This window comes from Nycticebus coucang, chromosome 14 (genome assembly GCF_027406575.1).
Source record: "Nycticebus coucang isolate mNycCou1 chromosome 14, mNycCou1.pri, whole genome shotgun sequence".
Taxonomy (NCBI): Eukaryota; Metazoa; Chordata; class Mammalia; order Primates; family Lorisidae; genus Nycticebus; species Nycticebus coucang.
In genome coordinates, this window is record NC_069793.1 from 28421385 (window position 1) to 28493473 (window position 72089).

The 72089-nt window shown below is 38.5% G+C and overlaps 1 protein-coding gene and 1 non-coding gene across 2 annotated transcripts; both read left to right on the top strand.

Moving 5' to 3' along the window:
- Positions 1-3632: 3632 nt before the first annotated feature.
- LOC128566167 (U6 spliceosomal RNA) lies at positions 3633-3736 on the top strand. The gene has a single exon (XR_008374460.1). It is a non-coding gene; the product is annotated as a U6 spliceosomal RNA (small nuclear RNA).
- A 25963-nt stretch (positions 3737-29699) lies between these two features.
- TRAF6 (TNF receptor associated factor 6) lies at positions 29700-56295 on the top strand. Its single transcript, XM_053560453.1, has 7 exons — positions 29700-29899; positions 38994-39311; positions 42950-43100; positions 44008-44166; positions 45730-45801; positions 48144-48221; positions 50268-56295. Exons 2-7 carry the CDS (start codon positions 39016-39018, stop codon positions 51117-51119), a joined length of 1608 nt encoding a protein of 535 aa, XP_053416428.1. The 5' UTR covers positions 29700-29899; positions 38994-39015; the 3' UTR covers positions 51120-56295.
- The last annotated feature ends 15794 nt before the right edge of the window (positions 56296-72089 follow it).

Below are 72089 nucleotides of genomic sequence, written 5' to 3' on the forward strand. Positions count from 1 at the left end.
AAACAGAATTATCTATACTCTTCATTTTCCCCGCTTCCCTCTAAAAGGCATGTATAAAGATATCTAGATCCCATTGGGATACTGAGTGGTCATTCTGTGATTGTCCCCATGTGCAGGATAAATAAACTTCACTTTCTTACTAATCTAACTTCATCGTGAGTTGATATTTCAGTGAATTTTGGGGGTAAAGGGAAAATTTTCTCTGACCCCTAACACAGACATTAATTTTCTCTGACCATTAACACAGACATTAATTTTCTCAGACCCCTAACACCAATAATAAAGTAAAATAATTAAAACAATATACTGTACTAAAAATTATCAGCCTGTGGCCTCTCTTTCTCTCTCTAAAAATATCTTATAATAATGTATTCATCTCTGTGCTTGAAACTTGATCTGATAACCCAGATGTTACCAGCTTATAAGTACATACATTGTTGATTCTTTCTGTGTTCATGTATAGCTTTCAGCAATGTATGTACCTACAAACAAAATTTGAAACATTTACTTTTTCCTCTCAATTTCTCTGGAATTTGAAAACTATTTGTAAGTATTTTAAATTTCTGACAATATAGTTATTTGCACAAGTTCAATAAGAATATGTTTTCTTCTACAGGATACAGTAAAAGATAACTGGTTATTTTACCAAGGCTTTGATGGGAATGACATTTTTAGAGGTGTCCAGACTGCATTAAGGAATTAAGGTTGATTTTATAAGGCCAACAAAAAGCCCATTGGAAAAACTGGCCAGGGCCCTTATTAATAACATTTCCTGATCTGTCGCTTTCTGACAGGTCTGGGAATCTTAATTTGCTTTGGGACTTCAAGGGAAGAGGAATTTCCCCAATGCATACAGGTAACTAATGGTACATATGAAACCTGGGCTCATGAGAGGATTTCAAGTCTCACCTGAGATTCCTTATAAAAGGTTCCAGCAACGCCAATTTTAAAAGGAAGAAAAGCCTAGCTGGCTAATAATTATTCTTACTGCACTCTATACAAATAATCAGACCCAGTATACTGAAAGTACAGTTTATTTTGGCAATTAAATTGATTCTGCTGTAATTTGTTTTTAGTAAAATGGGAAATTAAAGAGCACTATGGTTCACAAATTAAAATACTGTGGCCCACCAATATTAGTTTCCAGCCTCATCAGCAATGCCAGCTCATGGAATGAGACACAGCTGTTTAAACTGGTCTGTTAATAGGACTAAGAGACTAGCCAAAGAATATAAAATTATATACAGTAGTCACATTTGCTCTAACTTGTTTTTATTTCTTGCTTCTTAGCCCCAAAATAACATATTAGGTTTTAATATGTAAAATCTTCTAATTTCAAAGAGGATCCTGTTTGTCCATTAACACAGATGGCTGCTATGTGGCTAATGGGTGGGTACCATATACACTGGTAAAAACACTGGACAAAGAGATTGCATAAGATTTCATAATGCTAATCAAAATGGTGCACAATTTAAAACATACGAATTGTTTATTTCTGCTATTTTCCCTTTAATATTTTTGGACCATAGTCAACAGTGAGTAACTGAAACCACAGACAGCAAGAATGCAAATTAGGAGGATCTGGAGAACTAGGGCACTAGAAACAAATTTCTGGAAGACATTTCTCATACATGAAGCCATTAAAATTATGCTGTTGAATAAAATAAGGTGTTTATTGTATGTTACTAGGTGAAAAGAGTAGATGTTTGTAACAATGTGATCCCATTGTTGTAAATGTAAATTTCTATATTAAAAGTGACACACATAAAATTCTTAACACATACAATATTCCACACAAAACATAAAAATATTCCAGACTGAATGGAGTGACAGACATAAAAAGTAAAGACATACTTTGTCTGACATACTATGTCAGAAAATTAAAACTAACTTCTAGTTTTCTTTCTGTACTTTCCAGTTTTTCCTGATATTCTTGCTTTTCTAATCAAAATAACATATTCAAAGGAAATTCAAAAAGGAACATACCTGGGGAATGTATGTCATTAACAAATACAACAAAAAATGTGAAATATGTAGAAATAATCTTAATGAGAGATAGGATCATTAAGAAATCAAGTTTTGTTTTCCTGAGAGATAAATATGGAATTGAGAAAATGTTAAGATTAGTACTTTGTAGATTAAAAAGATGAATGAACATTCATCTAAAACTCAGCATTATGCTAAGTAGAAAAAAAAATTATCAACATTCCAGTCAGAGGGGAAAAAAAAACCTATAAAGTCAGAGGGAAGAAAAAAGCAAAATTTTCCAAGTATTTAATGCTTTGAGGGGCTCTGGTTCATGCCACTTAATAAGAATAAAAGATTATAGAATGGCTACAGGAAGTTCTTTAAATAAAAAGGAATGACAAAATATCACAGACCATCAAGAAACAATGAAAAACACAGTAAGTAGAATATGGGTAAATATAGACTTCCCTTCTGAATTATGTTAGATAGTGAAAGCAAAAATTATAACACTGTTTGATGTGGTGGATAAGACATTTATATAATTTTTAGAAGAGAGTAAATGAATGTGAATGTTACTGGATGAAGAGGGTCCAGCCACCTATCACCATTAGCCAATGTCCAGAGTCAGAGATAGGTGCACAAACTTTATTTGTTAGAAGGCGGGCAATTCTGGAGAATAGTGAGAGTAGTCTCTCCAAGACTGTTCTGGTCTTTCATTTCCAAAATCACAATTTTATACATAAAAGTTAAAGCAGGGTGGCACCTGTGGCTGAAAGGAGTAGGGCGCCGGCCCCATATACCAGAGGTGGCAGGTTCAAACCCAGCCCTGGCCAAAAACTGCAAAAAAAAAATAAATAAAATGAAATAAAAGTTAAAAGCAAGAACCATTCTAATGCTTATCTTAAACAACAGTAATTAACAATTATCTTAAACAACAGTAATTGCCATAACCCATGACCCATAATAAATAGTAATTGACAAAACTCATGACACAGGACAGCATTTTTAATTCACAAGTTAATCTCCTAAATAAATTGCCCTTAACTACTCAAGATATACACTTTTACATTAAAGTTGACTTTACAAAACAATAAGAATGGGAGATGTAAGGTGAAGGTCACATAGGACCTAACATGGCCAGACCAGCTGGGTCACGTCCACCCTGGCCTGACTTGACTACATCTTATTCTCACTACGTGTGCTCTCTTAAGGGAGAGTAGGTTTTCTGCATTACACTCAAATTGGCAAAATGATACCAATAGACTGTAATGAATCATATGTACGTAATATATAAAAAATGTAGTACATAGTACATAAAAAATGTAGCACCCAGCCGGGCATTGTGGTGGGAACCTGTATTCCCAGCTACTTGGGAGATGGAGGCAAGAGAATGGCTTAAGCCCAAGAGTTTGAGGTTGCTGTGAGCTGCGACGCCATGGCACTCTACTCAGGGGGACATAGTGAGACTCTGTCTCAAAAAAAAAAAAAAAAAGATAGTACCTAGAGCAAAATCTTAACAAAAGCGATAAGAAAAACAGACTCAAAAACACTATATAAAAAACAAAATAGAATTCTAAAAAATGTTTATGTGGCAGAGTAGATTAAAAAAACTTAATTATACCATACATTATGTGTATAAAACCCACAAGAAATATAACAACGAGGTGCTTACTTCAGTAGCACATGATACTAAAAGTGGAATGATAGGAGATTGGCGTGGCCCCTGTGCAAGGACGACATGTAAATCCATGAAGCATTCCATATCTTTAATAATTAAAAATTAAAAAATATATAACAATAAAGATAGGTGGCTGGACCATCTTCATCCAGTAACAGGCTGAGGCAAGAGGATCCCTTGAGCCCAGGAGTCTGACGTTGCTGTGAGCTGTGACACTCTGACACTCTAGCATGGGACAATAAAGTGAGACTCTGTCTCAAAATAAACAACAACAACGAAAACAGTTAATGTAATCCACTGTATTAGCAAGCCTAAGAAGAAAAAGCACAGTGTCAGTGCTCTTGTATAACATAGTGCTAGAAAGTCTAGCCAGTGCAATAAAACAAGAAAAGGAAGTAAAAGTGCACAAATCACAAAAAAAGAAATAAAAGTCTCTATTTGCAGAAGACATGATTGTCTATGTCAGCGATTCTCAACTTTCCTCATTGTCACGTTGTGACAATGGAAAAAAGGAGTCGCGACCCACAGGTTGAGAACCGCTGGTCTGTGTGGAAAATTGCATGAAATACACACACATGCTGGAATTAAAAAGTGAGTTCAGCGAGGTACCAGGATTTAAAACAGCCATTAAAAATACCAATCGTATTTCAATATTCTAGCAATAAACATGTGTACACTGGAATTTAAATTTTATTTATTTTTATAATATTATTTACAGTTGCTCAAGAAATGAAATACTTAGTTAAAAAATCTAACAAAAAAATGTACAAAATACATAAAGGACTTGTGTGCTGAAAACATCTACATGTCTACAAAATGCAGATGACAAAAGCCATCAAAGACCAAATAAATTGAGACATGTCATCTTCATTGATTGAAAGATTCAACAAAATTAAACTATCAACTGTCTTCAAATCGATACACAAGACTAAGATAATTTCTATTAAAATACCATGAAGAATTTTTGTCCATTGACATTATTCTAAAATTTATATGGAAAGGCAAAGGAGCCTAAGAGCTTAAGCAATTTTAAAAATCTAAAGTAGAAGGAGGAATTCATCTGCTTGACTTCCAGACTTATTACGTGGCTACAATAATCGAGACTTCGTGGTATTGGTAGAGGGATAGACATATAAAGCAGTGAAACAGAATAGAGAAACCAGAAATAGCCTCTCACAAGTACAACCAATTGATTTTAGACGAAGCAGACAAAATTCAATGAAGAAAAGATAACCTTTTAAAGTCATGGTACTGGAGATATTGGTCATCACAAAGAAAGAAAGAGGGAGGAAGAGAGGGAAGGAAGAAAAGAAAGAGGGAAGAAAGGAAGCAAAGAAAAAAGAAGTAAGGAACTAAGGAGGGAAGAAAGGGAAGAAGGGAGGGAGGGAGGAAAAAACCCTTGACTTTGGTCAGGCTACTTGGGAGGCTGAGGCAGAAGGATCCCTTGAGCCTGGGATCCTATCTAAGAGTTTGAGTCCAGCTTGGACAATATAGCAAGATCACATCTCTGAAAAAACAGAGGAAAAAATGAAACAAAACAAAAAACTTAATCTCAATCTCATCTTGTACATAAAACTATAAATGAATCATAATAAAAAGATTAATGATCACAATAAAAGTATTAACAATCCAATTAGAAAGTGGGCAAAAGATGTGAAAGGACATTTTTGTCAAAGAGAATATGCAGATTGCAAATAAGTACGTAAAAAAATGTCATAACGTCTATCTTAGACATTAGGAAAATGCAAATTAAAACTACAGTAAGGTATAAACACACATCTATCAGAATGGCTAAAATAAACCAGAATCCTTTACATATTGCTGAGGGAATGTACCATGGTGGAAAATTATTTGGCAGTTTCTTAAAAGCTGAAATGCAAATAAAATATGATCCAGCAAATGCACTTAGGGATTTTGACCCAGAGAAATGAGATTTTCTGTTCACACAAGAACCTGTCTCCAAAATGTTTACAGCTGATCTCAGTTCCAAAGTTAACACAGTATATGATTCCATTCATGTAACATTCTGGAAATGATATTATTATGGAAATACAGAACAGAGTAGTGGTTTCCAGGGTCTAAGGAAAGATGGAGGAGGAAGAGAAGTGTGTGTGCCAACATAAAGGCAACCTCCTGGCAGGGGAAATATTCTGTATCTTGATTATATCCATGTCAAGACATTGTGACATTGTGCTATAGTTTGGCAGGATGTCACCATTGGTGGAAATTGAGAAAAGGGGTAAATGGAATTTGTCTTCTTCTTTTTTTTTTTTTTGAGACCGAGTCTCACTATGTCACCCTTGGTAGAGTGCTGTAGAGTCACAGTTCACAACAACCTCAAACTCTTGGGCTTAAGTGATTCTCTTGCCTCAGCCTCCCAAGTAGCTGGGACTACAGGCACCTGCCACAGCACCCAGATATGTTGTTGTTGTTGTTGTTGTCATTGCTGTTCGGCAGGCCTGCCAGCCCTGGTACATGTGGCCAGCGCCCTAGCCACTGAGCTATAGGTGCCTAGCCAAGGCGATTCTTCAAAGTGGTTTTAGATTGTATCATGACAAAGCTTGAGATGTTGATGTTGATGAATTCCTCAAGTCCTGGCAGGGGAGCACTTCCCTCCTTTCCCAATGTAGTTCTTATAGAAACAGGTAGACCATGTTTTTAAATTTTTAACTGGTGTTTTTTATTTTTTCCATTATTAAAGTGGTCGCTTCCAGAAAGTAAAACTGGGTTTCCAAAACAGGGGAAAGTTTCTGCCTTTTGTTTTTTAACCTTCTATGACATGACTATTCTATCTTGTATGAGAATTTTTATTTATTTTCGAAGTTTTCGTGGGAGGGGTGGGGTGCTCAGGTGTGGGAATGCATGTTCATTTGGTTTTTAAGACAATACTCAATCTTAGAATCCTAGGGAGAATGAGTGAGGCACATACGCAGAGTCAAGTGGAGTACAAAATTGATTTCCTTCTGGGAAGTCATTTTTAACAGGAGTCTTAAATATTCATAGCCTTTGACCTATTAATTTCCTTTGAAGGAATCCATCTGAAAGTCATAATTCAAAATGTGGACAAAGCTTCATGAAAAAAATTTATTAGCACATTATAAATGCAAATATATTAGAAATAACCTTATGTTCAACCTTAGAGGAATAATTTACTATAAGTACAGCCATTAGATAGGAAACTATACATTCCTTAATATTATTCTGAGACACTTTAATTACAAAGGAAAATGCTTGAAATAAGTTAAGTGAAATAAATATAAGTTATTTTAAGAGCAATGGTACTATAGATGTTGATTTGTTTCAGTTTCCATCTTGTTCCAATTTCTAACATTTTATTTCCTCTCTAGAATATGTTTTTGGCACATCTCTAATTTAGTTCTCAGGTATTTCTTATCAGAAAATGTTTCTTTGGATAAAATTCTTCCTTGTTCATTGGATTCTAATATTGATCCTTTTTATCCCAAATTCACCATGCAGAAAACAAAAAAAGCAAATGATCCCTAAAAAGTGCCTTAAGAAGCAATTACTACCACTAGCCTCAAATAAACACTTCAGAGACCTTCCCACATGTTAAAACTTCAAAGAACATTATTTATTTATCATAATTGATACATCCCACACAATCTCCTGCAAGAAAGAAGTAGTAGAATTAGCTATGAGTCGGAATAGGAACATTACTTTGAGGCAGTGGACATACTCACATTGTTTGTAAAGCATTGTTCTACTTAGAAAATTCAGACAGACGAGGCGGAGCAAGATGGCAGCCGAGTAACAGCTTCCTTGCATCTGGGCACCGTGAGTCTGGGGAGATAGGATTCCAGGCATCTCTGGCTGGTGGGAACTGCCTATCATCACTCCTATGAGGACACAGGGAGTCAGCAAGAGACTTCTGGACCCCAAGAGGAGGACTAAAACAGTGGAAAACCGGCAAGTGGTCGCGTGTGTTCAATCCGTCTAAACCCACCCACAACTTCCACAGGCACAAGAACTTAAAGAGCAAGAGGAAGTGAAAGGAAAATTAGGGCAAGGAAACAGATAAAAGAAATCACTCATGAGGAAGAATCAGCAGAAAACTCCAGGCAACATGAAGAACCAGTCCAGAACAACCCCGCCAAGGGACCATAAGGTAGCTACTGCAGAGGATTCCACCTATACAGAAATGTTAGGAATGACAGAAAGGGAATTTAGAATACACATGTTGAAAACAATGAAAGAAATGATGGAAACAATGAAGGAAACTGCTAATAAAGTGGAAAATAACCAAAAGGAAATCCAAAAACAGAATCAAATCAGAGATGAACGATATGAAGAATATAAAAAGGATATAGCAGAGCTGAAGAAAATGAAACAGTCAATCAGGGAACTTAAAGATGCAATGGAAAATATCAGCAACAGGTTAGACCATGCAGAAGAAAGAATTTCAGAGGTAGAAGACAAAGTGTTTGAGATAACTCAGATAGTAAAAGAGGCAGAAAAGAAGAGAGAGAAAGCAGAACGTTCACTGTCAGAATTATGGGACTTTATGAAGCATTCCAACATACGAGTTATAGGAATTCCAGAAGGGGAAGAAGAATGCCCCAGAGGAATGGAAGCCATACTAGAGAATATTATAAATGAAAATTTCCCAAACATCACCAAAGATTCTGACACACTGCTTTCAGAGGGTATCGGACCCCAGGTCGCCTCAACTCTAACCGAGCTTCTCCAAGACACATTGTGATGAACCTGTCCAAAGTCAAGACAAAAGAAAAGATTCTGCAAGCTGCCAGGAGTAAGCGCCAGTTGACCTACAGGGGCAAATCCATCAGAGTGACCTCAGACTTCTCTAATGAAACTTTCCAAGCAAGAAGACAATGGTCATCTACCTTTAATCTACTTAAACAGAACAATTTCCAGCCCAGAATTCTGTACCCTGCTAAGCTAAGCTTCAAAATTGACGGAGAAATCAAATCATTTACGGATATACAAACATTGAGGAAATTCGCCACAACAAGACCAGCTCTACAGGAAATACTTCAACCTGTTCTGCACACTGACCACCACAATGGATCAGCAGCAAAGTAAGAACTCAGAAATCAAAGGATAGAACCTAACCTCCACACTGATGCAAAAGATAAAACTAAGCAATGGACTCTCACAAAATAACACGAATAGAATACTACCACACATATCAATTATCTCCATAAATGTTAATGGCTTGAATTCCCCACTGAAGAGACATAGATTGGCTGACTGGATTAAAAAACACAAGCCATCCATTTGCTGTCTGCAAGAAACACACCTGGCTTCAAAAGACAAATTAAAGCTCCGAGTCAAGGGTTGGAAGACAATTTTTCAGGCAAATGGAATTCAGAAGAAAAGAGGAGTTGCAATCTTATTTTCAGATACATGTGGATTTAAAGCAACTAAAGTCAAAAAAGACAAAGATGGTCACTTTATATTGGTCAAGGGAAAACTACAACAAGAAGACATTTCAATTCTAAATATTTATGCACCCAATTTAAATGCTCCCAGATTCTTGAAACAGACCTTACTCAGTCTGAGCAGTATGATATCTGATAATACCATCATAACAGGGGACTTTAACACACCTCTTACAGAGCTGGACAGATCCTCTAAACAGAAATTAAACAAAGATATAAGAGATTTAAATGAGACCTTAGACCAACTATGCTTGATAGACGCATATAGAACACTCCACCCCAAAGACAAAGAATATACATTCTTCTCATCACCCCATGGAACATTCTCCAAAATTGATCATATCCTGGGACACAAAACAAATATCAACAGAATCAAAAGAATTGAAATTTTACCTTGTATCTTCTGAGACCATAAGGCACTAAAGGTGGAACTCAACTCTAACAAAAATGCTCGACCCCACCCAAAGGCATGGAAATTAAACAATCTTCTGTTGAATAACAGATGGGTGAAGGAAGAAATAAAACAGGAAATCATTAACTTCCTTGAGCATAACAACAATGAAGACACAAGCTACCAAAACCTCTGGGATACTGCAAAAGCAGTTTTGAGAGGAAAATTCATCGCTTTAGATGCCTACATTCGAAAAACAGAAAGAGAGCACATCAACAATCTCACAAGAGATCTTATGGAATTGGAAAAAGAAGAACAATCTAAGCCTAAACTCAGTAGAAGAAAAGAAATCTCCAAAATCAAATCAGAGATCAATGAAATTGAAAACAAAAGAATCATTCAGAAAATTAATGAAACAAGGAGTTGGTTTTTTGAAAAAATAAATAAAATAGATAAACCATTGGCCAGACTAACTAGAAATAGAAAAGTAAAATCTCTAGTAACCTCAATCAGAAACGATAAAGGGGAAATAACAACTGATCCCACAGAGATACAAGAGATCATCTCTGAATACTACCAGAAACTCTATGCCCAGAAATTTGACAATGTGAAGGAAATGGATCAATATTTGGAATCACACCCTCTCCCTAGACTTAGCCAGGAAGAAATAGACCTCCTGAACAGACCAATTTCAAGCACTGAGATCAAAGAAACAATAAAAAAGCTTCCAACCAAAAAATGCCCTGGTCCAGATGGCTTCACTCCAGAATTCTATCAAACCTTCAAGGAAGAGCTTATTCCTGTACTGCAGAAATTATTCCAAAAAACTGAGGAAGAAGGAATTTTCCCCAACACATTCTGTGAAGCAAACATCACCCTGATACCAAAACCAGGAAAAGACCCGAACAAAAAGGAGAATTTCAGACCAATCTCACTCATGAATATAGACGGAAAAATTCTCAACAAAATCCTAGCCAATAGATTACAGCTTGTCATCAAAAAAGTCATTCATCATGATCAAGTAGGCTTCATCCCAGGGATGCAAGGCTGGTTTAACATACGCAAGTCCATAAACGTTATCCACCATATTAACAGAGGCAAAAATAAAGATCACATGATCCTCTCAATAGATGCAGAAAAAGCATTTGATAAAATCCAGCATCCTTTTCAAATTAGAACACTGAAGAGTATAGGCATAGGTGGCACATTTCTAAAACTGATTGAAGCTATCTATGACAAACCCACAGCCAATATTTTACTGAATGGAGTAAAACTGAAAGCTTTTCCTCTTAGAACTGGAACCAGACAAGGTTGTCCTCTGTCACCTTTACTATTCAACATAGTGCTGGAAGTTCTAGCCAATACAATTAGGCAAGACAAGGAAATAAAGGGAATCCAAATGGGAGCAGAGGAGGTCAAACTCTCCCTCTTTGCTGACGACATGATCTTATACTTAGAGAACCCCAAAGACTCAACCACAAGACTCCTAGAAGTCATCAAAAAATACAGTAATGTTTTCAGGATATAAAATCAATGTCCACAAGTCAGTAGCCTTTGTATACACCAATAACAGTCAAGATGAGAAGCTAATTAAGGACACAACTCCCTTCACCATAGTTTCAAAGAAAATGAAATACCTAGGAATATACCTAACGAAGGAGGTGAAGGACCTCTATAAAGAAAATTATGAAATCCTCAGAAAGGAAATAGCAGAGGATATTAACAAATGGAAGAACATACCATGTTCATGGATGGGAAGAATCAACATTGTTAAAATGTCTATACTTCCCAAAGCAATCTACGTATTCAATGCCATTCCTATCAAAGTACCTACATCGTACTTTCAAGATTTGGAAAAAATGATTCTGCGTTTTGTATGGAACCGGAAAAAACCCCGTATAGCTAAGGCAGTTCTTAGTAACAAAAATAAAGCTAGGGGCATCAGCATACCAGATTTTAGTCTGTACTACAAAGCCATAGTGCTCAAGACAGCATGGTACTGGCACAAAAACAGAGACATAGACACTTGGAATCGAATTGAACACCAAGAAATGAAACTAACATCTTACAACCACCTAATCTTCGATAAACCAAACAAGAACTTACCTTGGGGGAAATACTCCCTATTCAATAAATGGTGTTGGGAGAACTGGATGTCTACATGTAAAAGACTGAAACTGGACCCACACCTTTCTCCACTCACAAAAATTGACTCAAGATGGATAAAGGACTTAAATTTAAGGCATGAAACAATAAAAATCCTCAAAGAAAGCATACGAAAAACACTGGAAGATATTGGCCTGGGGGAAGACTTCATGAAGAAGACTGCCATGGCAATTGCAACAACAACAAAAGTAAACAAATGGGACTTCATTAAACTGAAAAGCTTCTGTACAGCTAAGGAGACAATAACCAAAGCAAAGAGACAACCCACACAATGGGAAAGGACATTTGCATATTTTCAATCAGACAAAAGTTTGATAACCAGGATCTACAGAGAACTCAAATTAATCCACACGAAAAAAGCCAACAATCCCTTATATCAATGGGCAAGAGACATGAATAGAACTTTCTCTAAAGACGACAGATGAAAGGCTAACAAACACATGAAAAAATGTTCATCATCTCTATATATTAGAGAAATGCAAATCAAAACATCCCTGAGATATCATCTAACCCCAGTGAGAATGGCCCACATCACAAAATCTCAAAACTGCAGATGCTGGCGTGGATGTGGAGAGAAGGGAACACTTTTACACTGCTGGTGGGACTGCAAACTAGTACAACCTTTCTGGAAGGAAGTAAGGAGAAACCTCAAAGCACTCAAGCTAGACCTCCCATTCGATCCTGCAATCCCATTACTGGGCATCTACCCAGAAGGAAAAAAATCCTTTTACCATAAGGACACTTGTACTAGACTGTTTATTGCAGCTCAATTTACAATCGCCAAAATGTGGAAACAGCCTAAATGCCCACCAACCCAGGAATGGATTAACAAGCTGTGGTATATGTATACCATGGAATACTATTCAGCCATTAAAAAAAATGGAGACTTTACATCCTTCGTATTAACCTGGATGGACGTGGAAGACATTATTCTTAGTAAAGCATCACAAGAATGGAGAAGCATGAATCCTATGTACTCAATCTTGATATGAGGACAATTAATGACAATTAAGGTTATGGGGGCGGAAGCATAAAGAGGAATGGAGGGAGGTGGGTGGGGCCTTAGTGTGTGTCACACTTTATGGGGGCAAGACATGATTGCAAGAGGGACTTTACCTAACAATTGCAATCAGTGTAACTGGCTTATTGTACCCTCAATGAATCCCCAACAATAAAAAAAAAAAAAGAAAATTCAGACAGAAATCTGTTCTGCCAGGAATTGAGATGAAAATAATCTTTAGGTGATGAAATTCTGAAAGTTCAGTTTGAGACTGATATGTATTTTGTTCCTAATAATCACAAGATATTAACACCACCACCAAACATCAAAGGCAAGTGGGCAAATGCTATGGGCAACTGGAATGTGGGTCTCACTATAGTGTATGTGATAGAAGGCTAAAAGGTATGAAAGCTTTGACCACACATGCGCACACACACATACACACATACACACCCTCACACAAAGCTTTCATTTCCTTTTATAGCAAAGCTATTTGTAGTTTGCCCAATTTTGTTGCTGCAATAAACCTCACTGTAGGCTGATCTCAATCTAGAAAAGAATTGTATATAGCACTTTTACTTAGTTGTTTGGAACAAAATATGCATTTTCTATAATAGCAGTGTTATAAATTGGGACTAGTTTTCCAGTCTGCCCCACAAAAGACTACTGGGCTCACATTATATCTAAATACATTGGCAATGAAAACATACAATGGCTGAAAATAATTGTTACATAAAAGACACATTATTTTAGCTACATTGTGGGTAATCCAAAAGAACTTTAATCATTATTTGCTTAATTGCCTTTTTTTGAAACTATGTTATAATAAAGTGTATAATATAATTACCCATATAAAATACAATCAGGAATGGAAGCACCCTGTCCTCCCCCCCCCCCCCCCCGCCAGGCTCTAGTCTCAGTTCGGGACTCATCCTCCCACTCTGCCTCAAATTCTCTCTGTTTTTGCTGCTGCTGGGAGAGTCTTCCTACCAAGCAGCTGTTGTCCAAATCACAAGGGCGGTTGGGCCTAGGTCAGATTACTTGTAGCACAAAGATTAGTTTTTGGAATAGGACTACCAAGGAGGAAAGGAATTTTGTTGCTGTTGTTGTTGCTGAGACAGAGTCTCACTCTGTCATCCTGGGTAGCATGCCAAGGCATCATCATAGCTCACAGCAACCTCAAATTCTTGGGCTCAAGAGATCCTCTTGCCTCAGCCTCCTAAGTAGCTGAAACTAGAGATGCCTGCCATAACACCTATCTAACTTTCCTATTTTTAGTGCAAATGTGTCTCACTCTTGCTCAGGCTAGTCTTGAACTCCTAAGCTCAGGCAATCCACCCACCTAGGCCTCACAGATTGTTGAGATTACAGGCAGGAGCCACTGCACCCTCCCCCCAGGAAAGAAATTTTTTAATTGAAAAGGGACATGTCATGGTGTAATTAATAAGGTGCTAGATGCAGTGAGAACAGGCTGTGGGGGATGGTGAGTCTTGGCTTCAGGAAGACTGCCCAGGGGCCCTCAGGATCTCAGTCCCTTTATCTTACAGAAAATCTATCATTTCTGAGAAAAAACTCAAAAAGTCAAGTAATTAATTAAATGAGAGGATTATTGAAAAAAAATATAGGGTCACTGAAGTTTTGCTCATAGGTCTGGTTACACAGCCAACAGGAACACATCCACAAATCAGGTTTTTGAATTCAGGTATTTGTTAAATGAAAGCCACCAATTGTTTCAAAACATAGATAAATCAATAGCTTAAACATAAGTTTTTGCTTTTGTGTTATAGTACATGTTTAAAGTTTATTATGAGGATCCCAATGGTCTGAAATATTCAACATGATAAAATTCAATGCGTCAAACATTAAACATGCAACAATCTAATTTATTCAATATGCAAATCCGAGAAAGAGGCAGAGTTCAGCAGGAATGCTGTAATGCTAAAGGATAATGTTTTAAAAGCAAAATGCAAAACTGATACAAATATAGAATGAATACATGTTTAAAATTTGATTTAACTCAATAGTAAATAAGATGATGAATCTGCTTAAAAGGATAACTTGAGAAATGAAGATTTTATACAGGCAATCAGAGGAATGCTAAAATAAATTTATATTCTCAAGGGATATAAAATTGGATATTATCTGTTACCAGATGAAGAAGATCCAGCCCGCTGTCACTATCTGCCAATATGCAGGGACGAAGATAGGTTGACCAAACTTTGTCAGAAGGCCAGCGATTCTACAGAACAGTAAGAGCAGCCTCTCAATTCTGTTCTGTTCTTCAATTCCAAAAATCACAGTTTTACACAAAAAATGAAAAGAAAAACTATGTTAACCCTTATCTTAAACAACAATAATCAGCATAACCCATGATCCATACTAACCAATAATTCACATAACCCATGACCCTTTAGAACGTGGTAAGGCGAGGAGGGTGGAGACAAGATGGCTGAGTGAAGCCAGCTTTCCACAGAGGCTCCCATCCAGAAGGAGAGTTAAAGGACAGAAATGTAGCAAGTAACCTGGTGGATTAGAGTTGCACCAAGAGAGAAGGTTGAAGAACACACATCAACCCCGCTGAGGAGAGCTACAACCCCAAGGATACAAACAAAAGGTACAAAATCTATCACCAAGCGAACAGGAGTCCCCTCCCCCATGAGAATGGCTTGGAGTGCCCCACAAACAAATGAGCAGAGTTCAAAGGTCTCCCACTACACTCCACGGGAGAGACCCTCTAAAAAACTGGACCTACCTCCTCTACTAGGGTGACACGGCCTTCTCCTGCCAGGCATAAAACTGTGTAGAACTGTATATATTCTCTACCTGCAATTCTGAGCTTCCAGCACTCTCCTCCACTCTCACTCTGAGGTCCGGAGGCCAGTCCCGCAGGAGTCCAGATTCTTGGGTGATTTCTCGAGGGGTGTGGACAGGGCCTAAAGTGCAGCTGGTAAGTTGCTGACTCTATGGCATGGGAGTGAGGAGAGGACAGTGGGCTGAGAGGGAACCACACCACAGCGGCAGTGCCCCAAGGCGCAGAACAACAGCCGTTTTTGGCAACAATAGTGCTCACTCCCAGATATTCCAAAGCCACACCCCGTGTCTCCCTGGGCAACCAGAGGAGGCAGGGCATCTACTCAGATGGCAACCACCACAGAACAGATCTGGGACGGAAACGCAGGCCCCGCAAGTAAAGGGTTTGATTGAGGCGGTACCAGCCTGGGTGGAGCGTGCGGAGAAACTCAAAGCCGGAAAGTTCCAGGGTGGGGCTGACCCAGAAAACTGCTTTATTGAGCCTAAGACGCACCCGACCCTCAGGGGATCATCAGCCCATAGACAAAGGAAGACAAGAGGGTAGAACTGACAGTTAACCGAATACAAACCTACAAGAGCAAAGACGGGGCCTGAGGCGCAGGCTCTGGGAATTCAAAACAGCTTCTCTTCTGCAGGAGAATTTAGCAGGGAAAGAAACAAATTCCTGCAAAGTTGTTCTGTTCTGTTCTGTCAGTAACATCAATCAGGTGCAGGGTTGGAACTGAGTGAACACCCCCCAGCCTCCATGAAGTGCCCGAGGTTGTCAGGCCTCACCTTCCCCTGCTGGATAGAGGCAGAGAGCAGCGACCTGGCAGAGGAGATATAGATTTCCCTGTGATTCAGGCAGGTGCAAACCCCTAGAATATCTGTTTACTAGAGGCAACTGAGTCACAACCCTGAGGGGCTATCAGTGACTGGGTGTGACAGAGGTGCAAGGTGGGGAAGGAGGCATCAACCATCCCAGACTGATCTATTTGGTGGGTGGGTCCTCCTGACTCCACGGAAAACCTGAGCAAGCCATATTTGAGTAGTCACCAGACCCCTGCAATCCAGTTGCCACAGACCTTTTAAACTCTCCCACCTCAGACAGGTGCTGACTGAGACAATTGATTTGGACCTTTTGACCTGAGCCAATCTCCTGAGGACTATTCAGGGGGTGCCCTGGGTGTCTGGTTGTAGGAAGGTTTGATTTTCCTTTTCCAATTGTTGTCTGTGGGGGGTAGGGTGACTTAATTGCTGGTATTTCTCCACAGCTGAGACTTCAACTCAGAGTAACTGTTTCACCAGGGTTGAACAGAGACTAGCTGAAAACAAGACAGAACCACTTAGCCCCACCACACCAAACAGGTCCCCAGGTTCTCAGGCCATAGCACTGTACAGGTCCTCAACAAAGTTCCAGGGGAAAAATCAAACAGTGTAAAATAATCATGGGGCAAAAACAGTGGAAAAACTCTGGTAACATGAATAACCAGAATAGATCAACCCCCCCACCCCAAGGAAAAATATGGCAGATGTAACTGAAGATCCCATTCATAAACAGCTGCCCAAGATGTCAGAAATCAAATTCAGGATTTGGATTGCAAACAAGATTAATAGAATGGATGAAAACGTGGAATTAGAAACTCGAGGAGCAATTCAAAAGTTGTTATTAGAAATTCGAGGAGAAATTCAAAAGTTGTCTCAAGAATTCAACGAATTTAAAGACAAAACCACCAAAGATTTTGATGCACTGAAGCAAGAATTTGCAGCCCTCAAAGATCTCAAAAATACAGTAGAATCCCTCAGTAACAGAGTGGAGCAAGCAGAAGAAAGGATTTCTGACATTGAAGACAAAGCCATTGAACACTCCCAAACTCTCAAAGAAGAGAAATGGAGAGCAAAAACAGATCATTCTCACAGAGAGCTCTGGGATAATTCGAAGAAGGCTAATATCTGCCTCATTGGAATCCCTGAAAGTGATAAAGTGGCTTCGCAAGGCACAGAGGCCCTTCTCCATGAAATTATGAAAGACAATTTTCCAGACATGCCAAGAGATTCTGAAATCAGATAGAAGACAGTTTCAGAACCCCAGCACGACTGGATTAAAAATGTCCACTGGACTTTCGAAAAACTCGATACCCAAAATTTTACCAGACTTATCAATATTCTCCATTAATGTGAACGGCTTAAACTGTCCTCTAAAGAGGCACAGCTTAGCTGACTGGATACAAAAACTCATGCCAGATATTTGCTGCATACAAGAGTAACATCTTACCTTAAAAGACAAATATAGACTCAGGGTGAGAGGAGGTCATCCATATTTCAGGCAAATGGTAATCAGAAAAAAACATGTGTTGCAATAGGCTTTAAACCAACAAAAGTAAGGAAGGATAAGAATGGTCACTTCATTTTTGTTAAGGATAATACTCAATATGATGAGATTTCAATTATTAATATCTATGCACCCAACCAGAATGCACCTCAATTTATAAGAGAAACTCTAACAGACATGAGCAACTTGATTTCCTCCAGCTCCATAATAGTTGGAGAGTTCAACACTCCTTTGGCAGTGTTGGATAGATGCTCCAATAAGAAGCTAAGCAAAGAAATTTTAGATTTAAACATAACCATCCAACATTTGGATTTAGCAGACATCTACAGAACATTTCATCCCAACAAAACTGAATACACATACTTCTCATCAGCCCACGGAACATACTCCAAAATTGATCATATCTTAGGTCACAAGTGTAACCTCAGTAAATTTAAAGGAATAGAAATTATTGCTTGCATCTTCTCAGACCACCATGGATTAAAAGTTGAACTCCGTAACAACAGGAATCTTCATACTCATACAAAAACATGGAAGTTAAATAACCTTATGCTGAATGATAGCTGGGTTAGAGATGAGATTAAGAAGGAAATTGCCAAATTCTTGGAACAAAATGACAATGAAGACACGAATTATCAGAACCTCTGGGATACCACAAAGGCAGTCCTACAAGGGAAATTTATTGCATGGAAAGGCTTCTTCAAGAGAATGGAAAGAGAGGAAGTTAACAACTTAAAATGGGAAATCTCAAGCAACTGGAAAAGGAAGAAAATTCCAACCCGAAACCCAGTATAAGAAAATAAATAACCAAAATTAGAGCAGAATTAAATGAAATTGAAAACAAAACAATTATAGAAGAGATTAATAAATCAAAAAGTTGGTTTTTTGAAAATGTCAACAAAATAGATAAACCTTTGGCTAACCTAACCAGAAAAAAAAAGTGTAAAATCTCGAATCTCATCCATCAGAAATGACAATGACGAAATAACATACTCTTCAGAAATTAAAAAAATCCTTAATGAATATTACAAGAAACTTTATACTCAGAAATATGAAAATCTGAAAGATGTTAACCAATACTTGGAAGCACGTCACCTTCCAAGACTTAGCCAGAATCAAGTGGAAATGTTGAACAGGCCAATATCAAGTTCCGAAATAGCATCAACCATTCAGAATCTCCCTAAAAAGAAAAGCCCAGGACCAGATACCTTCACGTCAGAATTCTACCAAACCTTTAAAGAGGAACTAGTACCTATATTACTCAACCTGTTCCAAAATGTATAAAAAGAAGGAAGAAAACCCAACACGTAAGGAAGACTACCCGACACATTCTATGAAGCAAACATCACCCTGATCCCCAAACCAGGAAAAGATCCAACAAGTAAAGAAAATTATAGACCAAAATCACTAATGAATGTAGATGCAAAAATATCCAATAAGATCTGAACAAACAGAATCCAGCAACACGACAAACAAATTATACATCATGACCAAGTCAGTTTTATCCCAGGGTCTCAAGGCTGGTTCCATATACGTAAATCTATAAGTATAATTCAGCATATAAACAAATAAAAAACAAAGACCATATGATTCTCTCAATTGATGCAGAAAAAGCTTTAGATGATATCCAGCATCCCTTCATGATCAGAACACTTAAGAAAATTGATATAGAAGGGATATTTCTTAAGCTGATAGAGGCCATCTACAGCAAACCCACAGCCAATATCGTATTGAATGGAGTTAAATTGAAATCATTTCCACTCAGATCAGGAACCAGACAAAGCTGCCCATTGTCTCCACTGCTCTTTAACATTGTAATGGAAGTTTTAGCCATTGCAATTAGGGAGGAAAAGGAGATCAAGGGTATCCATTTAGGGTCAGAAGAGATCAAACTTTCGCTCTTCACAGATGATATGATTGTATACCTGGAAAACACCAGGGATTCTACTACAAAACTCTTAGAAGTGATCAAGGAATATAGCAGCATCTCAGGTTACAAAATCAACATTCATAAATCGATAGCCTTTATATATACCAACAATAGTCAAGCTGAAAAGACAGTTAAGGACTCTATTCCATTCACAATAGTGCCAAAGAAGATAAAATATTTGGGAGTTTATCTAACAAAGGATGTGAAAGATCTCTACAAAGAGAACTATGAAACTCTAAGAAAAGAAATAGCTGAAAATGTTAACAAATGGAAAAACATACCATGCTCATGGCTGGGAAGAATCAACATTGTTAAAATGTCCATACTACCCTAAGCAATATAAAATTTTAACGCAATCCCTATTAAAGCTCCCCTGTCATACTTTAAAGATCTTGAAAAAATAATACTTCATTTTATATGGACTCAGAAAAAAACTTGAATAGCCAAGACATTACTCAGAAATAAAAACAAAGCAGGAGGAATCACGCTACCAGACCTCAGACTATACTATAAATCGATAGTGATCAAAACAGCATGGTACTGGCACAAAAACAGAGAAGTAGTTGTCTGGAACAGAATAGAGAACCAAGAGATGAATCCAGCTACTTACCATTATTTGATCTTTGACAAGCCAATTAAAAACATTCAGTTGGGAAAAGATTCCCTATTTAACAAATGGTGCTGGGTGAACTGGCTGGGGACCTGTAGAAGACTGAAACTGGACCCACACCTTTCACCATTAACTAAGATAGATTCTCACTGGATTAAAGATTTAAACTTAAGATACAAAACTATAAAAATAGTAGAAGAAAGTGCAGGGAAAACCCTTGAAGAAAGCAGTCTGGGTGAGCATTGTATGAGGAGGACCCCCCTGGCAATTGAAGCAGCTTCGAAAATACACTACTGGGACCTGATCAAACTAAAAAGCTTCTGCACAGCCAAGAACACAGTAAGTAAAGCAAGTAAACAGCCTTCAGAATGGGAGAAGATATTTGCAGGTTATGTCTCCAACAAAGGTTTAATAACCAGAATCCACAGAGAACTCAAACATATAAGCAAGAAAAAAACAAGTGATCCCATCGCAGGCTGGGCAAGGGACTTGAAGAGAAACTTCTCTGAAGAAGACAGGCGCAGGGCCTACAGACATATGAAAAAATGCTCATCATCTTTAATCATCAGAGAAATGCAAATCAAAACTACTTTGAGATATCATCTAACTTCAGTAAGATTAGCCCATATCACAAAATCCCAAGACCAGAGATGTTGGCATGAATGTGGAGCAAAGGGAACACTTCTATACTGCTGGTGGGAATGCAGATTAATACATTCCTTTTGGAAAGATGTTTGGAGAACACTTAGAGATCTAAAAATAGATCTGCCATTGAATCCTATAATTCCTCTATTAGGTATATACCCAGAAAACCAAAAATAACATCATAACAAAGATATTTGCGCCAGAATGTTTATTGCAGTCCAATTCACAATTGCTAAGTCATGGGAAAAGCCCAAGTGCCCATCGATCCAGGAATGCATTAATAAATTGTGGTATATGTACACCATGGAATATTATGCAACCTTAAAGAAAGATGGAAACTTTACCTCTTTCATGTTTACATGGATGGAGTTGGAACATATTCTTCTTAGTAAAGTATCTCAAGAATGGAATAAAAAGTATCCAGTGTACTCAGCCCTACTATGAAACTAATTTATGGCTTTCACATGAAAGCTATAACCCAGTTATAACCTAAGAATAGGGCACAGGTGGAGAGGGAGGAGTGGGAGGGAAGAGGATGGGCGGAGGGAGTGTGATTGGTGGGATTACACCTGCGGTGCATCTTACAAGGGTACATGTGAAACTTAGTAAATGTAGAATGTAAATGTCTTAACACAATAACTAAGAAAAATGTGTCAAATGGTTTATGAAGTGAGTGTAAGATGCCCCATAATCATATCATTGTATACAGTTATGATTTAATAAAATAAATAAATAAATAAAAAAATAAAATAGATATGAAAAAAAAAAAAGAAAATGCTAGGAAAGCTATGTTAACCAGTGTGATGAAAATGTGTCAAACAGTCTGTAAAACCAATGTATGGTGCCCCATGATAGCATTAATGTACACAGCTATGATTTAATAATAAAAAAGAAAAGAAAAGTAAAGAAGAAAAAGAACATGGTAAGGTTGTAATAATTCCCCAATGATGTAGCAGTGGCTGTAGCAGAGGAAGAGTTTATTATCTTAGGTGCCAGGTGAAGACATGGGAGAAAACCTGTCTCCCCAGGAATTTGGGAGAAAGGGTTTTTAAAAATAGTTTGGTGGGCAAAGGGCTGGGCAATTTGGTCTGCTAATTGGCTGGGTTTGGGGTGGAATCATAGGAATGTAGAAATTGTCTTCTTGGGCGGCGCCTGTGGCTCAGCGAGCAGGGCACCAGCCCCATATACCGAGGGTGGCGGGTTCAAACCCAGCCCCGGCCAAACTGCAACAACAACAACAACAACAACAACAACAAAATAAAAAATATATATATATATATATATATATAGCCAGGCATCATTGTGGTGGGCACCTGTAGTCCCAGCTACTCGGGAGGCTGAGGCAGGAGAATCGCCTAGGCCCAGGAGTTGGAGGTTGCTGTGAGCTGTGTGACGCCACCGCACTCTACCGAGGGCGATAAAGTGAAACTCTGTCTCTACAAAAAAAAAAAAAAGAAAAAAAGACATTGTCTTCTTGTGTTGAGTCTATTTCTGGGTAGGGGTTGCAAGGCCAGTTTAATCAGTTCCTTGATATGGGTCACTATTCTGGGTGAGTCAGCCCACCCACTGGAATTCAGAGCCTGGAAGATATTTCAAAAACTACACTCAGGTTTCATAAAGGTGATGTTATCTATAGGAGTAAAAGAATCTTTATGACCATCAACTATGTGACTGCTGAGTAGCAATTATGGGAGAGCAAACCAGCAGACAATGGCTAGTTGTACACACACACACACACACACACAGAGTAGAGCCTCCATAGTTAACCATCTCCCTGTACTGAACATCTCCTTAAATTGACCTATTTTCATAGATTGGACACGCACCACATGTACTCAATGGACCTCTATATATTGACCATTTCTGTAAGTTTTATCTTGACCAGTTGGACTGTAACATACAATATTAGTTTCCCCCTCTAATTTGAACAGTTGAGGTCCACTGTACAAGAAAGGGTGGAAGGTATGAGCTTTGCCCCTTAGTTGTATTATTTTTTCTTTAATGCAAGTTCTGTTTTCATGCTTTATTTTTGACACATGTTGGATTAGGGCAGATGTTTATTTATCACATGTTGCAGAAGATTTTTTTCAATGCAATGATGTGAATTGTAGGTACATCCTACAATTACTAAAAAATTTTACAGTTAATTGAGCCATGATGGTTCAAAGGAAAGACCTCAAAGAGCAGATATTAAAGGAAAGGTTGATTTTTTACATTTTCTGGATAGCAGCAGCCAAAGAAAGATGGTGGAGCCTTTTGGTGTTAGTGAATCCACAGTTAACAACATCTGAAAATGTAAACATGAGTAAGTGGAGAGATATGCTGAAGAAAGTGGAGACCTACGGAGGAAAAGGGGAAAAACTTCCCTTAATGTGAAGCCACAGTAAGTTGGTTCAAACGAATGAAGGCAAGTAACACCCAAGTCTCCAGGACATTGATCTGAGAAATTGCTAAAAAATTTCCCACAGGATTTTGGGGTATCAAAGTTCCAAGCATCAAGGGGCTGGCTCAAGAAATTTAAACTGCCATATGAGATCTCCTAGAAAGTCTTATGTGGTGAATCCAATGAAGTTCCAGTAGAAGTTGTGGAAGAATTCATCAGAAAGTTCCTAGATGTCAACAGAGGCTTCAAAGATGATGACCTCTTTAATGCTGATGAATGAGAACTCATTTTCAAGGCAATGCCTGACAGGAGCCTCATCTGGAAGGGTGACAAATTTAAGAGAAGACACCTTCCAAAGAACGTTTCATAGTTCTGCTATGTTATAGCTCAACCAGAGAGAAACTAAAACTTTGGTGATCAATAAATTGGCAAAGCCATGTGCATTCAAGAATCTGAGCCTTGAAGACCTCCCTGTCACTGGAGGTCAAACAAATATGTATGCCGCCCTGTTTGAGGATTGGGTAAGGGGTATCAACCAAGAAATGAAAAAGAAGAAATGGTCTATTCTACTGACAGTAGACAACTGTCCTAATGACCCACAAGTGAATCATCTCACAAACATGACACTGAAATTTCTGCCTCAAAAATCCAACCTCCTGACCACATCATCATCAAAACATTCAAAATGCACTGCTGAGCTCAGCTCCTGAAGTGGGTTATTATTAAAACACGAACCTGGGATCCACCTATAGAAGCAATTTCATCTGCTGCGTTAGTTAACACTCTGGATGCTGTCCTCTGGATCTGTTCCGCTTGGAATCAAGTTCAACCAGAAGTAATACAGAAGTGTTTCAGAAAAGTTGGATTTAGCACAACCCAAGAACATGGCGTTTTGTCTCCTTCAGATGGTCTATCTTCCATGGCAGAACTTGAAGGAGTAGATTTTGAAGATTTTGTTGCGATGCATGATGAGGTGGCAACCTACAACAAACCTGACCCGGAAGCAATTTCCCAAGTGATAGTGACTCAAGTGCAGACTGACATAAAAGTGTATAAAGCAGCTGATACAGTGAAAGAAGCAAGTGAGGATAACACAGACATTGCCAACTCCAAAAGAAGAGGATGTCAGGAATTTGATAATGCAGGTCAAGTTATTTGCTCTGGAAAAATGTCCAGGTCTTCTGAGTGGTGTAGCCAGTGTTGAAAGTGCTTATTCCACTTACATTTGTAATAAGAATAAGAATCAGACCAAGACTGATTCTTTTTTTGTAAAGAATGATTAAACCATGAGGAAAGAGTAAATGTATTGATTTTGTACGCTGTCGTATATATGATTTTACTGTTTTGATTATGTATGATTTTACTGTTTTGATTATGTATGATTTTGTATGATATTCTCTAGGAAAAGCTGGACAAGAATGTAAAGTACATATACATGTCAGTACAGTTGGCATAGTTCTTTATGTTGATCACCTCCATATGTCGACCAGTTTGTTACAAACAAGAGGTGGTCAAGACGTTCTACTGTATATGTATTTTAACTATACCTATAACTTTGCATAGTTCAGGTCCCTCCCACAGTTCCCAGCTTGTGACCCTTTATTAATTTTATAAAAGATGGCTTCAGTATTATTTACTTTGGCGAATCAACCTGACCCCTTAGCTCTGCCCATTGAAAAACTGATTTTATCTGCAAAGTGTGTCTGCATACTAACCAGGCAACATCTATACAAATCAGACAAAAGCAATCCATCTGCATTCAAACTATAACTCAAAGTAGATCAGACACTTGCATCCTCTGACTGGTACATTCTTTCCCTCAAGGAAGCAGTTAATTATGCCAATTTATCTTCTCAGCATTGCTTGATGAACACTGGTGAAACTAAGAAAAAACTGGCCCCAGTGCAGTAGAAATGAACCCACCTTCCCCTCTATCCCAAATGAAAAAAAAGTAATTAGATTCTCTCCTATATCCAAGAGAAAAAAAAAAAAGTGTGGCTACAAAAAAGCTGAGGTTCTTGATTGGGATTTGGGGAGGAGAGTGGAAAGGGAGGGCAAGTATTTCTGCTTCTTGCTGTGGACAGGATATATATATAATCTTAGAGGATTTGGGAAACTTCTGCCTTCTAGTAGCTCAGAGTGTGCTCCCAGTGCTCTGTGGCCTGTTGTTAAGTTTGCAGTCTTCTCAGGAGCCTTCCCACATGCTCAAACATCTTCCCTTCTTTCTGTGTCCCCCACCCCCACCCACCTACCGCCATTCCTTCTCTTATCATCACCTCCTCCTACCTTAGCTCTAAGCACTTCCTCTTGTTTTGGTGGAGTGGAGTGCTGGGGAAGGTGGAGAAGAGGGATGAATTTTGCCCCCATGTCTTCCTAGGCAAGAATCCTCTACTGGGTAATATTCCTTCATGTGCCTTTTTGACTTCATTTAGCTACTGTTAGCAATTGTGAAATTATTTAGTAGATAATGACTTTAACAACTGAAAGGCTAATGCTATCAGGCCATCTCCAAAATGCCTGCCATTGAAAAATGGGCACCTATGGGGAGATTTTGGCCCAGGGCACCTTCTCCTCCAAATAGCATGCACTAAGAAAATGCCACACTGGATCACTTTGAACTTTTTCTAGGTTCCATCATAACTAATTCCTCTTCTGATTGACCTATTCTTTCTTGGTCTGCAATTTTTATAAAAGACTAACATATTTACTTTTTCTTTTTCTTGCTTCCAGTGTGAGAAAGATTCTGTTTTTAGGAGGAGGCAGGTCAGGAATTCAGAAGCAGCTTAGCTGGATGGTTCCTGCTTTGGGTCCCTCATGAGGCTGTAGTCAAGATGTTGGATGGTGCTGTATCATCTGAAGGCTAGACTGGGACTGGAACATCTACTTCCAAGATGACTTACTCATAAGCTTTGGTAGGAAGCTTCAGCAATCCGTTGGCTGTTGGCAGGAAGGCTCACTTGCTCATGATGTGAACCTTTCCATTAGGCTGCTTGAGTGTCTTCAAGACAGGGAAGGGCCTCCCCTCATAGGAATTCATTCAAGAGAGAGTAAGAGAGACCTCCAATGCCTTCTACAACCTAGCCTAGGAAGTCACATTCTGTCATTGCCACAATATCCTATTGGTTACACAAGTCATCCCTGTTTATGGAACTATATGGCCATAAATACCATCTTCAAGGCTAGAAGCTATACACCCACACAATGGTTGTTTGATAAATGTATTTTGAATTCATGAATTGTGTCTTAATCTTGCAATTCATAATAATTCTCTAAGAGTTATTTTATGTCCAAATGTTTGGGGAAGAATCTCTCACCTTCCCACCCCAAACTTTACCAACGTACATAAAATGTATCATATTTCATTTTTCAAATAGGGTGTGATAAATAGCAATCTAGGAATGATACTGCCTTAGTTTGTTTGGTGCTGCTATAACTAAATACCTCTGGGTAATTTATAATGAACAGAAATGTATTGGCTCACAGTTATAAAGGCTGAAAAACCCAAGATTCAGAGGCTAGCTTCTGGCAATGGCCTTCTTGCCATGTCATCCCATGGTGGAGAGGCAAAAAGAGAGTGAGTGAGAAGAGAAGAGAGCACCAAACTCGTCCTTTTTTATGGAACCTACTCCCACTATAATGAATTCACTCCCATGATAATGGCTTAAATCCACTGATGAGGACTGTGCCCATGTGACCCAAACACCTCCCCTTCATTCTCGCCTCCCAATAGCACCACATTGGGGATCAAGTTTCTAACACATGAACTTTATGGGACACATTCAAACCATAGCAGCTATGGTGACTACATTTTTGTACACATTTGATTCACTTTTAAGGATGACTAGACAAAATATTTTAAATTAGCAGCTTTTAAGAAAACCTGCGCATTGTGGTTGCTATCTATAGGTAACTCTGCTAATCATAATATTCAATTCCTTCCATCTGCATATGACTTATAGTTTGCAAAGCATCTTTACGTATGATTTCATTGGAATTCATAACAGCTCTGAAAAGAAGACGGGGTATATGTAATTCCAATGTTATAGGGGAGGACACCTGGCCAATTTTATAGAGTGGCAGAATCAAGAGCAGGTTTTCCAATTCTAGGTATTGTAAAAGACTTCAAGAAGGAACTGTGCATAAGAGAGGCTGAGTTGTGTTGCAGAAAGAACAACCCCCATATCTAAAGGGCTTAAAATAACAGGGACTTGTCTCCCACTCACATAAGTCCAACGCATGTGGGCTGAATTTCCAAGTCACCTGCCCTCTGTACTTGAACTTAGTGATCCACCTCTCTTATAGGTGCCCCACAGACCCTTTGGTTGCACACAGGGAGCAAAGTCTTATGATGCAAATCAAATGCTTTGACCCAGAAAGAACATCCACCTTTCCCCTTATAGCCTATGGGGAAAAACCAGTCACACAGCCCTGCATGACTGCAAGGGGACAGGGAATTGTCCCCTTGGTGTGGATGAGCACTGAAACTCTCCATTATGTATAAGGTAGTGAAGAATAAATTGGATTTATAGAAGCAGAAGGAGGCCCTTTAAAGACACTTATGAAAATAGTGTGAAGAGACACACAAGAAAACACCTAATCTTTTTGCAGACACAATGCTGGCTTCTTTAAAAATAGATTTCTTTTTCTTTTTTTGAAACACAGTCTCACTCTGTGCCCTGGGTAGAGTGCCAAGGTGTCATAGCTCATAGCAACCTCGAACTCTCCTTGCCTCAGCCTTCCAAGTATCTGGGACTATAGGCGCCTACTACAATGTTGTGCTAGTTTTTCTATTTTTGGTAGAGATGAGGGTCTTGCTTTTGCTCAAGCTAGTCTCAAATTCCTGAATTCAGTCAATCCACCCTTCTCGGCCTCCCAGAGTGCTAGGATTACAAGCATATGCCATGATGCTGGCCCTCTTGCAATAGCTATTTATTAGTTGATTCTGACAACAACCTGGTAAGGCACACATGATCCCCCTTTTTTGTGGTTTCTGACCATTGAAGATCATGAAGGTAATATAACTTGTGTGAGAATTCACACTAATAAATGGAGGAAATTCTGATTCTCTTGCTCTTCCCTTTCTCTATCTCTCAATTTCTTTTTTTTTTTAAATATATATCAATTTCATATAGTGATCTCTTTTCTATCCTTAAGGGATTTATGTTTATAAGGTGGAGGTACTTGGGAGGAATAAACAAAGTTTGGCAATTTTACTGGAAATGTTTAATTTCTTTACTGGAAGAAATTGGTGAGCACATAAATGTTTGTGTATTATTCCCAATACTTCATATGTCTTAAATATTTCAAAACACATTTTTAAAAGGGAGTCAATTTAATTTGAGAACCAGAGGCAGATTCTTACCTTAAAAAAGAGAAGTATTTTCTATGAATATTAGCAGCCAGAATGCAGGACACACAGCATTATTAGTATTAATTAAGCCCACACTATGTTCTGGAATAGATAACGTAGTTTTGAATAATTTATTTACATATTTTAACTTAGCTCACCCTTCAACAACCCTATTATTATTCCAATGTTAATACGAGATGAGAAAATTGAAACGAGTACAGATTAAGTTATTTATCTAAGTCACATAGTTCATTAAGAAAAAAAAAAAACTGGATTTGAACCAAGCATTCCGGTTTCAGCATATGTACACAAGACCACTACCCCGAAATACCTCCTCTAAGAGTTGGATGACAAGTCACTTTTGCAGAGGTGGGTGGAAACCTTTTCTACATCTCCTGACAAATGCCTGTTACATTCTCTACCCATTTACGTCCAGTTAAACAAGAAATTCAAAGCAGCTTTCCCACGACAGTGACAAAGAAAGGTCTGGTGTGGCTGGCAGCAATTTCGGAGAAATGTTTAATGCATGGACTGATTGCCTTGACTGGATGAAGAGGATGCCACCTATTGGAAACTTCCAGAGCAAGGATGGTGGAGTTGGGAGGGATTTAAGAATTTTCCGGGAGGTAAAGTGAATTAGCCCACGTGGGGTTTTCCACTGCTTGGATAGGGAAGCTATAAAAACATTGTTCGACATTACTGCTGTCGCGACTGCTCACCAAATCACACTTACTCCGAGACTAATTTTGTCACGGCCATGGATCTTATTGCTGGTCATACCCTACTCCTCCCCCTAACACACACATAAACACACTCCAATTCAGGATTGCAGGGTAAGGAATTCCCAGGTGGGCGCAGGAGCTGGAGGGAAAAAGAAGTGGAGCGCCCTGGGTTGACAGCTGGGCCCGACGTGCGCCTGCGCAGCAGCCCACGCCGTGGAGGATCGCCGCCAGGGGGCGCGTTCGCCAGACTCTGTCTCCTCCTCCGCGCTCTGTCCTCCTCTCGCTCGTCATAGCGCTCCGAGAAGGCGGAAGCAGCGGCATCCGCGGCCGGGACTGGGGCTCCGGGCGGTCCGGAGACACAGCGGCTCTGCTCCTTGAGCCCGGACGCTGACGTCTGGACCGCCTCGCCTCAGAGCGCGGTGTCCAAGTCTTCCGGCGCCTTGGCTGAGCGGAGCCGTGTGGCTGGGCGGAGCCCTGCGCGCCTTGTCCAGAGGCCCAGCGCACTAGAACGGTGAGTCTCCTTCGGGCGCCTCTTCCCGGCGGCCGCGGCCTCCCTTCCTTCAGGTGGGGGACGCCTCCCCCTGCCCCTGGCTTGCTACAGGTTGGGGACGTCGCCTCCTGTCCCCTCTCTTATACAGGTCAGGGACGCCTGGCCCTGTGTCTTACTTACCTCCACTCCCCCGGCCACCTCCTCCTCGCTTACTCCACTTCCCGGAGGAAACCCCAACTTCCACAGCCCTGTCTCCCCTACCGCTTTTCCCCTTCCCAGAAAGGGAAATTGCCTCTTGGATTTTCCCGCGCCACAAAGCTGTTACCTGCTTAAATTGAAAAAATCCCTTTGGTTTCCCAGCAACTCCCTTTGTCACTGTCGTGGGAAAGCTGTTTTGGGGTTCCGTGTTGAACTCTATAGAGGCCCCAGGCAGCAAGTTAAAAAAAAAAGGTTCAGATGACACGAATGTTTCCTCCCCCGCCCCTGCACTCGGTAGTTCTAGTGATTGTTCCAGACGCTGGTTGATAAAGTTGTTCCTAGTATTTGGCTTTAGGGGAACTCCAGCTGAGCGCTGGGACGGTCTTGAATGCGAACAGAAAGCACCTAAAGTATTGGTAGCCTGGTTGTATAGCATTTGTTTCTTTTGTTTCTCCCAAAACGTATTACTAAATGTCTTGCTACACAAGTACCAAATAGAAACGAGAAATAACTTCTAAAATTATGTGTTGGCCTTGTGAACTGGGCTGCTGGAATTTCATCCATTCTCCTTTGATTACTAGGGGTGATGGACGGGCTTTTCTGATTTTTGAGGTTGAGGGTCAGGTGAGGAAAGCGTGCCCTCTTCTGTGACCCAAGGAAGGAATGTGTTTCAGGCACTGGTTGCAGGTGTGATTGGTACAAGGATCACATTTGAGTTTCATCACAATATTCCTGAATTGTAACATGAGGTATTCTCTGTGATCAATTTGGATATGTGGTGCTGATAAAAGTTTTGGCCACTTGGATTTTGAAAGAAGTTGTTCAACTCCTTGCCTCCTGGACAAATAGTGCCTTAGAAGTCCCGGGAATGCCTCTTGAATTTCGATTAAAAATTAAGGCGCATCAGTTGAGTGTTTCGCTGTGTCTCCTGGCCATTGCAGGTCTTTGTATTCTAAGAATAAATTTTAAGTTTGTAAATAGTTCTTGTTTCAAAAGCTAGTAGCAAATTAAAGGTATTTTCTCAGTATTTCCTTTTACATGGTTTTACTTTAATTTCGAGTTGTGTGTTTAATCGTGTATCAATTTCTGTTGACTTGAAGTTGCCTCATTCAAAACATAACTTGTTGATTTCTTTAGTTTGACACTGAGCTTAATAGTATCCGTTGATCTTAGAGGAAAAAGATTTTGCGAATCACCCTACTTCATGCCCCCAACATTTAACAATATTCTCTTTGGATTGTAATATATATCCAAATACTAATTTTTGGATTTAAACCATGATTATGGCAAGGCTGTCTTTTGTATTTATTTATTTTGCAGTTAAAATAAGTTGGCTGTCGTTACATCCCACAATATTAATTAAGGCAATCCTTACCTTATAGCTTCACAGCTACAAAAAGGGACTTGTAATCGTGAAGTTCTTAACATACAAGTTAATGATTTAGATTTTGTTCCGTTAGTTTGTGTAGAAAGCCACATAAATGAGTAGAAAATAAGCTGTAGGAAATTTTTATTTTACAAAAACAGCCTTTTCCTTCTGTAAAGCCAAAGTTCTATCTTAAGTCTACTTTTGTAGCAGTTCCTATGACGGTATGTTAAAAAGAATCCTAACAGCATAATATTTTCTTCATACGTGCCAGATCATTTTTTATTCACTTCTATAGCTGACGGTACAACACTCTTAGTTCTTGTCTAAGAAGAATTAAAGTAGCTATTCATTATAGTTAAGTTAGGAAGATGATTTTCCCTTGAGTCATTGTGATTCTTAAAAGTAAAGGAAAAAAAATGTTTTAATTTGCCAAAGAAAGAATAAACATAAAAATATTAAATGGCACTCAAAACTGCTGTTTTTAGCTTAATTTTCTCTTTGCAGTATAGTTACATGGGACTGTATACTGTAGACTTAGAGAATGATGTCTGAAAAAGTTTATTTGGAAGGTATAAAGTTTTGAAAGCATGGAAAGTAAGGTGAAACTTGAAGGCCTCTAGATTTTTTTTTTTTTTGAGACAGCCTTAAGCTGTCACCCTGGGTAGAGTGCGGTGGCATCACAGCTCACAGCAACCTCCAACTCCTGGGCTCAAGCGATTCTCCTGCCTCCGCCTCCCAAGTAGCTGGAAGTACAGGCTCCTGCCACAATGCCCGGCTATTTTTTGGTTGTAGCCGTCATTGTTGTTTGGTGGGCCCCGGCTGGATTCAAACCCACCAGCTCAGCCGTTTGAGCCACAGGTGCCAAGCCAGGCCTCTAGATTTTTGAAGAGTGCTCACTTGTGTCTTATGCCACATTCCCACAGTGAAATTCCTTTTAAGAAATTGTAACTGATTAGACAGGTTTCATAGGCACACATAAGCTATAAAGGTCTCTTCATTTCCATAGACCTTCAAGTCTTTTGAACTAGATTAGAAGAGGGCAGTGTATAGACTGTCCAGTAAACTGAATTTTTAAACTGGGCATTTGGGTAGAAAAGGTAGACTTAGCTCAGTAACTTTTGCCTTTTCTCTTCTCACTAGTACTTTGATATATGTAGTATACTGAACAAGCAAATAGCTCATACTAATTTCTCAAAAGTGATTTTATTTTAAAAAATGGTTAAAGATTATGGCCAGCGCCCGTAGTTCAGTTGGTAGGGGACTGGCCACAGACACTGAGGCTGGTGGGCTTGAACCCAGCCTGGGCCAGCTAAACAACAGTGACAACAACAATAACAAAATAGCCAGGCGTTGTGGTGGGCCCCTGTAGTCCCAGCTACTTGGGCTGAAGCAAGAGAATCGCCTAAGCCCAAGAGTTGGAGGTTGCTGTGATCTATGATGGCAGATCACTCTACCCAGGGCGACAGCTTGAGATTGTCTCTCAAAAAAAAAGGTTGAAGATTTAAAAAGTAATTACACCTAGTGTTAAGGGTGGAGAAACTGGACTGGACTATATCATAAATTCTCTGCTTGTGGGAGTGGTCATCAGAATGCCTTTGATACGTATTGGATAACACCACAGTATCTATCGTAAAGCTTAAAAAGTTACATAACTTTTTGATCCAATAATGACATAAAATTTACCTAAGGAAAATAATTGGACTCAGAAATGTACAGGCATACTTCATTTTATAGTGCTTTGCTTTGTTGCACTTCACAGATACTGCTTATTTTGTCAATTGAAGCTTTGTGGCAACACTGTTAAGCTTAAGCAGTTCTATTTGCCACATTTTTTAAACAGGAAGTGCACATTTTATTTCCTTGTGTCACATTTTGGTAATTCTTGCCATATATTAAACTTTTTCATTATTATTACATCTGTTATGGTGATCTGTGATTAGTGATCTCTAATCACTAGTAATATCTAATGGTTTAGGGTTGCGTGATTAGTAATCTCTAATGGTTTAGGGTTGTGTGAACCACGCCTGTACGGGATGGTGAACTTAACTGATAAATGAGCCAGTTCCAACTACTTCACCAACCAGAGGCTTCCCCACCTTTATCCCTCTCCCACGTCTCCTCCCCACCTTTATCCCTCTCCCACGTCTCCTCACAACAATATTGAAATTAGACCAGTTAATAACCCTATAATGGCCTGTACAGGTTCAAGTGAAAGGACAGGCAGCACATCTCTTACTTTAAATCAAAAGCTAGAAATGATTAAGCTTCATGAGAAAGGCACGTCAAAACTGAGATAGGCTTAGCCTAGGCCTTTTGTGCCAGTTAACCAAGTAGTAAATGCAAAGGAAAAGTTCTTAAAGGAAATTAAAAGTGCTGCCTCAGTGAAAACCAAATGATAAGAAAACAAAACAGCCTTATTGCTTATATGGAGAAAGTTTTAGTGGTCTGGATAGATGAAGCCAGCCACAATGTTCCTGTAGCCATAGCGTAATCCAGAGCAAGGCCCCAACTCTCGAGAGTTCTCTGAAACCTGAGAAAGATGCTGTAGAAGAAAAATTTTAAGTTGGGAGACATCAACTCATGAGGTTTAAGGAAAAAAACTGTCTCCATAATGTCAAAGTACAAGGTGAAGCAGCAGGTGCTCATATAGAAGCTACAGCAAGTAATGGAGAAGATCTAATTAAGAGAATTGATTAGGTGACTACACCAAACAACACATTTTCAAAGTAGACAAAACTGCAAGAACATGCCATCTAGGACTTTCACTGCCTGGCTTCCAAACTTCAAAAGACAGGCTAACTCATTAGGGTCGGATGCAGTGGGTAGCCTTAAATTGAAGCTGCTGTGCATTTACCATCCTGAAAATCCTAGAGCCCTAAAGAATTATGCTAAATCTACTCTACTTGTGCTCTGTGAAGGGAACAACTGAACCTGCATGATACCACATCTGTTTACAGCATGGTTTATTGTACATTTAAAGCCCACTGTTGAGACCTATTGCTCGGAAAAAAAGATTCCTTTCAAAATATTACTGCTTGTTGACAATGCACCTGGTCACCCAAGAGCTTCAATGGCGATGTACAAGGAAATGAATGTTGTTTTCATGTGTGCCAACACGGCATCCATTCTCCAGTCATGTATCAAGGAATCATTTTTCTTTTCAAATCTTATTATTTAGGAAATACATTTTGTAAGGGTGTAGTTGCCATAGATAGTGATTCCCCAATAAATCTGGGAAAAGTAAATTGAAAACCTTCTGGAAGGAGTCACCATTCTGAAGAACCAGTTATGAAGAATGTACATGATTAATGGGGAGGTCAGGAGTTTGGAAGAAGTTGATTCTAACCCTGGTGGATGACTTTGAGAGGTTTAAGGCTTCAGTGGATGAAGTCACTGCAGATGTGATTGAAATAGCAAGAGAACATTTTTTCATGTGTTTGTTAGCCATTCGTCTGTCGTCCTAGAGAAATGCAAATCAAAACAACCCTGAGATATCATCTAACCCCAGTGAGAATGGCCCACATCACAAAATCTCAAAACTGCAGATGCTGGCGTGGATGTGGAGAGAAGGGAACACTTTTACACTGCTGGTGGGACTGCAAACTAGTACAACCTTTCTGGAAGGAAGTATGGAGAAACCTCAAAGCACTCAACCTAGACCTCCCATTTGATCCTGCAATCCCATTACTGGGCATCTACCCAGAAGGAAAGAAATCCTTTTATCATAAGGACACTTGTACTAGACTGTTTATTGCAGCTCAATTTACAATCGCCAAAATGTGGAAACAGCCTAAATGCCCACCAACCCAGGAATGGATTAACAAGCTGTGGTATATGTATACCATGGAATACTATTCAGCCATTAAAAAAAATGGAGACTTTACATCCTTCGTATTAACCTGGATGGACGTGGAAGACATTATTCTTAGTAAAGCATCACAAGAATGGAGAAGCATGAATCCTATGTACTCAATTTTGATATGAGGACAATTAATGACAATTATGGTTATGGGGGGGAAACAGAAAGAGGGAAGGAGGGAGGTGGGTGGGGCCTTGGTGTGTGTCACACTTTATGGGGGCAAGACATGATTGCAAGAGGGACTTTACCTAACAATTGCAATCAGTGTAACCTGGCTTATTGTACCCTCAATGAATCCCCAACAATAAAAAAAAAAAAGAAATAGCAAGAGAACTAGAATTAGATGTGGAGCCTGAAGATGTGACTGAATTGCTGCAATCTCATGATAAAATTTGAACAAATGAGGAGTTGCTTCTTATGGATGAGCAAAGAATGTCTTTTTTTTTTTTTTTTTTTTTTTTGAGACAGAGTCTCATTATGTCGCCCTCGGTAGAGTGCTGTGGCGTCACATCTCACAGCAACCTCAAACTCTTGGGCTTAAGTGATTCTCTTGCCTCAGCCTCCTAGTAGCTGGGACTACATGTGTCCGCCACAATGCCTGGCTTTTTTTTGTTGTTGTTATTGTCGTTGTTTAGCAGGCCCTGACCACGTTTGAACCCACTAGCCCCGGTGCATGTGGCCGACACCCTAACCAGTGAGCTGTGGGCACCAAGCCAGAATGTCATTTCTTGAGATAGACTCTACTTCTGATGAATATACTAGTAGTGTACATTGTTGAAGTGATAACAAAAGATTTAGAATAATCCATAAACTTAATTGACAAACCAGTGACAGGGCTTGAGAGGATTGATTCCAGTTTTGAAAGAAGTTCTGTATGAGTAAAATGCTATCAAATAGCATCACATGCAACAGAGAAATGTTTCTTGAATGGGAGAGTCAATTGATACGGCAAACATCACTGTTTATCTTCTTTTAAGAAATTGCTACAGCTACCACATCATTCAGCAACCACTGCCCTGATCATTCAGCAGCCATAAACATTAAGGTGAAATGTTCCACCAGCAAAAAGATTATGACTTGCTGAAGTTTCAGATGATTGTTAGTATTTCTTAGCAATAAGGTATTTTAAATTAAGGTAAATTGATTTAAATTTAATTTTTAGATGTGATGCTATTGCAAACTTAATAGATTATAATATAGTGTAAACGTAACTTTTTTATGTACTAGGAAGCAAAACGTAACATGTAATTTGCTTTATTAAGGTATTTGTTTTGTTGCAGTGGTCTGGAATCAAACCCCAAATATCTTCTAGTAAATCTGTCTTTGGGACGAGAAATAACAAAGGATGTTTACCCTAGCGTAGCATAACAATGTCATCTGTCCTCAAATTTGGAAGGTATAATGGGCCTTATATTCCATCTTCGGGTGCAGGCAGAACAACTAGTTGTTGCTTGCCTCTTCTTATGGTTTCCTTCCTCTGAATCTGTATAAGCCTTTCCTAAGAGTTCACATTAGAACAAGGCTTTGGGAACTATTTTTAACTTAAAAAAAAAATACTGTATTAAAACCAAACAAGTAAAACACAATGCCAAGTTGCTTTGCAGATTCTTTGGAATTCTGTCAAATCCATGTAATAGTGCTAGACAGAGCATGTATAACGTAGCTGTGATAAACACCTTAGTCTAGTGTAATAAATATGAAGGCAAATAAATTTTTAAATATAGTTGCATAAGCAGATTAGCAAAACATGAATAAACATAGTGTAGTACAAATTGCACAGGCTCTGAGGTCAGGTAGACTTGGGTTTGGATCTTAACCCTGTTACTTATTACTTAGGTAATCCTGGACAAGCGATTAAACGTTTTTAAGTTCCATAGTTTCAATAAACTATGGACATAGGACAATAAAACTGTTAAATAAAATACTATATAAAGCTGTTGTAATAATAACTCATTCTTACTGCCAGGCACAGTTCTTAGTGCTTTGAACATAGTAACATGTTTAATCCTCTTAGTTAACTCTCAGGTGGATTTTATTGTCAGCCCCATTTTACAGATGAGCAAAGTGAAGCACTTGCCCATTCATACCTGTAAATAAGTAACAGGGTTGGGAGTAGATGAAACGAGTTACACCCAGATCATCAGTTGAAGCACCATCACCACTTCTGAGCATTGTCTTTCCAGCCAGAACAATCTCTCATGCTTCGTAGGTGCCCATCAAAAACCAGTCAGTCTTTGAGGAGATTAAAAAGACATTTGTAGTGGTAAAAAGGTTGAGGACTACTGGAATAATCTTTTATTTGGTGAAGTGGCAGCCAGAAATTTTATTTTAAAAATGAGGCAGGGTGGGCTCTGCACCCATAGCTCAGCCATTAGGGTGCCGGCCACCTACACCAAGGCTGGCAGATTTGAACCTAGCCCGGGCCTGCCAAACAACAATGACAACTGCAATAACAACAAAAAAGCCAGGCATTGTGGTGGGCGCCTATAGTCCCAGCTACTTTGAGGCTCATGCAAGAGACTCCCTTAAGCCCAGGAGTTTGAGGTTGCTTGAGCTATGATGCCACAGCACTCTACCATGGACAACATAGTGAGACTCTGTCTCCAAAAAAAAAAAAAAAACGAGGTAGAGTGATAATTGTCTATCATATAAACTGGAACCTTACATTACATTCTATTAATATGTCTATGCTATCTGGCACATACTAGGAATTTTCCACCAGAGTGATTATCTAAAATAGAGACATGATTACATGGGCTATGAACTGCATTTAGACGTTAGCTTCTCCCTTATAAGTGCCATCATGGTTTAGAATTTGACAGTATTCCATCTGTTCATGAATGCAACAGTTTTCCATAGACAAACTAAACCTCACTTATTTTTCCAGTCATTATTAATGAAACATAGTCACTTGACCTGACAGAAGGCAGGACATAAAAATATGCTTTTTGATTCTGTTTTTTCCTGCATAAGAGAAACATCCACACTCAGCATTTGGAAGTCCTCACAGAATTTTAGACCTGGAGGAGGAAACCGAGACCCACATGGCCAAGTAACTTGCCCAGATCACACGTCTAGCAGCGGCACACGATCGCCTGGTTCCCTGTGCACTAGGGAATATAGACCAGCCAGGCTGTTCTCTGTAGCTTCTGATACTTGGAGGGACTTCAGCAACATGATTCAGTTCTTCAGATGCCTAATGAATGCTTGATATGTGAAAAGTCTTTTGCTGAGTACTTAGGAAAAGAAAATTTATATTTCTTATCTCAGTCACAGGAAACAGACATATAAACAGATAATTTTGATATAGATGAGTATGACAGTTGAGGTGCTATTCCTTTCTTAACCTTATATTTTGTCATTCTACTAAGATGACAAACTTCTTAAAAGACCTAGCTTTCTTGTATCCTCTGAGTGCTTTGCACCAATGATAGTATATACTTACAGAAGGAGGGAACAGATAACTTATAAAATAGTTCCAGGAAACCCTTGTTCCTGATAAAATAAGCAAATAATAAATAAAATAGTAGTCATGAAACAGCTCAAAACATGTTCAGAAGTTTTCTGTAAAACACTAACACAGCTAGCGTTTACTAAAAGGTGACTTGTATAGTTAGGCTATGATATATATGTGCATGAGTGTTGTATTATATGTATGTTAAGGCATTTTTTTCTTGCTATATCTACAGAGCAAGTGACAATAAAGTTACTATGAGTCTGCTAAACTGTGAAAACAGCTGTGGAGGCAGCCAGTCTGAAAGCGACTGCTGTGCCGTCATGGCCAGCTCCTGCAGTGCCACTGCGAAAGATGACAGCGTGACGGGGACTGCCAGCACGGGGAACCTCTCCAGCTCCTTTATGGAAGAGATCCAGGGATATGATGTGGAGTTTGACCCACCCCTGGAAAGCAAGTACGAATGTCCCATCTGCTTAATGGCATTACGAGAACCCGTGCAAACACCATGTGGCCACAGATTCTGCAAAGCCTGCATCATAAAATCGATAAGGTACGTGAGCATAAGAAAGATGGTGTCCTAGAACAGAACCAGATGTAGACTATGTTATTGCATAGAACACAGGACATTCTAAGAGTAGCCTTATATGTAAAAGGCTATGTAGGAAAAAAGAACACTAGACAGCAAATTGAGAGATTCTTATCCAAGTCACTACTGTGGTATGAAAGGTGACTTTTTCTTTCCTTCTCCCCTGGCCCCTGGATAAATAAGTAAATAAATACCTACTCCTTCTTCTTAAAGCAATTCTAATTGCAGACCAGGGGGTGACTCTGTGCTTTAAAGAAAATAATATTTTTAAATGCACCTTAGATGATGGTTGTGGTATTAATTACATTATGTTAGTCTTAACCATATAAAGAATGCTAACTCTGTAAGTGATCAGTTATTCCAATTTTAGCCATATTAAATTCTGTTACCTAATGTCCAAGGGCAACTGTAAAATAATCACTATGTTTAACTGAAGTATTAACTGAAGGCAGTCTTTGTAATATATCCCTTCTCCCTTCCTCCACTTCTGCTACTCTGCTGTGAATCACTCTTAGCTCTCTAACAGACCTCCCTGCTTTCCACTCTTGTCATTCATGCTGTTCTCAATACAACAGCCAGAGTGAACCCTGTAGAATAAGTAAGATGATGTCATCTCTGCCCAGAACATTGTAGTGGAGCATCTGGGAGTAAAAGCCAGTCTTCGATAGGCCCTGTGTGATGGACCCATGATTGACCTGTGGACCTCCTCTACTGCACTCTCTCCTTCCACCTGTTCCCTCTTTGCTGTTCCTTGAACATGCCAAGCATACTCCTTCTGGCCTTGGAGAGTGACTTTACTCATTCTCTCTGCTTGGAACACTGTTGCCACAGCTAACCCCTGAAGTCCCTTCAGTGTGGCTCGAATCTTACCTTCTCATAGGCCCACTGGCCACCTTGTTCATATGTGGGTATGCCTCTACCTTACTCGCCCAATATGCCCAATCTCTCTTACCAGGCTCTACTTTTCTTTTTTCTGGAGCACTCTCTGCCTTCTAAAACACCAGAAAATTTGTATTTATTGTCTGCTCCCCCTGCTGGAAGATAAGCTCCTTGTGAGTGATGGTCTAAATCTGTTTCATTTCTTGCTATTTCCCAAGTGCCAGGAACAGTGTCTGACTCACAGTAGGTACTCAGTGAATCATGGTTGTTTTGTTGTTGTTGTTGTTGTTGTTGTTGTTATTTTTGAGGCAGAGTTTCACTTTGTTGCCCTCTATAGAGTGCCATGGCATAGCTCACAGCAACCTCAAACTCTTGGGCTCAAGCAATCCTCTTGCTTCAGCCTCCTGAGTAGCTGGGACTACAGGCACCTGCCACAACTCCCAGCTATTTTTAGAGATGGGGTCTTGCTCTAGCTCAGGCTGGTCTAGAACTCCTGAGCTCAGACAATCTACCCACCTCGGCCTCCCAGAGTGCTAAGATTACAGGCGTGAGCCACTGCGCCCAGCCTATCATGGTTATTTTAACTGAATGAAAAAGTATGTGGTATTTCCACCAAGGAGTCAAATCATCTTCTAAGAAATAGACAACATTTTACTATAATTCAAAGGTAAGTGGGAATATTTTTAGGTGACTAAGGAGTGCTATACACAGCAAAAAATAAACACTGCATAGAGGAGAAAAGAGTTTATGTTCTTCAATACATAGCCATCTAGTTATATTAGTGAAATTCTTAAGTAGGTTGAGTCCCATCCCTGGAAAATCATTAGTCTCCTAAGATTTTATTTCTCAACTTTTTACATTAACTTTTCTATAAAACTGAAATTTAGAGTAACTATAACAGTACTCAAGACTTGGCTTAGTTTAAGTTACAAGGAATCATTGGTCTTGTTTCAATGTTGGAGAAAAATGTGTTACCCAGTGTCGACAAGATCTGTTTAGAGTAGATTTTCTCACCCTTGATTGGTATTTTGGGCTCCTTGCCACTGTTGATATTTTGGGCTGATGGTTCTTTGTTGTGAGAGAATGTCCCGTGTGTGGGACATTCTGCAGCAGCATCCCCGGCCTCTGCTCTATAGAAGCTGGTCAGATCTGCCCTCTTCTCCCCCAGCTGGGAAACCCAAAATGTCCCCTGCAGGGCAAAAATGGCCCCCGTTGAGACTGCTTATTTAGCGTACATGTGAAAGCAGTATTAAAGGCTCTACTTTTTTCTGCTTATAATGATTTTTATTTATGTTGTATTTAGGTAAATATTGTACCATCTTATGGATCATTGCTTTTACTGTAGGTAGAAATGTGCTATATTTTGCCGAGTGTCAGCTAGGCCCAGGAAAGAAGATAATCTTCAGCTTTTTAATAGTAAGATATTCATGAAAGTAGAGGGACAGTGGTCTGAAAAGGAAATAAAACCCACAAAAGGAAGTCAGAGCGCCTTTTTTTTAATCTCCCTCTAAGCTAGACAGGACTACTTTCTTTAGCTCTAATGTTTTTAAAGTAACTGCTTTGAAATTTCTTATTAGTTAAATTCATTCAAGGTCTCAGAATTTCAATCCAATTTCATTTTCTTTGGGAGTGATTGCTAATTCTGTAGATAAAGGTTTTCAGTTTACTTCGTAGGATTCTTCTTTGCTCTTAGACATGCATCACTTTAGTTGTAGGGGTACATTTTTCTATAAATTTGTTTATGGCTTTGCTTCTCTGAACAGTTGACAGTGTGATTAATAACATGATGCAGTTTGAGCGAGGCCCCATAAAGAACAACTCTGTCTTGCACCTTTATTAGTTTTAAGCCATTTGACATTAGACACTATTTTTTAATTACTTTTTTACCTGTCACAGTACATTGCAATGTTGAGCACATAGAACAAATGTTTGATTAAAGCTTCATAGCCCACCCAACCTGTCGCATTTTGTGAGTGAAGGTTGAGACATCCCCAAAAATTAAAGGGGATTGACAGATACTCAGGCTTCCTGAGGATGTTTTTTTCCATCATAAAACAGAATAAGCCATTGGGAAGCAAGACAGAGGTACTGTAACTCGTAATCACTGTTCCCTAGACATACAAATAAAGCAAAACTTTTGTTGCCCATGACCTGGAGTGTAGCTATTTTCAGAGTAAGTTTTAAAATGTGACCTCATAAGGGTACTACTAATTGGTTTTTACCTATGACTGAGCAATATACTATAGACATGTTATTAGTATTGTCAACAGCATATTCCATCTTGCTAGTGTATTGTACAGGTGATGATAGAACAGAGGTCAGCCAGACGGCCAAACTTCCCATTCTTGACTTTCACTTCATTTTATGCCAATCAAAATACAATTTTATTCAGTTAGGGTTCTTTTTATTTTATTTTTTTTTTCATTTTTTTGCTGAAATCTATCCCACAATCTAATCTAAAATCCTATAGCTTTTGATAATCAATGTGGTATCAGTTGTACTAACATAAACTATCCATAAAATGGACAATTTATTTTGATGACATTATTCAATATAATGTGTTAAAATTTCTCTTTAGGAAATAATGGAGAGTTTACATATGTCATATATTAAAAACATATATATGTGTGTGTAAGACAGCCTTATATAGAATGTAATTTTAAACATTTTTTAATGTGAATGTTTAAATCTACTAATGGACATATCTTGTTTATTTTCATCAGGGATGCAGGTCACAAGTGTCCAATTGACAATGAAATACTGCTGGAAAATCAACTATTTCCTGACAATTTTGCAAAACGAGAAATTCTTTCTCTGACGGTGAAGTGTCCAAATGAAGGTTGTTTGCACAAGATGGAACTGAGGCATCTTGAGGTATTAAAAGTTATTTTCTAGCTATTAGCATGAATAAGAGTCGCTTTAATAGGGACTTTACTGCATCCATTTGTGTGTTACCATTACCTAGCATATAATAATTGGTTAATAAATTCTTGCTGAATTAATACCAACCCTTGTTCATTCAAGATAAATGTAAAGAGAAACCAGAAATTTCTTATTTCAACTATAAGATGCTTTGCTCCAGCATTAATTTTTTAAAAATACCAGTGTTCTTTTACAAAAGTTTTTTGGGTGAGCATTCTCTGCAATAAAACAAGAAAGGAGCATTTTAAATACAAGTGTCACATTTTAATCTTATAACTTCAGCTCTTTGAAGCAGTAAGTCCCATGTAGTCATCATCTCTGTATCCTCTCCTTACTTTTTCTTCTGTTTTTCTAAATTTTTGCTTTTCGTTATGTGCTAAATGGAATACTCCTTTAGTTTGAGATTAACTGAAGCAATCAGATAATAAAAGAATTTCCTTTTAAATAAATCAGTCTTAGCTTCGTGATTTTTACTAGTAAATAAGTGTTATTAACATCCTGTTTAAAATTAAATGTTTAAGACACTTGCAATTTTCTTCTTTTACTCGGTTCTTTCTAAAAGCATGGCTTTTCTGTACTGATTACCAGTAGTAAATTGGTAATCAGGAAATCTGACTTCTTTCCAACTTTCTTTCCTAATTAGATACATGAACTTGGTATAAACTCGTAGTCCATAATTATTACTTGAAAAATTCATTAAGCCTTTCATATTGTGAATGGTTCAATGTTATGCCTTAGACAAAGTAGGTTCAGTAGCCAGTTCTATAGAAGAGAATATGTGCCTATATTCTTAGAAGAATTTTATTTAGAAGACTTAATCGGAGCTGACAACTACTAATCACTTTTTTTCTCATTATAGGATCATCAAGCATACTGTGAGTTTGCTCTTACAAATTGTCCCCAATGCCAACGTCCTTTCCAAAAATGCGAAATTAATGTTCACATTCTCAAGGATTGTCCAAGGAGACAGGTTTCTTGTGCAAATTGTGCTAAATTGATGGCATTTGAAGAGAAAGAGGCATGTACTGACTTGGATTTGTTAATTCCACTACTTTAAAAGAACTTTTTAATGTATATTTGAGGGGGTTATGAGATAAGGATGTGACTGCAACTCTGAGTCAATGTTATCAATTTTGGGAAATTGAGTTTCAAGAAATAAAATTGAGTGAACCATTTAATAGATAACTGTAGAGTTTTTTATGTGCATATTTTTTTAGAAAACATTGTTTATACTAGTTGCCACTGTTGTAGATCTGCACAGAAGCTTGAAGGCAAGGCATCTGCTGATTGACTTTTCTGTGTGATGTTTAATGACTGATCTTGGATTAGAGACAAACCAGTAGAATGATTACTTTATAACACTTATACAGAATTATTTTGAAAATGAGAATGGGTTGTTAACAGCTGTTAAAAAAATAAGTTAAATGCCACAAATTATGTTTCCCTGGTGATAATGTATCATGGTATAGAGATATACACACAGTGTATTCACTTTTTGGTACATATGTTAAGCTTCAATTAAAAAGCATCTTTTAAAAAGAAACTTTAGGATGCCTGACAGTTTCATGAAGAAATTGCTTTTCCTGTTTTTTTTTTTTTTTCCGTTCAGAAACTGAGATTCAGAGAGGTTACTTTCTGAGGATAATATTGTCACTGACAGTGCTGACAGTGAAATAGTAGTCCTTGATCCCTATCCCATGTAATCTTTACTAAAGTAAACTATATGTAATTTATGTTCTTTTATTACTATTACATACTTCATTGAGGAACCTTAGCTCTTCTAAATTTGTGTTAGGAATTTTTCCCTACTTTATTATGAGATCAAATATACTATACTCATTATCTTGATAAAATATTCAAAAAGTCAGCTGGCTCAGCACCTGTAGCTTACTGAAGCTGGCGGGTTCAAATCCAGCCCGGGCCTGCTGAACAACAATGACAAGTACAACCAAAAAAAAGTCAGCTAACTTACTAAAAATGTAGAGAAGTCCCAGTCAAATTTAGAGCAAATTGACATGTTTCTCAACTTCAGTAAATTAGATGGACTTAACTTGGAAGGTTAATTATTTCTCATTACATCAGCTAAACTAAAGTCATTGTAATTCTAGAAAACAAAGTTCACTCTTCTAGTACATCTGAAAGCCTGGGCACTTACACTCTTATGCCCTAATGTACATTTGATCTTTACCCTTATTGATAAGAATTTTAATTAAATTGTCATGCAATTGCTGAAAAATTTTATAAGAAGTGCTTTTGAAAAATGATAGCATTGGTAGATGATATCCAAAGTAGTCACAGATGTTGTACCTCTGAGGAAGTGATTTTAAATATTCTTTTTATATAATACCATATTCTGTTAATTAAATAACTGAAATAAATAACTGAAAGACTAGATGAATCTCATTATTGGCAAAGGGAAGGAAAATATCCTTTACATTATATATTACTTGCACATTCTTACTTTACATAAATTATTGTTCTTAATTTGTTCATAGTGAAAACATTACTTCTCATAAAAATTAGTGATTTTGCTTTTTTAAATTTTCTCATGCTTTTCTTATATTTTTCTCATAAAATTTAGATCCATGATCAGAACTGTCCTTTGGCAAATGTCATCTGTGAATACTGCAATACCATGCTCATCAGAGAACAGGTACCATGATTCTCCTTCATAAATTAATATTTTCATAAGTGGCTTAAACAAATTTGTTAGTTTCTTAGCTGAAAATTTAAATTAATAAGGTAAAAGGAATACAGGTTCAAGAAGTTTTAGAGCTGTGAAATTTTTTTCCCTTTTTTTAATTGAGCAATAATAATAATAATGCAAAAAAAGTAACATTCACATTGTCTGATAAGAGTATGTCTATCATAGAATGCTGTGACTCTGAGGTTCAGTAGTTTATATTTTTTTATATAAATTAACAAATACTTTCAGAAAGAACAAAATATCCAGCCTTTCTTGAGTACTTAAAATTTTTTAAGTCATTAACATAATGCCTATGTCATATATTCATGAAAATTTCCAATAACACCAGACGGTTTTAAGATTACAAGAAAAAAACAAAAGGGGCCCCATTTAAAGAAAGAACAAACTTTAAGAAATACATGTTTATATACTATGAAATGAGGACCTTAGGTGTCCAGAGACCTGCTGAATGAATAAGAGGAAGTGATAAAGTATAAGAAATCAGATTTATCCAGTAGGAGAACATTATTTCTAGCCGTAGCCTCTGAGGCATGTGGGGATGTGTCCAGGACTTGTAGCTCTTGTGTTCAGTTGTCCTGTAGGCAACTGATGTGGCATCATTAGAAGTAGTAGTTATAATAGAAAACTATATGTTTTGATTGTTAATAGAGAAAGGAAAATTCCACCTGATTGCTATCTTCTGACATTTGGGGAGTTTACCCACAAAATATGAATATTAGTCACTGAATATATGCATTTATATACCCATGAAATCTGTAAACCCAGAGATGATCATTGATTTACCTTACTAGGTAGAAGCAAGCAAGTTCTGTCTCTCAACTAAACTTTTCCATTTGTCTGTTAACAGAGGCTCTTAGTTTTTTCCAAGAAAGCCTTAATTTGAAGGTGTTAAGCCTCTTTTTGCTTTGAAGTCCCACCTCCTTGGTTTTCATTTTTGTTCTCTTTTAATATTTAAAGGAAACCATCCAGCATATTTAAGACCCAGCAAAGAAAAAATTTAATGTGGGAAAAAACATTAGACTAAGAGTCAGAAAACCAGATTTTGATCCTGACTGCTGACTGCGCTACTAACTTGCCCTTTAATCTCTGGCAAATTGACATTTTAGATAAGGGATCAGCAAACTGGCCCACTAGCCACATCTGTCCAATACATTTTTCTTCTTCTAAATAAACCTTTTTTGTTTTTTTTTTTTGAGAGTCTCACTTTCTTGCCCCCAGTAGAGTGCTGTGGTTGTCATAGCTCAGAGCAACCTCAAACTCCTGGGCTCGAGTCATCTTTTACCTCAACCTCCCAAGTAGCTAGGACTATAGGCCCCGCCACAACACCTGGCTAGTTTTTGGAGACTGAGTCTCACTCTTGCTCAGGCTGGTCTCAAACGCGTGAGCTCGCGTGAGCTACCACGCCTGGTTTTAAATAAATTTTTACTGGAACATAGCCAATGCTCACATGTATATATTGCATGTAGCTGTTTTTTGTTTTTTTTTTCTAACAACAATAGCGGAGTTAAGTACTTAGAACAGAGAGACCATACAGCCCACATTTACTATCTGGCCCAGTACAGAAAATTTTGCCAACCTTGTTCTTGAGAAGTTGAGTTAAATGATCTCTAAGGTTATTTCTGCTTGAAATATCTAAGTATAGCCTAACTAAATTTGAGAAGGAAATTTGGCATCACTTTCAAAGCGTATGATTCTGTGTAATGGATGTGGCCCTTAAAGAATGTGTCTTAGAGTCACCAAATCAAGGACTGAGACTTTCTTCATTAATGTGCTTGGAAATACCTCCTAACAGATCTGAGTCTCTTCACTGTAGCTAAAATGTGCTCCAACTAATAAAAAAGTTGACTAATGAAAGGTGGTCTTGAGGGAAGTAATGGATGTAGTCATTGGTTTCAGTGCTTATCATTGACTGGTTCCTGTTAAACGGCCTAGGCCACAGGGAAAGGCCTGATTGAGTTTGTCGAAGTTGGAATTGGCATAAGGTGTTTTTTCTCTAAAATGCCACTAGAGGGTGCCAATTCCTACCAAGAGGAACACATTCATTTTCTTGAAATGAATTTTGAGTAATTTGGAGGGGGATGTTATGAGATGTTGATATTTTAATCTTTCTGGGTTATATAATTTCTGGCTAAACTATTCACTTCTCCCAGCATGGCACAAAAACAACTGTAGACAATACGTAATTTTGTTTAGATAACATGTACATTTTCATTTTAAATGTGACCTCATCACATGAGATGCAGGGAAAAATCACTTTTCAACTTTTTTTTTTTTTTTTTGGATTTTAGATGCCTAATCATTATGATCTGGACTGCCCTACAGCCCCAATTCCATGCACATTCAGTACTTTTGGTTGTCATGATAAGGTAAGTTTTTTTTTAATTTTAATTCCTGAATATAAATCAGGAATATTCATTTATATAGTAGAGTGGAGAATACCAGCATGAGTGTAAATGTTGGTCACACAGTGTGATAAGTTGTTTAGTAGAGTCATAATTGGATGCCGTGGGCAAAAGGAAGGGCACATTTATCTATGCCTAAGGCATTCAGGCATTCTTTTTTTTTTTTGCAGTTTTTGGCTGGGGCTGGGTTTGAACCCGCCACCTCCAGCATATGGGGCTGGCGGCACCCTACTCTGTTGAGCCACAGGCACTGCCTGGCCTTTAAGCATTCTTGATGAAACTTGATGTTTGGGCTGAGTCTTGACAGATGAAAAACATCTCCAAAGACAAGGGAGAGAACACTGATAAGAGAGGGTGAGCAGGGTGCTTTGAGGAGCTACAAGTAGTTTGTTTTATGTTATTCAATCCAGTAGTAATGTATACCATTTGAGGTGGGATGGAGGTAGCAGTACCTGAGCTCTTAGAATACCAAGACCTCAAATGAGGACAGCATGGATTGTAGTGATAACAGTGAAGATAGAGCTAAGAGCCAGTATTTATTTAGGAGGGGAGATCTGTTGACCATGTGACTGACTAAATAGATATGATGGATGAAGGACTGGGAGATATCTAGAATGACTGTTGATTTCTGGGCTTGGTCACTAGGTAGATGAAGGGCCATTCAGCCAAAAAGAGTCAACATAGGAAGAACTAGTTGAAGGTAGAGGTAGGAAAAAAAAAAAAATGAGTCTTGTTTTAGTGGTATTGAGCTGCAGATATGAATTCACCCACCTAGGGACCATCCAAGTGGAGATGACTGACCTATACTCTACATGTGGCCTTAAGCTCCAAAGAGACTCAGAATATTGATTTCGGGAGCTAATTTGTGGTGATAATGGAAAATGTGATTGAGATCATATGGAGTACATACAGGAAAGTGAAGTAGACCAAGGAAAGGTTCTATGAATGAACAGTCTAAGACAGATGAATCAGGCAAGGAGAAGTTATTATTCTGGTCTTCAAAATTAGTCTCAAGATTTGTGATCAGGTATTAAATGTCTGAGAAAGATCATCATTCATGATAAGTCATTCTTTCTGGAAGGTGTAATTACATTTTTGCTTTTCCATTATACTTTTTTGTCTGGCTTATTTATAGTAAACATGCATTTAATACTTAAAAAAATAAAATGTGTAAAATAATATATGTTATGCTTGTATTTTGTGGAAAAATTCTGAATTGCATGCTTAGAGAAAAAAGACTTGAAGGAAATGTATCAAAATGCTAATGGAAGTTAGGTAAGATAATAGGTAACATTTTCTTCTGATCATAAAAATTTTCTATTTGTAAATAATATACATAAGTTTCTTTTATAATAAAAACTATTCTATTAATGTTTTTCATGTAAACAATTGGAATGTTTTTGATGACCTTAGAATAGCATGGAAACAGGAAAGATTCCAATTTGTAATAGATTTGTACAATGAGTATGATAAGTGAGGAATTGTAGGCAGTGCAGATACACTATGCTTGGCTTTAAAAGGAAGAAGAAACCAGTATTAATTAAAGGGAAACAGAAAATCAGTAGAGAGGTTTGCCTTTTCACATGGGAAAGATTTTAATAATTATATTCTGCAGGAAAGAGTTAGATGAGGAGATGGTTGAAGATGGAGAAAGGGGATCATAGAGTAAAACATCAGGGGTATGTTAGAAAGGGTCAGGGGCAGTGGCCATGTAGAGCACAGGTGGAACAGGAGCAGAGGCCTCTCTAAGTCACAAGAGAGGAATGGGTATAAATGTGGACATGTTTGTAGATGGGAGGGAAATTTATCTGAGTGAAAGTAGGGGAGTAGCCATCAGATAGCCTCAATTCAGTGAATTAAGAGACAGTTTCAAGAATCTGATGAAGGTAAAGGGAAGTTATAGAGAGTTGAAGGAAGTGGTGCTGCTACTTAAAAACCTCTTATTTGGCCTGGCCTAAGGCCTTACACTAGGTGTCTATTCCCAACCTAAGGCTTGTGCTTGATTTTTAGATGCAGAGGAATCACTTGGCACGCCACCTCCAGGAGAACACCCAGTCACACATGAGAATGTTGGCCCAGGCTGTTCATAGTTTAAGCCTTGCTTTAACTCCCATTCCTCAGCGAGATGCGTTTCCATGTGATCTTGCCTCTCCGCCTCGAATTCCCTCACAGGATTTCCAGGAAACCATTCACCAATTAGAGGGTCGCCTTGTAAGACAAGATCATCAAATCCGGGAGCTAACTGCTAAAATGGAAACTCAGAGCATGTATGTAAGTGAGCTCAAACGGAGTATTCGATCCCTTGAGGACAAAGTTGCTGAAATTGAAGCACAGCAGTGCAATGGGATTTACATATGGAAGATTGGCAACTTTGGGATGCACTTGAAATCTCAAGAAGAAGAGAGACCTGTTGTCATTCACAGCCCTGGATTCTACACAGGCAAACCCGGGTACAAGCTCTGCATGCGCTTGCACCTTCAGTTACCAACTGCTCAGCGCTGTGCAAACTACATATCCCTGTTTGTCCACACAATGCAAGGAGAGTATGACAGCCACCTCCCTTGGCCCTTTCAGGGTACCATACGCCTTACGATTCTTGATCAGTCTGAAGCACCCATAAGACAAAACCACGAAGAAATAATGGATGCCAAACCAGAGCTGCTTGCCTTCCAGCGACCCACAATCCCACGGAACCCAAAAGGTTTTGGCTATGTAACTTTTATGCATCTAGAAGCCCTAAAACAGAGAACCTTCATTAAGGATGACACATTATTAGTACGCTGTGAGGTCACTACCCGCTTTGACATGGGTAGCCTTCGGAGGGAGGGTTTTCAGCCACGAAGTACTGATACAGGGATATAGCATTCTTTCATTATTTTATTAAAAAAAAAAAAACAAACCTATCTAGAGAAACAGTGCCCTTTGTGCTGTTCCCAATAATAATATGCAAGCCAGAAAAGCAAAGGGCAAAGCAAGATGGCACACCCACTAGTGAATGTAGTTGAAGAAGTCACCTACCACTTCTTCCTGTTACAAATGCACCTGAGGGTGTTTTTACTTTGGATTCTACACGGTCAGTGCGTCTTCAAAAATGTTATGCTTCAAGTGCCTGTGGCATGTTTCAGCAGCTGTTTTGTCAGTTAGGATACCTCATTGCTATACTTCATGGACTTTTGCTCTAATGTATTTTATTGTCAGAAAGCCCGGAGTACTGTAGTTCAAGCCTTTAATAATAATGGACTTTCCTGAAAACTACAGGTTATTTTTATACTGATATATGTAATATATTAAATGTGAGAATCACTACTGTCTTGTGCGGGTGCCAGCAAGAAGAATTATTGCTCTAGAGAGTTGAGTTCTCATTTTATTTGAACTATAATCCTTGGAAATCTCAAGTTCTCATTTACTCCATTTTTTTTTTTTCCAGGTGGTTAGTAAGGTTGTTCAAGGACTAGTTTAAACCCTAAACATAACCTTCCTTATTTAGCATAAACATTATGTGTTGAATAATACTTAACTGTTTCATTCTGCCTCGCTTCACCTATCTCCTTGGGGCCACAGAATAGCATCTTCTTCAGAGTTTATGATGCTGAGAACCATGTGGATACTAGCTGCTCGTGTTATGCTATATGACCCTTTTTGTCTATTCATCTATTCATTGGAAAGTGAATTTCACAGCACTGCATATGTCTTTACTTGTTTAATGCTTAAGGGACAAGAGAATGTACACATAAAATCTCCAACATAAAAATTAAGTGACTCAGCTAGTAAACTAGTGTCACTACATTGGTGATGGGAAATGTTCGGTGTGAGCCGGAAATGTTCAGCTCTTTTGAATACCCCTTTGTTTAGTTAAATGGGACAAAGTTGATTTCCCCCAAACAGAATTTCTTACAACTTTGGTAGGTCATTGGAGGTACCTGAGAGGTCACCAAACTAAGGTTGGAAGTCATAGTGGTTGAAACACAACTTGGCTGGAGTAGGTTGCTTCAGTCCAGCAATTCTCAGGTGCATCTGTCCTATGGGATGTATTGAAATGGCCAGATGTTCCTTTCCTAACCGATGATTTAGTTCTGTTTTATGTATGTGCATATAATGGCACAGAAGGACTGTAGATGTGTAGTGGAATCCAGTTCTCAGGGAACCCCACAACTACTATAGGCTCTTACTAAGGATCTAAGGATCTAGCCACCTTTAGATTTACTCAAGATTACTTAAAGTCTGATAATGAGAGATGGTATTGTGTCTCCAGAGAGGCCAAATCAGAATCCCTGAGTAGTGTTCAAGACCAGCCCTAATTTCCAAAGAAAGCTGAAAGATCTTTCTTTGGAAAGAGAAGAGTCTTCTTCTTCGGAGAAGAGTCTGGGTTTTGGTTCCAGGCAGCCCCAGCAAGTGTCACTTAGAACTTTCCCTTTGCTTTTCTCTGTACGCTCCCTCCCCACCTCACTGTTAGGCTCCTGCTTTGCTGAGTTTGTTACAGAGTGAAAATAAAAGTCAAGCAGAGACCTCTTTTGCCTGTGCCACGTTTAGTGTCATAGGCTCAGGGCTGGTCACCAGTTTATTCCCTGGCAGTGTGTCCTTTAGCTACGCTTTCCAACTAACTCCTGAGAATCATTGCAACACCACCCTTTAGGTAGGGAAACCTGTACTTCTGCTGTTCCTGTCATTGTTTTTTTAATGAATAAATAATTGTCGAGTTCCATTTAAAAAGTAAAGAGTTACTTTTATACCTAGAAAAAGCCTTAAGGAAATTAACTAAACTTTTTGATGGCTTATTTTCTTCTTTCTTATATTTTTGACATTTTCTCCAATAAACATGTACTTTTATCAGAGAAAAGAAATTAACTGTTGCCACAAAACGTTCAGCCTTCCTCCTGCCCTCCTCCCCTGAAAGGAAATGATATTTAAAAGCTTCCTGGTCAAATTGCTATTAAAAGCATGGCTGTGCATTAGCTACTAAGAGGAGTCATTTCCTGCCTTGGTTATATTCTTTTTTCCACTAACTCAGGAGTCCTAATCAAAATAAAAACAGTTTTTTGCCTAACTTCAACTTTTCTTAAAGTTTTCCATGTGTAAAAGTAAGTTGAACTAGATATTTCTGTGGTCCCCTCCAGCCATAAAATTCTGTCTTAAGAAATTAAGTTCTAACCAGCAGAACAAACACACTCATTCAATGGTTTTGCCAGAAAAAAATGCCTTTAATTTACTCTTTGCTGACACTGATAATTTACTTCAAATGAATGTTCATTATTTGGGTCACATCTTAATTTAAATAAGCAATTTTTTAACCCCCAACATTTAGCATTTTGTAACAGACCAACCAGTTGTTTTATACTGGTTATTGTGTATATAGAGTAGAAATAAGGGTCAAGCTGTCATTCCAAATAGAAAACTTCTAAGACTTAAACTCAGAGTCATGTCTTAACCTGGAAAGCCGGATTCTTCCTTATATTTATCAAATGTCCTACTCTATTCTTTAAATATGCAGTTTCACCTAGTTGGTTTGTAAGCATTTGGGCTGTGTATTTATATTTTATTAACCACCTTTCAACATGTTCATCTTTTGACATCATTCAGGGACACTGCCAAAATTTTTATTGTTTTCCCTTTTTCTGGAGATGTCCAACACAATGTTGGATGAAACTTATTGCAAGTCATACGTTTTGCTATTGGCAAACAAGTCTGGATGTTGACTTGTAGTTTATTAGTATACTTTTTTTTTGGAGGCAGAGTCCTACTATGACACTCTCAGTAGAGTGCTATGGCGTCACAGCTCACAGCAACCTCAGACTCTTGCCTCAGCCTCCCTAGTAGCTGGGACTACAGGTGCCCGCCACAATGCCCACCTATTTTTTTTTTGTTTGTTTGTTTGCAGTTGTCATTGTTGTTTTAGCAGGCCCAGGCCAGGCTTGAACCTGCCAGCTTCAGCTTCAGTGTATGTGGCTGGCACCCTACTCCCTGAACTACAGATGCCAAGCCGGTTAATTACTTTACTTTGACACCACTGACAGTCTTTGACATACTACAGTATAACTCAACTTTTATTTTTGGTATAAATAGTAGAAAGAAAATAAAACCAAGGTGGATTTTTTTACCCTAAAGATGGACTTATGGGTGGCTCCTGTGGCTCAAGGAGTAGGGCACCGGTCCCATATGCCGGAGGTGGTGGGTTCAAACCTAGCCCCGGACAAAAACCACAAAAAAAAAAAAAAAAGATGGACTTTATATAGAGATGTTGGATGACCTCTAGCAATTAATTTTTGTGACTGGTATAAAATTAAGTTCTCCATTACTGTTTTCATGCCAACAAGTCTTAAACTAAGAGCATGCTTATGAATTGTGCATGCAGTTAGAATGCATCTTTTTTACGGAAGAGCAATTGTCATTCCTTTATCCAGGGAATCCTCCACTTTCTGGTGACCTCAACACACTTCAAATGACTAGATTTTTCTAATTTACAACCTTAAAGTACTTTTCTTCCATTCGGCTACTAATACTGCTGTTTTCTCGGCTTGCCTCAATTGCATTCTCACTCATTGTTTTATATAAAATACTATTAGGTGTTTTTTGTGATGCCTAGTTCCATAGAACCTAAGCATCGCCATTAGGAAATGAAAAAGGAACTATAAATAATTGTATTTTTCTTTTGAAACATGTTTTTTTTAAATTTTCAGAATCATGATAGAATGTAGTTAGTTTCAGAGTTGCTATGGTGTCTATCGAATGGAGTTGGCACTTCCAAATTTCCAATATCCCGAAAGATGATGTGATAAAATCAGATTGGATGGATCTTGGCAGACTGTAACACTCTATTATAGCCTGTACTTCTAGTCAATGACAAACACTTGCAAGGAGATACCTAAATTTTTTTTCACTGAATGTCACCCATGTCCTTAATGTTTTAGCGCTTTTCCTCCCACAAAATCCAGCTTATTATAAAATTCTGGAAAATATTTCTAGATGGGCAAATCCTCTCTCAAAGTGCTTTCTCAGCAGGACCCTGGCCCTGTCCTTGAAGACAAGAGGGAAGGTGGGGTGTACTTCTCTACTCTTGAGGTTTACAGCTCTAAATGTAGGTGCTTTCTTACTCTTGGAAAATCTGCAAAGCAGAACTATAGTTCTTTCTCTTCTACACTAGCCCCCAGGAGATGGTAAACTGTGTGTGGTAGAGAGAGGTGTTCCCATCACTGCTGAGTCCCCTGTACTTAGCCTGGTGCCTGGCACATAATACATATTCCATATGTAACAATGAACATTTAATGAAAGCAGTGATTGAACCTGACCGATTTCTGGTAGCTTATTTGTTGTATAAATTTTAGGTGGTAAAGCATGTTACTTCTTTTGCTTTTTTTCCTTGGCACTTTATGAAATTTCCCAAACATGCTGAAATGTTGAAAAACTTGTATAATAAACATCTACTACCTAGCATCTGCAATAACCTTTTGTTACATTTGCTTTATCACTTAATATATTGTTACTTCTACTGAGACTTCAACCTTGGTTTCTTTTTAAAAATCTCACTCCTAACATAACTGAATAACTTTAATCAAGTTGTCTTAAATTCTTTGGGGAAACTTGTGATATTTATGTTGTAACTGGAATTGTAGTTCTCACTTTAAATTTCTGTACATGTGGTATGCTGAATTTTAATCTTATTTATTTTGCCTGAAATTTTTTTATAATGGATTTATTTGAAAGTCCTTGAACAATTATGCAGAATGTTCCGATGTTATTTTCATACTTGATAAATTGTCCAATTAATTTCTCTGTTGAGAATATAATTTGGGACCCATTTTGCTTATATAAGATTCAGGGATTATGTTCCCAGAGGGCTGAAGATTAATAAATTGTGGTACATGTACACCATGGAATATTATGCAGCCTTAAAGAAAGCTGGAGACTTTACCTCTTTCATGTTTACATGGATGGAGCTGGAACATATTCTTCTTAGTAAAGTATCTCAAGAATGGAAGAAAAAGTATCCAATGTACTCAGCCCTACTATGAAACTAATTTAGGGTTTTCACATGAAAGCTATAACCCAGTTACAACCTAAGAATAGGGGGAAGGGGGAAAGAGAGGGGAGGAAGGGGGGAGGGGGGTAGAGGGAAGGGGATTGGTGGGATTACACCAGCAGTGCACCTTACAAGGGTATATGTGAAACTTGGTAAACGGTCTGTGAAGCTAGTGAATGATGCCCCATGATCATATCAATGTACACAGCTATGATTTAATAAAAAAAAAAAGAGAATAGGTTTAATAAACAGCAAGTTTAACTAAAAAAAAAAAATTTAATGTGTAGATCACTAAATGAGGAACTAAGGCAAATTCACTCCTGATGCCCATGGGCAAATCAGTGTTGTCCTTATGTCCATTTATCTTCCTGTAAAGTGGGAACTAGAATTTGAAATTTAGGTGTTATTAAGTAATGGGTAACATTTGTTAGTACTTGAGTCTATTAAAAAATATATTTTATGAAGCTCGGGAGGCTTATAATTTCATAACTATATGACAAGCTATGGAATGAATCTGACTTTTTTTTTTTCTGAGACAGTCTTACTCTTTTGCCCCGGGTAGAGCATCGTGCCCTCATAGTTCATAACAAACCTCAAACTCCTGAGCTCAAGGGACCCATCCACCTCAGCCTCACAGAGTGCTAGGATTATATGCGGTGAGCCACTGCACTGCCTGAAATCTGACTCTTGAAAATTGAAACACATCCAGTGGTTGAAATACCTTATCAAAAAGCCTGTTGCTCACCAGCCACATATCAGAGCTAGGAGTACGAACCCAGCCCAGGCCTGCCAAACAACAATGACAAGTACAAACAAAAAATAAAAATAAAAAATATATATATAGGTATATATATAGATATAGTCAGGTGTTGTAGTGGGGGCCTGTATCCCAACTACTTGGGAGGCTGAGGCAAGAGAATCGCTTAAGCCCAAGAGTTTGAAGTTGCTGTGAGCTGCGATGCTACAGCACTCTACCCAGGGTGACATAGTGAGACTCTGTCTCAAAAAAAAAAAAAAAAAAAAATGCCTGTTGCTGCTTAGATGTTAATATAGGCACAGAATTTGTAATTTTTCCTAGTCCAGCTGGCTCTGAAAGTAAGTACTTTATAAGAGGAAGTGAATAAAAGATGGGGGTAAGGGGTATGAATCATAGAAAAACTGAAAATCAGTGCATGAAAGTCATTAAAGGAATCACCCAGATTCCGGACGGCACACTCTCCACCACTCCCCACCCCCCATCACCACACAGCACCTAACATGAGCCCTGCCCCTGCCTTAACCTCCAATACCTTCTATCAGGTCCCAGGATTAAGTTGCAGGACCGGCTGTAAGAAGGAAGGAGGACTGGACAAGTGGGGTCTCTACTCAGTGGGTAAGTGTCAGCTGTTCTTTCTAAACTCAGGTTATTAAAAGTGTTGATTCGCGTTTATCTCACAAAGGCATTTGGGGTTTTTGCTTTAGACTGTGTGTTAGTTGTTGCAAAGATATGACCAAAACAGTGATCTTTGACTTATTACCTTACAGAATATTTAGAAAAATACAAACACCAGACTGACATGCTACACCCTCCCTCTGTTGTTATTCCCTTACCAGCCTGTATATTGTGCCAATGTTTTCACAAAAAAGCACTCTTAATTAAAAGGAAATAGATACGTATTCTACTCCAAGTAGTTTGTGATGAAATAATTTGACTGCTTTGATTTTTGCTTCGTCTTTTTGTTCTCACCGTGTAACTCACTATATCAGGAGAGAAGAACAATTTCAGACACTAGTTTGACTTGAAATGAAGACAACTAATAGCTTACTCCTTCCAGAAATGGTAAATGACCATTCATTTTGGTCCTTTGTTTAGGTTTTGCCCTGGGGCCTTTCAGACTGCATTTTACAAAACAAAATTGGGCCCAAAGAGGGAAATTTTTCCACAGCCACTTTAGGTCCAATGAGAAAAACAGATAAATGGAAAGTGTGAAACCAGATAACAGCATGAATTTATTCCCAACAAATAAAGGCAAAAGGGCTGGGGCTGTCTCTGCCCTCTCCTGAGTTAGCAAACTCCCTGAATGGGTTTTGCAGTAAAGCTGTCTTCCTTGCAGGGCTATTAAAAGCACTTTTAGGAAACTTCCTGTGAGTCAACCTCGCTCTCTTCTAAAGCTCAGCTTCCCTGAGTGTTTTTTAAAATGCCACCTTAATTTTTAAAGTTCCAAAGTGAAATACTGTTAATACTAAAGAAAGCAATAATTTTTTTTTCTGTTTCCTTTCGGATGACTTAACACTTTTCTTCCAGTTCAGTCTGTGAATATCTATTACCCCATTGTCAAATTTTTTAAATTAACTTTTGCACTAAGACCAGCAGGGGCAAAAGTACTTTATAAAATGACAGTTGTAGCCTTGCTAGGGAATGATACATAATCATAATAATTTTTGCTTAGCCTGGGTAGAGATCTGTGCATTTTACTATAAAAGTAAGTGATCTTCACAGAATTTATACCCCTGAAAGCTAACTAATAAAACCACAATTTTAAAAAGATTCCAAAATCCTGAAAGATAATCCTTCCCATTCTCCCACTTGTTCTAACTTGATGGGCGGAGATTATTTTTGTTTGTTTGTTTGTTTTTTTAAAAAGGGACTTGTCCAAAGAATTCAGCCTCATCTTGATCTCAGGTTCTTTTACCTGATCGATCGCCCAACCTGAGGCAGTACGGATAAAGACAAAGCCAACAAAAGTTCCAAGTAGCCCTTCATTCCTTATTATTTCAAACCGAATGAGATATTCCTTTGGAACCACTGTGAAAGAAGAAAAGGAGAGAAAGCAGATTTTCTGAATGCAACTAGTCTAATAGTTAAATAAGTTTGACTTTTTAAAATACCTTTAGGGGTCAGTGTTTTGCGATTTTTTCCCTCACAATCCACAGTAAAATTACATAGAAAAATATGTACTGACTGAACCAAAAGTTCAAGAAACACTTTTTACTGCACTGGCTGCATTCTGTTATTTTATTCACTTTTAAATTGTAGCCTCCAACATTGAATGTATGAATTTAGCCCAAGAATACAAATAAGTTTATAAGATTGCAATTTGCCTCTAAGTCAAGATCTGAAGATTTAAAATAGCCCAGAAGGTTAGCAGCCGAATTCATTCCTTATACACACACTGGAACACTGTCAAGGGTCGTTAGTCCACTGGGGTGGTTAGCCCAGGAACCCAACTTTTCTGGGGTCCTCACTTTCCTGCCTGAGCTCCAGAGCTCCAGCCCTCTCTTCCCCTCAGTCTAAGGCAGTCTCGTTTTGTGGAAGGAAAGCCCATCTGCTCTCCAGCATTGGTGTTCTCTTTCACTTCACATCTCTAACTTCTCTTAAGGATTTAAGCTTTAGGAAAATAAAATCCAGAAAGATTTACAAGCCCCTTTCTTTGTTTTGTTATATACCATCCCTGAGGCAATGAGATAGGGTCTTACCTGTTTGGAGCAGCAAGGGAAAGGGATGGAGGAGTTCTTGTAGCTCCTTAATTGGCCTGTGAGCTTTCAAGGAAGGAGCCAGACTTACATGGGAATCTGCGATATATGATTTTGGCCCTTATTAAAGAAGAATTTTCAAAGGAGAATTAAAGAATAATTTCAATACCATAACTCTCATACAGATACCCTGTGACAGATCCTATTTGACTCTTAATGTGGAAACCAGGAATATGTTATAACTGGTTCAAAGGAGAATCCAAAGGACAAGTATACTTACAGACCAGGAATAGTGAAAGAAATATGCAAATGGGACAAAATTAGCTTCCTCCACAGTAAGGGAAGAAAGTCAAGAACTTCCCAAGCAGGAAGTAATTTGCATGTCTAGAAACAATAATTATTTTCCATTGTTATCCAGTTATCTGCAGGACAGAGCTGTAAAATAATCTTCCTTAGAACCAGATAGTGCTGTCATTCTATTCCAACTCTGTTACCCTAAATTTCCTTAGAATCAGCAAATGCTGAAGGGTGTGCTTTAGACTAAACACCACACAGTGTTGCATTGAAACACAAATTTTCCCCATCCCCTGCACTAACAATAATTAAATGCAATGTGTGAATTATAAATAAGTACGTTTTTGGCTGCCATTTCCACCTAGAATTGGACTACTCTGTCATTTGGTGTGAGTGAGATGATAGCTTCTTGGAAGATACTGTCAAGGCGGGATTAGAGCAAACCTAGTTTAAGAACTATGTGGCAGTAGGTGGCACCAAAATTCTTCCTAAAGAATGCAGCTTTTAGGAACTGCAGTCTTCAAAACAAAATTTATCAAAAAGGAATATTCTGAGTCCTTGGACCTTTAAGGAGTCCATAAATCCTTCTAGGCTTGTATGCAAAAAGTTGAGCCTTGTAGGGGCGGTGCCTATGGCCCTGTGGGTGGGGTACCGGCTCCATATACCGAGGGTGGCGGGTTCAAACCTGACCCCGGCCAAATTGCAACAAAAAAATTGCTAGGCGTTGTGGCGGGCGCCTGTAGTTCCAGCTACTCAGGAGGCTGAGGCAGGAGAATTGCCTAAGCCCAGGAGGAGTTGGAGGTTGCTGTGAGCTGTGTGATGTGATGGTACTCTACGGAGGGCAATAAAGTGAAACTCTGACTCTACAAAAAAAAAAAAAAGTTGTGCCTTGTGCATTCTTCTGGGAAGAAAGTTCTTAGATTTTTGCTTTAAGTATGATGAAAACTATGAACCCAAATACTAGAAATCTCATCTCAATTGTCATAAATTTACAAGTTGGCTGCCAAATCCAGCTTCAAGTTAGGAACACTTGAGGAGTAATTAGGTCAAACCATATGAAACTGCCATTTTTTAAGGTCAATAAAGAGTCAAATTTCAGCAATTTCATGATTCAAACTATATATGCAGATTTTTGGTTCTCCCAACCCCACCCCATTCTGATAACAGCCAGTGAGTGGATGAACATCAAAGATTAGCTGTCATGTCCAAGTTCATCCCAAGAGCCCAGTGTTTGACCTCAATCAACTTCATCCACTCTGAACAGGGAGAACTAATATAGCGTTAAGATTATTACTAGCACGCAGTTCACTGGGGGACTTTCTCAAGGTGTCTGGTCTTAGGACCACCAGCCTCAGAATCTCCTGAGAAGCTTATTAAAATGCATAGCACCAAGGGCCAGGTCAAATTCCCTGAATTATTGAGATCTGCATCGTCAATAGGTTTCCCAGGTGGCTCTTCTCTACCTAAAGAATAAGTGGAAGGAGAAAGTTTGGGTAGAAGCGTATCAGTTATAGCAATGCATAATTGTTAAAATGTTAAAATCATGTTCTCATTCAAATGTAGAATGGACATGTCAAAAAGGTTTTATACAGCCAGTCAGTTTATGATGGGCCATTTTCAGGAGTGGTAAAACTAATTCTTGCAAGAGAACTCAAGGAAAAAGGGATTTATTTGCTCCACCAGGAAAAGCGTTCTCAAAAACAAAAATGTAGCATTGTTAGGTTATAGATGAAACTGGTTAATATCCCTCAGGTTAATTAAATCATAACCTTTGGAGTTAATCTAATAGAAAAATATAACTTAACGTGTAACATCACAGTGTCTAAATAACAAATCTGGAAAATATTTATTCTACAAAATAAAAAAAAATCTTTTTTTTCTTTTTGCAGCTTTTGGCTGGGTCTGGGTTTGAACCTGCCGCCTCTGGCGGCGCCCTACTCCTTTGAGCCACAGGTGCCGCCCCAAAATAAAATAATCTTTGGGTGAACTTGTTAAATAATTATCCAATATGATATTGAAAGTGCATGCCACCCAATGATTTGTCTTCTTTCCAAGTTTTAAATAATTCTTTTATGTAGTGAATAAAGACAACAGAACATGAAAAATGTGTAAACTCTATACCTCCGGGTAAGAAAATTCAAGCTGCAACCAGAAATATTCAAAAACAAGAACCAATTAATTCAGAGGGAGGAGAAAACTGACATGTTCAGAACTGATGTATGACTTCTTGGATTTACTTTAGACACTAGCTTTTTTTAATAAGCAATTTGTCATCTTTGCAGTTATTAATATTTTGCTTAAACTAATCATTCCCTAATAATTTCTTCTAGAAGTTTATCCTATGAGTTTGCTAAATTTTTAAACTTTTTTGTTTTTACTTTAAAACTTTAGGAGGGTGTTGTTTAAACATCAGAAATGTCCTCTGATTTTTTAAAAAATTTATTTCAGGTTTATGTGATGGTATAAGCAACCAGGTCAAAGTATGTGATTTTGTTAGGTAGAGTTTGTCTTGTGATTGTGTCCCACACACAAAAGGTGTGCCATCTCCCCTTACCCCATGCTCATTCAGTGACAGCACCCCAACCCCCTCCCATTCCATGTTCCCCCTCCCCCCAGCTTGAATTGAAATGAATTTTTCTCCTATTTGGGCATGCACTGGATGGTCTACTGGCTTCATAGTAGTATTGAGTACATTGGATGTTTGCTTTCCCATTCTTGTGATACTTTACTAAGAAGAACGTGTTTCAAATCCATCCAAGTTAATACAAAAGATGTGAAGTTACCATCTTTTTATGGCTGAATAGTATTCCATAGTGTGTAAGTACCACAATTTGTTAATCCATTCTTGAGTTTATGGGCACTTAGGTTGTTTCCATGTCCTGGCGATTGTGAATTGAGCTGCAATAAACAATCTAGTGCAAATGTCCTTATGGTAAAATGATTTCTTTTCTTCTGTGTAGATGCCTAGTAGTGAGATTGTGGGTGTCCTCTGATTTTTATAAAACAGTTGTCTACCTGGGGAATTAAACTATGATCACTAAGAAACATGAACTTAAATAGAAAAACCATGTGTCTCAATCTGACCTCGATGTCTTTTTTATGTTTTTGTTTGTTTGTTTTTGAGACAGTCTCGCTTTGTCACCCTGAATTAAGTGCTGTGGCATAATAGCTCACAGCAACCTCAAACTCCTGGGCTTAAACTCTCGGGCTCAAGCAATCCTCTTACCACAGCCTTGGAGTAACTGGGATGACAGGCGCCCACCACAACACCTGGCTAATTTTTTTGTAGAGACTGGGTCTCACTCTTGCTCAGGCTGATCTTGAACTCCAGAGCTCAAAGGATCCACCCGCCTCGGCCTCCCAGAGCGCTAGAATTACAGTGCCTTTTTCTGCCTTTTGAAAGAGTTTGGGAATGAATATCTCTGCTGTGAATGAACACCTGAAATTCAGCAACTTCCTTTCATTTCAGTTCCTTCTAATTTCAAGTAAAATTAGTAAATTTTTTTTTGTAAAGTAATCTTTCAGTGGTTATCTCTTAGGGGAGGTTACATAGATTTTCTTCTTTGTACTTTTCTGTATTTTTTTAAACTAAGAAATATTTTTATCAAATTAATTTTTAAACCTATTTCATTGATCAAATTTTCCCAATCTTTTAAGATAATAACAGTGTCTACCATTTAATAGCTCTTTAAATTTTGAAAAAAAATGAAGTTTTATTTCAAAATAACTTTATTGAGCTATATTTTACATATCATAGAATTCAGCACTATCAAGATAGCAGCATTATTCATAATAACCCCCAAAGGGAAACAACTCAAATGTCCATCAGTAGATGAATAGGTCAACAAAATGGAATTATTCAGCCTTAGAAAGGAAGGAAGTTTTGACAAATACTACACATGGATGAAACTTGAAGACTTTCTGCTCAGTGAAATAAGCCAGTTAAAAGGGCAATTATTGCATGATTCTACTTATATGAGGTAGGAAGAGTAGCAAAATTCATAGAGACAGAAAATACATGGTGGCTGCCAAGGACTGCCAGAAGGGAGGATGGGGGTATTAGTGTTGATGGGGATAGTTTCAAGTGGAGAAGATGAAATCATTGTGAAAATGGATGGTGGAGATGGTTCCACAACAATGAGAATATACTTAATGCCACAAAACTGTATGCTTACAAAGGGTAAAATGTTAAATTTTAGGTTACAAAATGAAATTCTGGTATGTGCAACCGCTTGGAGGAACCCTCAAGACCTTATGCTAAGTGAAATAAGCCAGACACCGGCAGACAAATATTGTACGATTCCACTTACATGAGGTATCTGCAGCAGTCAGATTCGGAGATTCCGTTAGGGAAGATGAAAAAGTTCTGGACGTGGATGGTGATTATGGTTGTGCAACAGTGTGAACGTACTTAATGCCACTGACCTGTACACTTGGAAATGGTTAAGATGGCGAAGTTTATGTTATGTGTATTTACTACAATAAAAAAATCACCAATTTTTGGTGGACAAGTCAGAATTTTTTAATAACTTTACCAAATGTTGCAACCACCAACATAAATCAGTTTTAGAACATTTTCATCCGTGCAGTTAAATCCCTGATACCCATTTACACTTGATCTTCACGCCCATTCCCAGCTTCAGGCAATAACTAATCCATCTCTGTATTTAAATTCACCTTCCCTGGAAGGTTTCACATAAATGGAATCATGCAATATGTGGTCTCTTGGGTATGGCTTCCTTCACTTAGCAAATGTTTTGTTTTGTTTTACTTTGAGACAGAATCTTACTCTGCCACACCAGATAGAGTGCTCTGACATCATAGCTCACAGCAACCTCAAACTCCTGGGCTCAAGTGATCCTCCTGCCTCAGTCTCTCCAGTAGCTAGGACTACAGGCACCCACCACAAGGCATGCCTATTTTTAGAGATGGGTCTGGCTCTTGGTCAGGCTGGTCTCAAGCTCCTGAGCTCAAGCAATCCACTGTCCTCAGCCTCCCAGAGTGCTAGGATTACAGGTGTGAGCCAGCAAAATGTTGTTTGATGTCGTCTGTGGTGTAGAATGTGTTAGCAGTTTGTTCTTTTTTGATTGCCAATTAAACCACCACTGTATAGATACACTCTATCCACTCATCAGCTGATGGTGTTTAGGCTGTTCCCAGTTTGGGCTATCATTCATAATGCTGCTGTGAATCTTCACATGCTAGTTTCTCTGGGTGGACATGTTTTCATTTCTCTTAGGTAGACACCAAGGAATGGAATTGCTGAGTCATATGGTGATTTTAGGTTTAGATTTTAAGAAACTGCCAAACTGTTTTCAAAGTGGTTGTGCAGTCCCATTCGTACTCCGACCAACAGCGTCCAAGGCATCCCATTTCTCCACATCATTGCCAATGTTTGTTATCTATCTTATTTATTTTGGCCATTGTAGTTGGTGTGAAATGATATCTCATTATAGTTAGGACTTGTATTTCGCCGATGGCTAATGATGTGCATCTTTTCCTGTGCTTTTGGGCCATTTGTATATTTTCTTTGAGGAAATGTCTTTTGCCTTATTTGAGTGGGATGTGTCATTATTGTCTTTATGATTTCTAAGTTCTAGAGGCTAGTCCTTGATCAGATACGTGTTGTATAATGATTTTCTCTTCATCTATTACTTATGTTTTCATGGATTTTTTGTTTTTCTTTTTTTACTATTTTTCTCTTTTTTTAGCCCAGGTTCTGATCCAAATTTTCATGTTTTTAATGGTGCTTTTTGAACTACAAAAGTTTTGAATTTTACTAAAGTCTAACTGATAATGTTTTTTCTTTTATAGACCATGCTTTTGGTGTCATACGTAAGAAATATTTTCCTAAATCAGCATTTCAACAATTTTCTTATGTGTTTTTTCCTAAAAATTTTTTTCTTTTACTCTGTCACCCAGGCTGGAGAGCAGTGGTTTGATTTGAGGCTGCTGACTGCAGCCTCAAATTCCTGGGGTCAAGTGATTCTTCTGTTTCATCCTCCAAAGTAACTGGACTACAGGTACATACCACCACACTTGGCTGTGTTTTTAAAAAAATTGTTAGAGATAGGGTCTTGCTATGTTGCCCAGGGTGGTCTTGAATACCTGGCCTAAAGTGGTCCTCCTCCCTTGGCCTCCCAAAATAGTAGGATTATAGGCATGAGCTACCATACTGGCCTTTTCTAAAAGTTGTATTATTTTAGCTTGCATTAAGCATACAATCTGAGTTAATTTTTGTGTACAGTGTGAGGGAGAGTCTAAGTTTATCCTTTTGCATGTGAGTATCTAACTGGTCTACCTCCAGTTGTTGAACAATGTTGAACAATTTTCCAATCAGTTGCCTTGCATCTTGGTCAAAAATCAACTGACTATAGATAAAAGGATTTATTTCTGGACTCTCAGTTCTGCTTCATTAATCTAAATATCTGTCTTTATGGTAGCAATATATTGCCTTGATTAATGCAGCTAATAGTAAGTTTTAAAATTGGGAAGTAAGCTGGTCGCGGTGGTTCATGTCTATAATTCTAGCACTCTGGGAGGCCTAAGCGGGTGGATCACTTGAGCTCACGAGTTCAAAACCAGCCTAAGCAAGAGGAAGACCTTATCTCTAAAAAAATAGCCAGATATTGTGGTGTGTGCCTGTAGACCCAGACATGTGGGAGGCCAAAGCAAGAGGATTGCTTGAGCCCAAGAGTCTAAGGTTCCTGTGCGCTATGATGCCACGACACTCTACTGAGGGTGACAAAGTAAGACTCTGTCTCAAAAATAACTAACTAGGGCGGCACCTGTGGCTCAAGGAGTAGGGCGCCGGTCCCATATGCCGGAGGTGGCGGGTTCAAACCCAGCCCCGGCCAAAAAAAGAAAAAAAAAAATAACTAACTAAATAAATACATACTTACATAAATAAATAAAATTGGAAAGTGAAAGTTCACCAACTTTGCTCTTCCTTTATCAAAATTGTTTTAGCTAGTATAAGTATTTTATATTTCAATCTAAACTTTAGGATCTGCTTGTCACATCTTAAAAAAAAAAAGCTTGCTGGAATTGTGATTGAAGTTGTATTGAATCTGTAGATCAGCATGAGGAAAATTGCCATCTTTACAATACTGAGTCTTCTGATTCACAAACAGGGAATGTCTCTTTACTTATTTAGATCTTCTTTAATTTTCCTGAGCAAAGACTTGCACTTCTTTTGTTAAATTTATTCCTAAACATTTTTAAGTTTTTGATGGTTTTCTCAATGGAATTTTATTTTTAATTTCATTTTTGGATTTTTTGTTGCTTGTATATACAAATACAGTTGACTTTTTAATGTCAATTTTGTATTCTGTGACCTTATACTTGTTTATTAGTTCTAAGAAGGGTGGGGGGGGATATGGTTTTCTACAGAATCATGTCATCTCAAATCAAGACAGTTTTGCATTTTCCTTTCCAATATGGATGTCTTTTATTTCTTTTTCTTGCCTGATTGCATTGGCTAAAACCTCCAAGACTAAGTTGAATAGAAGAGGCAAGAAGAAGATATCCTTACCTTCCTCCTGATCTTTGGGGGAAAATATCCAGTTCTTCACTATCATGTATAATGTTTGCTATGGTTTTTTGTTGTTGTTGTTGTTAGTTTGTTTTTGAGACAGAGTTTCACTTTGTCACACTTGGTAGAGGGCTATAGCATCACAGCTCACAGCAACCTCAAACTCTCTTGGGCTCAAGTGGTCCTCTTTCCTCAGCCTCCCAAGTACCTGGGTCTACAGGCACCTGCCACAATACCTGGCTATTTTTTTAGAGATGAGATCTCTCTCTAAGGAGTTCAGGGTGATTTCGAACTCTGAACTCAAGCAATCCACCTGCCTGAGTGCTGGGGTTGCAGGCATGAACCACTACGCATGGCCCTATGGGTTTTTGCAATTGCTTTTTATCAAGTTGAGGAAATTCCCTCCATTCCAAGTATCTTAAATTGTTTTGTTTTTATTATGAATAGGTGTTGGATTTTTGAAGTTTATTTTTAAATTCTGTTCATAGCACTAAAAGTACCAAATGTTCATTACAGAAATTGAGAACATAGAGATAGCCAAAAAGAGCAATATAACACTCATGATTTTACCTATTCAGAGACTGCCTAAATGTTTTCTATGCTGTACACACATGTGTGTAAGAATGTATGAATATACGTATACTTACATATGTGTGCATGTACTTTCTAATCCTGCAGGGGAGGCGTAATTAGTGCAGGTTGCAGAAGAGGAAAAGGTTAAGTAATTTTCCAAAGGTCAGGTCATCCAGCTACCTCAGTGGGGCACGGGAAAGAGTATGACTGACTGCGGTGGCAGCAGGGTGACAGAGGAGAAAGCTGATGAGGTTTACGTCCTAAACAGTGGCCCCTAATTCTCTGAGAGTGGGCTCCCAAACTGGTGCTCACTGGCTTTCTGGTGGCAGGTTCTGGGGGCTGAGCCTCATGGCTCTCACACACTGGCAGGGAGCCCCACAAGTGGGATTGCTCTTGAGTGGACCCACTTCCCTGCAGGAAATCAGGTTCTGAGGGGCCTAGAAAGCTCTAGCCTTTCCCAATGACTATTATTCTGCTTGAAAATTTAGATTACATTTCCCAGAGTGGAGGAAGAGTTTACCACAGTGGTTAAAAGCAAGATCTTGGAGCTGGACCACCCAGGTTCACATTCTGGCATTGCCACCAATTATCTCCATGGCCTGGAACAAGTTACTTACCCTCTCTGTGCCTCAGTTTCTTCATGTGTCAAATGTGAGTAATAATATTTCCCTCTACCTTATTGGGTTGTATGAAGCTTAGGTAAGATTATTATTATTAAATTATTAAATGTTATTATAATTGTTTCCTACAGAAATTCTATGTATTCTTAGAGGTATCAGAAGCTTGGAAGATACATAGGTTTTCTGGACTCCCCCTACATCATCCTGGTGATCTATCACCACAGAATATTAGGCCAAAACTTAAGCCTATTTTCTCTGTGGACTTTTCCAGTTGCACCTGCCCAAATAGTAATTGAAGGCAGTGCTCTGAAAAAGCCCCTCTGGTCACTCAAGGGCAGAGAGAGGACACCTTGAGGACCCCCAGCCCCAGACCATCCACTTTAGAAAGTACTTTATCTCATGGTTCCTTCCAAATTCCTCCTCTTTTCCTGATGATGGGTCCATTTGTTACCCATTCTCTCTCAGGGCTCCCAAACCCCTTCTGTACCAGCCCATTGCCTGTCTCCCCTGCCAGCCATATTTGCATTTTGGGGAGACACCAGGGTTAGAGGTTGCCTGGGAAGGATTATCTGAGTTTTTCCCTTGTGGCGCCTACCCACCCATGTGTGCACTGATCCAGTCTGGAGTAGATAGGCTCTCCTTCTCCCTAAGAACTGCTGAAGCCTCTCCTTCAATGCCAAAGGAAGGATTTAACAGAGGTTAAACCTAAAACCATGTGAGATGGTGCCCCCTTGGTAGCAGATGATTGGATCAGGGATGGGTTCGTGATTCTTGAACAAGATCAATCAGATTCTTGAGAATTTGGACCAAGGAATTCAAAGAAGTTGGGCTGCCATCCATAAACTGGAAGGTCCCTTAGACTCAGGTTGGAATAGCCTGTTGGGAATCATGTGACAGAAGAGCAGAACATTTATACAGAAGGGAGACAGACGAGAGAGAGAGAGAGAAACTACCTTAGTTTTGAATGGTTTCCAGTTCAGAGTTTCAGGAGTCCCTGCAAAACATCCTGCCCTTGGGTTAGATAATACTCCTCTGCCCACAGCCCTCTCCAGCTAGTTCAAGCAAGCATATCATAGGCAGGCTGGTGCTTAGAAAGCAAAGCAGTCATTAAAAGCTCTCTGGCAAAAGATCAGACAGAACGAGGTTTGCATCCTATCTCTTATCATTTTCTAGTTGTGTGACCTTAGGCAAGTTTCTCAACCTCTCCGAGCTTTAATTTTCTCATCTAGTAAAATTGAGATAAAATTTATTTCACAAAAGTGCCAGAGGACTACACAGAACAAGGAATGTGAAATAGTTGGGATGATGCTTGGCATATAGATGATGATCAATAAACGATAATTTATGTACAGCTTAAGCATCCCAAGCCCAAATTTTCAAAATCTAAAATGTTCTGGAATTCAAAACTTTTGGAGTGCCTACATGATGCTCAAAAGAAATGATCACTGGAGTATTTTGGATTTCAGATATTCAGATTTAGGACCCTCAACTGGTAAGTATAATGCAAATATTCCAAAATCTAAAACACTTCTGGTCAAAAGCATTTCAGATAAGGGATACTAAACCTGATAATTCATAACTTCTTTTCGACTTGACCTTTTATCCTTTGGAAATCTGCTTGATTCTAAAATAGCAACAAGTTTCTTTTGCTAGTGTTTTTTTTTTTTTAATCCATTTTCAATCCTTCTGTTTCCAAATATTTAAAGTGTATCTCTTATAAAAAGCATATTGTTATTTTTAATCTTGTCTTACCAACCTTGTCTTTCATTGGGGTGTTTAGTCCATTTACATTTAATGTAATTACTAATATAGTTGTGTTTAAGTCTACTATTTTGCTTTTGGCATGACCCTTACTCCCAGACTTGTAGCCCTCCTGAGGTTTCAACCAAAGCCCAGGATGTTTGCTAAAGCCCTTCCACCTTTGGTGGAACTTGACCCTCTATTGTAGCAATTTTCAACCAGTGTGCCACAGCACAATGGTGTGCTGTAAGAGGATCTTAGGTGTGTCACAAACATTTTAAAAATATCATTAACTAAATTATTTTTGAAAGTTTAAAGCACAGAAAGTACATCCTTTTCTTTACTCTTTTTTTATCAACATAATTGAAGTGTATCATGAGATAAAAAAGATTGAAAAATGCTGCTTGACTGCCTTAGTTTTATGTAGCAGCTGAAATCGATTCATCTATTTAGCATCTCAGCTCTCTTTCCTTTCTGTTGGTTTCCTGTTCTTGCTGTTTATGCTCAGTTTAGGAGTCAGCCAACAACTTGTAGGGAACTTGTATGCATATTTGATAAGCCCTATCATTTTCCTTCAAATTCTGCAGCTCTGGCAACCTTAAACTCTCATCTTGGCCCAGTCAGGTTGCTGCTTTCTGCTGGTACCCACTCCTTCCCACCCTCACCTCCACCTGTGATTTGGGGGAATGTCTTCAGGGGAAAGCCTAGGAAGAAGGTGAAGCGGTCCTTTCTCTAGGGGATCACAGCCTTTCAGGTCCTGTCTGCACTGGGTGCTCCCCAATTCTTTTAAACATTTGCTTTACATATTTTATCTAGCTTTTAAAATTATTTTACAAGGAAGATTAATCTGATATAAGCTGTTCTCCTATGAGGAACCAGAAGCCTTGCTGTTACCATGTATTGAGCCCTTCTCAAAACTGCTCTACAGCAGGCAGCAAAAGTTTGTTGGCAGGCATTTGACTTAATCCTCCTTCAGGCTACAGAGAATAAAATGAGCTCATAAGCTGGTCCACAAACAAAGCTATGTGAAATATTTAACTGATATCAGGTGGAAATTTAAGCATTTGTTAAGATTTATGTGTTTCTGAAAATATGAAAGATTCAGGAGTCTGTTAGGTTCGAGATATTTACATTGCTTAGGATTCCTCTCACGTGTCCTTAGACCTAGGCCAGAAGAGCCAAGGAAATTAAAAATTGCGTGACTTAGTGAGAAAGGAATACTTTCAAGGGTAACTGAAGAATCAGGCAATTGTACAATATAGAAACAAGGGCTTACAAGTCATTTCTTTTATGTTATGAAGTCATCAACTAAGCAACCATAAATAGGACCCAGTGTTTTTTGGGAACTCAGACAAGAATCAAGTGTGCTCCACCTGCAAACTCAAGAATGCTGAGGAGCAATCACCAAGATTATTTAAAATGATATTATAGTTTTCTTAGGTGAGGGTGAGAAGAATCACTCCGACTCTGCAGTGCTGGGTCTCACACTCAAAGGAAATTTCTGGTTGTGAGTAACCTTGGTTACCTGGGATGGTTAATATCTTTAGTGGATGTGTCTTTTTTTGACTCTACTTCATTAATCAGAGTCAGTCAGAAGGCAAAAG

What these genes read in the sequence shown, in the direction of transcription:
- TRAF6 (XM_053560453.1), top strand. Translation starts at nt 39,016, where the DNA reads ATGAGTCTGCTAAACTGTGAAAACAGCTGTGGAGGCAGCCAGTCTGAA. An exon ending in TGGCATTTGAAGAGAAAGAG is followed by an intron (nt 44,167 to 45,729) that starts GCATGTACTGAC and finishes CATAAAATTTAG; the next exon opens with ATCCATGATCAGAACTGTCC. An exon ending in CCATGCTCATCAGAGAACAG is followed by an intron (nt 45,802 to 48,143) that starts GTACCATGATTC and finishes TTTGGATTTTAG; the next exon opens with ATGCCTAATCATTATGATCT.